The following is a 72,089-nucleotide window of genomic DNA, read 5'->3' on the forward strand; positions in this document are numbered from 1 at the left end:
TTAATGTTCATAAGTTAGTGGCAGAGTACTAAATATTGTGTATGTGGTGGCATAAACGTATATATGTCTCAACGCCAAAAGTAGGGCTTTTAAAGTTATGTTTTGTTCTTCTCCCAATTATTTACAATCTGTATTATTAGTGTCATGGGACACATACATTTCCATTTGTATCTCCCACAGCCTGCAGTGCATCACCTTGCGTCAAGAGCATGTCCCTGGAAGATTACATCACTGATCTACTTCTTAAGTTACTTCAGTTGCCTCTTTAGTCACACGGGAGGGGCAACCGTTTATATGTCAACAATACCAATGTGTTTATCATTACCATCCATTATCATCTATGAGCAATCCACTGCTAGATGATGGCCTCCCCAGACTGCCACCACCTCCAATGATTTTGAGATCCAGAAATCCACCTCGCACCTGCCCGTGAACTGATTGAATCGCTTAATTTGATTTCATTCGTCATTTTAATTTGTTTACACGAGCTGGAACAAAAAAATACAAATGAGGTGGAAAACTGCATTTAGTCAAGTGTGACACTTTCCGTGCAGTCAGTGATGACTGAATTGAGTCCATCAGCTCATTACAATTGTGAATCCGGTTTCATTACAGCTGGCTGTCCAGATTTGAAACACATGCAGGGTGGAGACGGCAGATTGCTGAGCGAGGCATTGGAGTTGGTACACGGACACACCGACTGCAGGGAAGGTGTCAAATGTACAACAGCTGAAGCGATCTGGCGGACGGAAGGAACGAACTGGGTGATGAGGTGTCGTGTCATAGGCATCGCTTGTTTTTACCTCTTGACCCTAACGCAGGCATTGACACACACTCGTCTTTGTACAAATAAAGCGAAACCCATCCGCAATTTGGAAAGGAGGGTGTGAATTGATCCTCAATCCATGGAGGCATTCCGCATTTAGCTGAACGGTTACACGTGCATTCGTGTCTTCGACATCATATACTCTACAAAGCGCGGTTGGCGTACGGTGCGAACGAAGTTCAGCATACATACATTCCTTTGTCATCCACTGTTTGATGAATGTCATGCGAAGATTTTCAGCCATACTTCACGCTGATGAGTGAAGGGTGATGAAGGGGGATGGGGGCGGGGGGGTGTCCAGAAATGCTTCAGAGACACAGGAGGAAGAAGCGATACTCTGCCAATTGGTCATTAATATTGCACTGTGGACTGCTATAATTTATTTCCTCGTAATTAGGGGGGGGGGGCACTCTTTGAGGTTATGTATACGCTTCACTGCCTACATTTGTTACTTATAAAGACTACACACTGTTTGTTTTTCTTGTGCAGATCTTGACTCACTGCATCAGAGACAACTTATTGGATGCCAGTTGTCATTTACGATTTACATTTTCAGAAATGCAGCGCAGGTCCCTGGGACAGTGGTAAATTACATTCCGACCATATTACCTGCTGTGACATATGGATCAGAAACATGGACAATGACAACACATTAAGAAGAAACTGCCAAGTTTGTAAAGTAGCATGGAAAGATGCATGCTGGGAATTAGATATAGAGGAAGGAAGAGGAACACATTGATCAGAGAACACAGATCAAGAGACAACATAATGACTGCTAATAAAAGTAAGTGGTCTTGGTTAGAAGGGACGAGGCATGTACATTGAAATTCTTTCGCACCGTACGTAGTCAACCGTGCTAATCGAAGGTGCGGGGACGATGATGGCGACACTGGCATCAGAATAGCAGCCAGGGGATGGATCATGCGTGAGAGGATGACCGTCATGGTGGTGGAGCAATGAGATTGGTTCACGTATGGAATCAAGATGGATTGGGGGCATTGCGGGCACGTAGGGAGTGGCGACGATGGAGTGGATAGAACATGGCCAATGTTGATGATGAGTTGTATCCTGCAGCACATTGAAAAGTACTCGTACACTCACTCATATAATGTGCAGTACTGTTAGATAGCAGTTCAAGTGTCTCTGTTTAAATAAGTGTTGTGCTTTTTTATCCATTGGCAATCCTAAGTGTGCCGTGTAAATTCCACATTTCTGTATCTAGAGAAACACCACTATTCACATTCAACAAATTTAAGACATTTTTTGTAAACCAAAGAGGGACGATTGGCATTATGATGGTCCATGAAATAGTAATTGTTCCCACTGTTTTAAGAAATAGGTTGTGCTCAAATAATGAGAACATTCGGTACGAGCGCCATTCTTATAGGGAAAGGCTACCAAGAAAAGCGCTATGTGTCACAGACGATTATAGCAGTGTTGCAATGCCCTATTAGGTATTTTGCAAGAATGTTTTTAAAATTAGACATACATGGACCGGAACGATAGCATACATGGCCTACTCTTTAAAACAAAGAAAGAACATGGGACCCTTAACATCCACTATGAAGCAGACGGCCCAGTGTTTTTTGTAAACACACCCACAGTATTAACCTGGCGGGCGCCGGGTTTGAACCGCCGATCCCTGAAACAAGCGGCGAACGCACGAATGCTCTGCCGTTACCACCGCGCTTCCCCTTGGCCCATGCTACGTGGTAGAAATTCATTGTTGTTGTGGTGTGATTTAATCTGTCCGTAGGACAACCACTGCCGACTTCCCTCCAAGTTGTGATCAGTCTGCGGACTGGGACGTGAACTCCCGACAGTCTGATCGCTCACTCTGCCAATTGAGCACTGATTTCCAGATACATAATTTAAATGATTCTCGTGTACATAAACCTAACTTGACTTTCAATGTCGGAATGTACGTGACACAATCTTCACTGCGAAGAAGATAGACTCGTTGTTTCGTGCAAGAGGCACATTTTATACGGCTGTCCAGCCAGCGTCTCTCCTCCACGAAAGCCAAAGCATTGGCCAGCGATCATCTAATGCTGCCATTCCTGAATTAACGTTAAAAAAAATTCCATATTCGTACGACGGGCCGCGGAGAGGACCTTCGTTCATCGATGGATTGACGAAGGCGCTGGGTAACACGATTATGAATTCTCCCCGTGTGCAACTGTTGCTCACATTGTGGAAGCGAATGCAGAGCCCGTGGACTCGTCGTGGTCTCCCTCTGCTGGTTGAGCCGGGGTTTCGGAGCAGGTGCCCATACAAGTTTATTTTTTTAATTTTTTGGGGTCTCCCAAACAAAAAGCAGCTGTACCTGTCACTGGGGCCAGATTTACGACATCCTACTCCAAAAAGGCTGTTATAAAAGCCAAGAGAAATCCCTGTTGAGGGGAAAAGGCATTCATCATATTCGACTCCCACTGGCATTGCAAAAAGGCTCCAACAGCAGAGTGTTTCCACTGCAAGACAACAGGCCCCCCCCCGTTCCAGCCAACTCCCACTCTTCCCGTCCAGATCGTATTTCAGTTGGTGGAGTCATTAAGGAGATCTTTGGAACAGCTGCGCAATATTTAGACTCTTGAAGGAAAAATTCTCCAAAACCATAAATTACTAGTTAATGAGCTGTAAGTTGCGACCTTAATTATTGAAAGGTCAATGAAATATTAAGGGAGGGTTCACGCCAACCGGATTTCATTGGCGATAATTATACAACGTATCTAGGCGCTCACAATTGGCAATAACAACGAAAAGTTTATGAACCGGCATTTTTTTTATTTGTGAAAACGTGTGCTCATTGTTTAACGTTAACATTTGGTAACAGACCTTGATGAACCTGTTTGGTAATACAAAAAGACAAGAGAATCCCCCCCGTGTAGCCTTAACAGACTGTTGGGGCAAGTGCTGTTAGCGAGCACCTATGAAGGCCGGAACGGCACACGAGGGGGTGGGTGGTCAGCACCACGCCCGACCGCCTTTGTCTCCCGAGTGGCGATGTTTACACACCGCACCAGGTACTCATTTGAGGCCGAGTTCACCCATGGGAGGCCCATGACCGGTTAAGATGATCGCCACCGGTGTTGGCCATGAGCGGGAATCGAACTCTGGTGGACCAGGGTCGTAGCGCTAACCGCTACCCCACCGCTACGCCCCTTAGATATGCTCACACAACATATTCACGTTTACTTTTTCAGCTTTACATAAACGCTCATTGCTGCGTGCTTCATGAACTATATATATAAATACTGGAGAGGATATCCATGTCTCATGTATGCATATCGTAAAAACAGACTCCCAACGGACTGACTCACAGCAAGACGATGGTATTTATACGTACAGTATGTATTAAATTGCCTGATGCTTAGACCTTGCAACTTTATATAAAGCCTGCCTAATATGACGATTTCACGTTGCACACGTTTCCAATAGAATAATTTGCTTTGAGTTGTTGTGTGTGTGTGCACGCAATTACAGAACGACGCCGCATTTGAACGAGAGAACGTGGAATTAAAACTCACCCTACCCCCCCTCCCCATCACAAAGTTTGCTTTATTTAACGAAGACCGACAATATCCCCCCTCCCCGCTTTTTGTTTAAGAATAATAAAAAAAATAAAGCTTCCTCGGGCGAATCCCCCTGTGGTTGAATTTTAAAACGTGGAGCAGTCAAACTTGTCTACGAACCGGTAAATGTGAAGACAGCTGTAAAATGAAGGGGAAAAAACCCCCCCACAACATCGAGTGATTACAGCGCAGCTGTCAGGGGTAACGGGGGCCTGGGGTTGGCACCATTGGAAGCGCGGTGGAGGGAACAAAGACAAAGATCCCCCGTGTAGCCTGTAACAGACTGTTGGGGCAAGTGCCGTGAGCGAGTAGCCAACCTATGAAAGCCGGCAATGTGGCACGAGAGAGGAGTTGGTGGCCAGCAACCGCGGCCGATCCGCCTTTGCCTCCCCAAGTCGGCGATGTTTACACACCGCATCAGGTACTCAATTTTGAGGCCGAGTCGACCGAGGGGAGGCTCAGATATTCGTCACTGGTGTTGGCCGGGAGCGGGAATCGAAGCCGGCTCGCCGGAATTTGTGTCGCAGCGCGCTAACCGCTGCACCACCGCTCCTCCACCAGGGAACGCACGCACGTAATGTTCACGGAATGCACCCACCACCCACCCCACCAACCCACCACTACGCCCAACCACCACGAACCACCATCCACCAACCCTTTGAATTTTGTTGCAATTAATGATGCTTTAAAAAAAAAAACAATTCCCCAGCGGTTGCTCCGAATTCCTGAAGGGACGAGGCGTTTTTAGATTCTTTTTTTTTTTGTGGGAACAGTATTACACCGGCCCCCCTGTGCGTCTCCCGACAGAGCGCCTGATTGCAGACTTTTTTTTTTGGAGAGCCGCGAGGGGAAGGGAATGCATTTTCGCGGTGCGGTGTCTCGCTGTATGACAAGGCACAGGCAGAGAGACAGGTGCAGCCGTGGCATGCGGAGAGACGGGGGTGGGTGGGTGCTGGGTGGGTGGGTGGTAGGGAGACGCATTGCACTTGTTTAATTTGAATGCTGAAGAGGCAGCGGTTTCCCCCCCGGGGGTCCCTTGTCAAGACATTTAATGCACGGTCCCAGCACTCCAGCTATCTGGCGAGTGTTTTTCCAACACAGAAGCAAATTCCTCTGCAGCCACTGGGAATGTGAAACGCACGAGAATTGCCGAGGAGGAGGAGGCACTGCTTTAGCGATTTGCACCCGAAGACGCGACCAGATACGCGAGCTCATTCCAGGCCACCCGAAGCCAGCGAGCAAGCAGACGCCTATACCGTGTACGTTACGGTGTTGAAGATGAAGAACGCCCTCTTGCAAAGGGTTTATGTTTGCTCAACGATTGAATCGGTGCATTTAAACGAATTCGCCAGGTTTTGTAGGTAACTTACATAATTGATTGTACTAATGTTCATTGTGTTCTGTTGCATGCATATCGGATGAGGCATCCTTCATAATAAATAACCAGAAGAGTATCCCACCGGATGATGAGGCCATAAATATGTATCAGTAACGTGGTTTAGCCAGATGGAAATAATTTACAGTGTATGTCAAAAACCTTGACATCTTTGGCCACTTCCGATCATATTTCATGAATATTACTTTATGATTAAACTAGTGGTCAGTCTTCTCAAGGATAAGACCATTTCCTATAAACATCATACTTTGCAATGGGAGTCTATATATATGCACACACGTGTACATGTTATATTTTTCCCACAATGAACCAGCATCACACACTTGACGTACGTTTTCTCACGTTAGAAGCCCATGAAAATTTTTGAGCTAAGCAGCTTGCTGTTATTAGATACGTCTGAGCCTCCCGTACTGAAGAATGTGGCAATACTTTATTTATTTACAATGCACCCCCTCCCTCAAATGAAGCTATGTGAAGTCATTATCAGCAGCCTGGATCAATCTACTTCTGAAAGAAGGCCTCCCCACGTCTCTCAATGCAAATCCAGAGTACAGGAATTCCTCTACTTACAAACGAGTTAGGTTCCAGAGGTATGTTCGTAAATCGATTTGTTCGTGAGTCCAACTTTACTACTGTCGATTCCAAACATGTATCCCATGTACACTACACACGGGGAATTGGTCTAAAAGTTGTATATTCTCCATGTAGACGTACATGCAACTGTTTATTCAGGTTATGCAGATGTAGATGCCACCAGGGACTTCCTGTGTGGAGATGCTAGGACACAGAGACTTCCTGTGTGGGGATGCCAGGACACAGGGACTTCCTGTGTGGGGATGCCAGGACACAGGGACTTCCTGTATGGGGATGCCAGGACACAGGGACTTCCTGTGTGGAGATGCTAGTACACAGGGACTTCCTGTGTGGGGATGCTAGGACACAGGGACTTCATGTGTGGGGATGCTAGGACACAGGGACTCCCTGTGTGAGGATGCTAGGACACAGGGACTTCCTGTGTGGGGATGCTAGGACATAGGGACTTCCTGTGTGGGGATGCTAGGACACAGGGACTTCCTGTGTGGGGATGCTAGGACACAGGGACTTCCTGTGTGGGGATGCTAGGACACAGGGACTCCCTGTGTGGGGGTGCTAGGACACAGGGACTTCCTGTGTGGGGGTGCTAGGACACAGGGACTTCCTGTGTGGGGATGCTAGGACACAGGGACTTCCTGTGTGAGGATGCCAGGACACAGGGACTTCCTGTGTGGGGGTGCTAGGACACAGGGACTTCCTGTGTGGAGATGCTAGGACACAGGGACTTCCTGTGTGGGGATGCTAGGACACAGGGACTCCCTGTGTGGGGGTGCTAGGACACAGGGACTTCCTGTGTGGGGGTGCTAGGACACAGGGACTTCCTGTGTGGGGATGCTAGGACACAGGGACTTCCTGTGTGGGGGTGCTAGGACACAGGGACTTTCTGTGTGGGGGTGCTAGGACACAGGGACTTCCTGTGTGGGGGTGCTAGGACACAGGGACTTCCTGTGTGGGGGTGCTAGGACACAGGGACTTCCTGTGTGGGGGTGCTAGGACACAGGGACTTCCTGTGTGGGGATGCTAGGACACAGGGACTTCCTGTGTGGGGGTGCTAGGACACAGGGACTCCCTGTGTGGGGATGCCAGGACACAGGGACTTCCTGTGTGAGGATGCTAGGACACAGGGACTTCCTGTGTGGAGATGCTAGGACACAGGGACTCCCTGTGTGGGGATGCCAGGACACAGGGACTTCCTGTGTGGAGATGCTAGGACACAGGGACTTCCTCTGGGGATGACAGCACACATGGACCTCCTGTGTAGGCTGACGTTATCCACCCCTGGGTATCCGTCAGGTACTCCTCTCACCGTTCCCCCGAGACACTTCTCCACGATTTTTCCTTTTGACCCATACTCCTTGGGACATCTCCAATGAAAGTCAGCACGTGATATAAATGCCAAAAACTGGACTCGCGCAGACGATTCCGTTGTGCTGTATACTGGATGTTGGGGGTGTTTTGTGAGAAATTACTTTGTTTAGTGTTTGGCATGCGAGAGGAAACCGTAGTACCCTGAGAAAACCGACACGTAATCTTGGATACCACTCAAAAAATCATCGCGGTCAGGTTCCTGAACCCATTTGTGTTGCACTGCCATCTCCTCACCATCTCACAGTCCAGAGTTTTGGATTTTCACAAATCTGCTTGTTCCACAAAATCGCGCTTTAAAATGTTTTGATTTCAGGCATTTGGCAACCACACCATTATCCACTGCTGGATCAGTTCAGTGTTATTTGGTGATACGGGTGAATGCTATTCAGCCATAGGCCATAGGCTGAATAACATTCATCTAGCTGTCACCGTCTCTCATGATCCTGCGATGCAATAATCTATATTATAACATGGCACCTCCATATGGCAAATTGCATATTGAGCTGATTTGATTCCTTCATGTCCACTCAACATGATAGCTTAACTTTTGCTGTTTACATTACCCAACACAACGTTGTGCGCAGCAAAGGGCAGTACAGACAAAGCCATCGTTGTCCTGTACGTCTATGCTCCTGCACCTATACTCAATTTCACCATCCTACAGCATGAAGTATGGTCAAATAATCTCGTTGCTTGCATGGCACTGAGATGCCCTCTTCCGTCAGTGGTCCGATCAAGGGCTGTACATGCACATACATATGGTGCAACATGCCTAGAGTGCAATATACATACAGTGCAACATACTTATGGTGCAACATACTTACGGCGCAACATACTTACGGCGCAACATACTTCATCGGCAGTGACCATAAACCAGTTACATTTAGAAAAAGTTGAAAACAGTGCCTGCCTTCATGGAAAACCTGAAAATGGGCACGAGACAGGCACAACCCAAACAAAAGGCCATAGGCTACACCGCCATGCACTAAGTCGAATCAATGTTGTTTGCTTTAACACGTGGCACAAATCTGCCACCCATCGCGTCACTGGAGAAGCTAAGTGTGCTTACACACCCTGACCATTCACCCACTCGCCATCACCATGTCACCACCTCCAAGCAATCCACTCTCTTCAGCCCACTGTAAACACGCACTGACTTCATGACTCATAGCCCTCCAACCAAGTAAAAAAAAACTAACTTGTAGCTAAAAAAAGTTTATATTGTTGCTCGGTGCAACTTGAGCACATCACAAAAATATCTAAGTCGGTGGCTTTCCGTGCAAATCGAGCATCCGGTGGCGTTCATCTTCAGTTTACAGCCATGAGCCTGAGATATAAATTTCACATTCCTGTAGGTGTGAGTCAATCTACAGGGGACTCACTTATTTTTATTTAACTTGGAGAGATTAAGGGATAAGTTGACCGACACGTGGAAGTTAAACTTGCAACTTTCAGATTGTGAGCCGCACACTGACCACATCACTATCATACAATATTTTCACAAAAAATATTGTACATGCTTAATCATGGAAGATTCTTTATTGTTCTGTCACTGTTGATTCAGAGAAATATCATGCAATGGGATGTTTTATTTGCTTAGGATCGAGTCTTAATGGGAAATTTGGGGTCGTCAATTTATTGCATCGCTGTGTCGAGTGACTGCCCTCTAGTGGAATAATTTAGCTTGTCAAATTTATGCCATGTACTAAATACGTCCCGCGAAGCAAATTACATTTTAAATGTTTTAACATCCAAATTGTTTTCAGATTAATGCGCAGCACCACCAGGAGTTACTGCATATGGAGGGGCGGTTGTGTATGTATGTATGCTATATATGTATGGGTAAAAAAATATAAACATGCTCTTTACAAAACAAAAAAATACAAAAAATGCAAAGCTACAAGTGGCCAAAATGTTTATTTACAAAGGAAGCTTTCATTCAAATACCCCATAAAAAATTGCATTATTTACCCAGAGCTAAAACAATGCTTTCAAAGGTTTGCACGAGTACACAAACTGCGATGCGGATGATTGGCTTGTCAAATTTGGCAATGGCAAATCTATCGAAACACGTACACATTTCCATTTGCAGACACGATTTACATTTTGTATTTAGCAATTGGCTTCAAGTCCAACCGATGGCAAGTTGATTGCAACCGGCCAAATAGTACACATAATCGTTGCTTCCTCAGATCCACTATCTTATTTGTCACCCACAATATGCAGGGAGATGGGGCGAGAGGAGTGTCGCAGCAACTGATGAGGCTTCTTATTGAAAGTGCAGTCTACACAGACGGCTTGCTGCTGGGCTTGCTCTTGGCACGTATGCCGCTGTCCGTCGACTGGGCTGATGTTGCAGGACTGGAGGTGGCAGTGCTTGCAGCAGTAGTGCCTGCTCCAGACTGTGACGATGAGGCTGGCATCCCGTGTGTTGCCACATACGTACGGTATGCCTCGCGAATTATCTTAAACGCGCGCGGGTTTGCATAGGGAATGTCTGTGATGGGATCTCGGTAGAGTGCTGGTTTGTGAGTGACAGGACAAATCTCCCGTACAGGCACACGCAGGGGCACCTTGGGCTTCGCGAAAATTTGATTGAATGTCTCTTCATCTGTGAACGTGATAAAGTTTCGGGAGCATTTTCCGGAGCTTGTAACCTGTGCAGATTCCGCTGTTGGCTGCGACTCCTGGTCCAACCTAGTTGAAACAGTGCACCAAAAGGTTTAGTGTTTTAAAAATATACATGCAACTCTTTTTTAATATGGAAACATGCATTTCTTGTGTAAACTGTACATTGAATGTTACGCTCCACGTTGCAGATAGAGCATTCCTATGTCAAAACCATAATATGGCTAATGTGCAACTTAGATGTTACATTCTTGAAAAAAGTACATATTTTAAGGAAAATAAAATACCCCGTAGAAATAATAAATTCCATTTTTAAGGTGCATTTCATCCGTAGATCCCAATGTGCCTTGTATGGAAAGCAGGAAATAAACAGCATCAGGGTAAACGGCCAGAACCAGGGGGTAAAGGCCAGTTTAAAGAGGTTAATTTTTCAAGACAGACTGAAATAGCTATAACGACTCTCGAGTCAATTATTACCAAAGGGAGCTGCACAGTGAAGGCAAAAGCCACCCCCCCCCACCATCACCCCAAGAACAGTGCCTTGACCTCGGAGTACTTAGAAGGCGAATTGTCAGCTTATTCACAGAAATACAATATTGAACTGACATTTATTGTCATATATATATTATTGACGAGTTTAAAATCCTTACTATCTTAATAAGGATGTATAGAAGATGTTCTGATAGATTGCAATAATAGTTTACTTAAAAGACAGAAAAAGAGTTTTGAATAGAAAAAAAAAATACCTATTTATCCAATAACTATATGTATAATTATTTAAACGTCTTAAAAAATGGTATTTTATTTAATATATTTCCAGCACTGTGGACAGCAGCAGAAGGCAGTGCTGAAAAATCCATTGCTGTCAAATAACCACAACTACCCGTAAGAGACGAGGAAGCCCTCATCCAGCAGTGTATTGACAACGGAGCTGCACCACGTTCTCGATCAAACAAAGCATCCGATTTGTGAAATGTGTGCATTATAAATCGTGTTTATTATTACTATGTACGTGCGATAAAAAAAATGTAAGAAGCTGTCCACCAAGATTTTAGGCTTTCCTTAAAAGAACACCGTCGAAACGCAATATTGCCGTGCCTGCTGCTCATGTTATGTTCGTTCGCGTGCAGTGATGCTGGGAGCATACCCTTCCACATCTACATTCTCCTCCTTGATGGGGAGCTCAGTGATGAGTGGCATTGTAAGCGAGTGGTAACGGATCACTGGCCCCGTGTAGTGGTGCTTCTTCAAAACCTGTTTCTTCTTATCTGCTTCCAGTCGCTCATAGTTTTCTGTATGAGAATAAATATTAATGGAAAAATAAAACTCGAAAATATGACAAGCATTAGGATTTACATTTAAATTACAAAACTCACCATGTATGTGTTGTGGCAACATACGCATCAGTTATTCACAGATGCCCTTGGAAAACGAAGCGACTGCAATTTTCTGGTCGTGTTGTTTTGTAAAAAGCAGAAACGGATATTATCTTCCTCTATTAATGATGTTGAAAAAAGCATTGTAAATGGTTAATTTGGCAAGAAATAATGTGATTTGCTCCCAATGCAATTAAATATGTACCATCAGTGAAGTTGATACGTAACATGGTATTTCTATTACCTTATCCAAGCTTAACCACACAACTATATTTTGACAGCAAATTTCAGCAAACAAAATTCTCAGTCAAATTTATACATGCAGAAAGTAAATTTTTGAAATATATCTCTTCTTGGTTTTGAATCCCAATGTGACATATTTACAAGGAAAGTTCACCAACATGTGATTTAGCTCCATCACACTTTTTTTAGCTCATTTTCTTAATAGGATAATTTTTGAATACACGACAGGGATTTCAGTTAGTACTGTAGGGTAAGGCTTGAGAGTGAGTTGAAAGTTGGGTGCCCTTTCACTCCTCTATGTCTGCAGCATTGCCGACAAGTGGCAACCTCCTATATCAAGGCGTCATCCTTTCATTGAGACTGCTGCCAGGCTTACCCTTATACATGGACACTGCAGATATTGGGATTAATTTAACTCGTGTTCATAATTACTTCTGCTCTTTTCCTCTTTGCCGTGAAATCATGGGATCCGTAGAATTGCACAATGGTGCAATCAGCATTAGGAGCTCTGCTCTATTTGTATATCACATGCTTTACAAGGTAGTTCCTTGAGTTCTGGCGCATAATTCAGAGACTTTAAACATGTGGGAAATCTTCTTTGGTTCTTTCGGTAAAGCCACATAGAATGAGAATAAAACAATAAAATAACACAATAAAATTCTCACGACGTTTCGGCCACAACGCAAGCGGCCGTCTTCAGGTGAAAGGCCGCTGGCGTTGTGGCCGAAACGTCGTGAGAATTTTATTGTGTTATTTTATTGTTTTATTCTCATTCTACGTGACTTTACCGAAAGAACCAAAGAAGATGAATCCTTGCAGTCACGAAAGCTTTAAATCGAAATGTGGGAAATCATTAGTATAATCAGAAGTGTCTCTTACTTGGGGATAGTATGTTAACCAATTAGGACTGTAATTGAGATATAATTCTTCTAGCCACCTTCCAAAACAAGGGCGATATGCTGATATAATACAAAGGTGAAGGACGTACTAAAATTAACTGACTTTATTTATGGATGGATGGTAAAGGTACATTCAGTTTCGTGTACATGTCAAAACACATGCATTCCATAAATAATACTTTATAAAAACTATTTAATTACCTTCAAAATGGTATGGTAGCTTAGGTGTGATGAACATTGCATTTTGACTCTAAGTTGCCTAATTTGCGTAACTGCCCAGCAATAGACAATTGCTGGGTGTTTGCAGATTGTATGCACCAATCAGGTGGGGAATCGACTGCAATTACAATTTCAGTTTAACACGTAGGCTTTTGCAGCCAATATCATCCATAAGAGGTTTTTTTGGGTTAGGTCGCGTAAATATATGTGTCGTTCAAACCCGCCACCACCCGACACAGCCAACTAGTAAGGGATGTCATGTAAACAGAACTTGCCAATTCGTAACTAGTACAGCACACCGATGTGTTGGAGAGCCAAGCCACAACATTTACAATCTTAGTATAGGTACAGGTACTCAGATCGTAAATGTTGTGGCTTGGCTCTCCAACACACCTGTTTACGTGACAACCCTTACTAGTTGGCTGTGTCAGGTGGTGGCGGGTTTTAACGACACACTTGTATATTGACGCGATCTAACCCAAAAAACCTCGATTATGGATTAAAATTGCAGTTGTTCAATGAATCCACCTGCATGCGTTAAAATGAGACTAGCACACTTTGTTGTCTCCTCAAACTGGAGCCTCAAGCAACTACTGCTGGACACACAGCTTCACTCAAACATCTGGAAGTGGAACCAGGTGGAAGCAGGCAGAGCACAAAGAGCCACCGCGTCGTACCCAGGGAGCGCAGGTTGAGCTCCTCGGTGATCTTGGCCTCGGCCAGCAGCTGTTGCTGGCTCACTCGGCCACTCTCTTCATATTGCCTCTTCCGTTGGCGCTTGGGCAGCTCCTCTCGTTCCTTCACTCGCAAGTACGTCTGTCTTGTGCACTCAGCTGTCGAGTGCCTCATCGCCTTCCGCGCTGTGTGCGTGCAAAGACACGAACAGCTGAGGTGTGCTCATTGTGATTGGCTCCTATGACACAGACCCATACTTCAGTAAGCAGTTATATAATTGTGTCTGGAGGTAAAGGATGCTCGCATGCAGATCTGATTGCAGTGTCCTGATTGGAACCTACCACTCTTATGAACTTTGTGGAACTTTTATAGCCTTCTTGAGGTCCATGGACCCCTGGTTGACAAGTCTTGCATTTTTCTATTCTTAGCTCTTTCGGTAAAGTCACGTTGAAGGGAAACAATAAAATATATATAAAACAATAAAAATTCTCACGACGTTTCGACCATAACACAAACGGTCGTCATCAGGTGTGTCGGTTTGCATAAGTTTATTTATTTTTAAACGGCGTATTTATTTATTTATAAAAAAACGTCAGCGCCACGCGCAGCGATTTGGCAGTTTATTTAGAAGGACTAGTCCATCTATGTTCTGAAAAGAGGAGGGGGGAGACGAAAAATTAATGTATGCTGTCTGAAAGCCACTGTAAGTGTGAACAATCAATTAAGACCTGAAATGGTTTATCAAATCTTTCCAATGATTGCTAAGCCAGAATCCATCTTCTCGGTTGAAATTGTCTCTGTGCTTGTATATGTGGATAGCCTCATGAACAAATCTCTCATGGTAGCCAGATGGCTTACAAAGAACCTCTGTCTTGGAAAAGTCAATGTCATGTGAGCCTACTGAATTATAACAATGATCTGCCACGGCCGAGGTGTTGGTCCTACCGTGTTTAAGGTCTGCTTTGTGTTCACGAATGCGGTCCGAGACATGGCGTTTGGTTTCTCCAATGTAACTACTACCACAGAGGCAACTTAGTTTGTAGACACCAGAGTACTGTATGTCCGGAATCACATCTTTTACAGACGGAACCAGATCACGGATTTTATGTAATGTGTTGAAACGGACCACCTGATGACGACCGTTTGTGTTATGGTCGAAACGTCGTGAGAATTTTTATTGTTTTAGATATATTTTATTATTTTGTTTCCCTTCAACGTGACTTTACCGAAAGAGCTAAGAATATGAATTACTGCAGTCACGAAAGCTTTAAATCAAAATTTAAGTCTTGCATTGGCAGTTTATAACGTAACAATAGAATAGCATACATATCCTACGGAGAGCAAAGACAACTGCAACTTTGAATCAAAATAGCAAATTGCAGTTGCTATATATGACGAACCTGCGGTCACTATGAAGGTGATTAAAGAGAAATAAGGTTTGTGTAAAGATGACACACTTATTCAGGACACTAAACACTGAAATCAAATAGCAGCTCTTATAACCCAAAACGTAATATATGGTGATCAAAAATAGACTGCTTATTTGGATAACTGACCAATGTCAGCATGGTATACCAATAAACACCTCAAATACTTTTTCAGATTTTGATCAAATGCACTGAAATATTCAAGTCTCCCGGAAATAAAATCAAGTAGTCAAGTAGTCAAATTAACCTCTCAACGAGCTCTACACGATGTGCTAATCAAAGTTTCAAAGTTTTGTTTCTTCTGCGCATTCGTCCTCGCTATGCTTCGACGACATGACAACATAATGAGCCGCGCCAGGTGGATTGCGGCGTTTATGTGCGCGGTGGGACGGAGTCGCGAATTTTTGTTAAAATAAATTATGATTTTGACTTCCGTTTATTCGGGACCCCGGGGTCCCGCCATAAGATTCAAATCCTAACAGCGAGCAACGACTAATGATAAGTGCACACATATCCCATCCGATGAAACCAACCTGTGCTTCCACTGAAATCGCTATGCAATTCTGATAAGTCTCTTTTGTCTTCAGGAGAAGCTGGCATCCATTCCACATCATCGCTTGACTTCCTTGTTTTTGATTTACTGGTTGGCTTGTTTACTTTTACGGGCTCCTGCACAGAATAAATTCAGAAAATATTGCACATTAGATTTGTGAAAAATAGTACTTGAATCATATTTTGTGCAGTATTAAAATATAAATTTTTGTCCATAAAGGATTGAGTAGCGCCAATATATTATTAAACTATACAATTCAGTATACAGCAGAATAGTATGATTGAAAATGAGGACTATTTTACCCCACCTTGTATGCCTTTGTAACAACACGTCTCTTCTTCTTTGGGGCATCATCCTCTTCATGGTCACTAGCCGGTTCATCACCCTCATCAATATCAAAATCTGAATCCACCTCATCCTCACTGGCCGACACGTCCGACTTGAACTCATCATCACCGGATTCCTGCAAGGCAAAGCATACGCGTTCTCGATTGTATTGTACTGTTAGGAGAATTCCATATGCCCTCAGTCACCTGCTCTTGTCCAGGCTTAAGACATAGCTCCACGACTATGTATTTGTACATTTACATCGTGGTCATGTAGCTTTCTAAGAGTCACAAATTCCTGCTAAATTACATAATCCTAAAAGTAATATTGAGTCTGTCCACCCATAAATAAATACTGTATACAACAGAGGGTGACGTTTTACTGGTTTGCGATCGTAAGCCCGATTATTTTTTTCAGACATTTATGAAGCATCATTGCAGTAGTTTGAGACGATGTAATCAAAGCTCTCCCGAAATCGGGCCTTAATAAGTGGTTCGCTAATGGATTAACCACATTTTTATACAATCATCGATTATCGGCTGAGGCTATCAACTTGTTAAACTTTTATGAACATTGTTCAACCACGGGCGACGGAAACCCGGATTCAAACCCAGCTTAGCGGTGCCGGCTCAGTGCCATTTTGAGCCACTGACCTTGCTCCAGTGCAAAGTTTATGATGCGCCCTGAACATCGCAATGTTTTTTGTTGTTGTTGTTGTAGCGATCACTCAACGCGAGCTGAACTCAAATAACGAGAGCTCTTAACTTAATGTTACATTTCTGGCTCTTAGCACACGTGCGCGTACGAGAGGATATACAAAGGGATAAAGGAACGACTGTACGTGGAACACAACTTTATAACAATGCCCTCTTACTCTTTGGTTTCTTTCGGTGAAGTGACGTAGGTAGAAAAAATAATAGATCACGACGTTTCGATCGAAACACAAGCAACCGTCATCAGGTGTAAAACAAACACAGCAGGAAGACTGCTAACGTGATTTTACCGAAAGAACCAAAAAGTATGGATTCCTACAGTCACGAAAGCTTCAAATCAAGAATGCCCTCTTATGCAACTGCTCAGTGCGCCTCTACTGCAACGCGCAACAATAATTTGATGTAAATGCACAATAAAACTCTGCTACAAAAATGTGTTCACAAGAGGCCGCAAAGCCCGCGACGTCGCTCGGCCGGTACGCAGGCTCCGCGAAGCGCCGAGCGGCAGCGATATCTAGGCCAGACCGAGGCCGCAGTCAGCACAGCGGACGCGTCCGTACGTCATTGAATCCGCCGTAGGTTGTTTTGTAGAAATCGTCGTCCTCCTCCGCGTCCAGCAGTTTGGACATCTTGTTGCCGGCATTTTTCCGCGGCTCTCTAGTCAACGACAAAGCCATCTCGTGCGGGAAAAGGTTGTTACAGAAGCAATCCCTTCGAGTTGCACTGCGAACTCAAAACAATCCGCGCGCCGAAGATGCGCGCTGCTACGGCAAGCCCGCGGTGGCGGAGGCGCACTGGAGATTTTTGAAACGCGAAATCCGGGCGATTTTTTTTTTAATCGCGATATCACGTTCCACGACAAGATACGATATTGACGCGCACGATATAACGCACACCTGTCAACCCCTTATCAGTGGCGAGCTTATTACAGACCAATTCAGACCGTATTGGTCACCACGTGTCCCTTATAAATCTCAACGTTCATCCTACAAAGTCCCACCACGAGGGAGTAACACAAACAAATACACAAAAAGTATCTTTTTCTTTGGGTCTTTCGGTAAAGTCAGGTAGATGGTTCAAAGATAATAACAAAAAACTACGACGTTTCGATAATCATCCTCCTGATGACGATCGCTTGTGTTGGTGATCGAAACGTCGTAGTTTTTAGTTATTTTCTTCGAACCATCGACGTGACTTTACCGAAAGACCCAAAGAATATTAATTCCTGCAGTTACGAAATCTTTAAGTCAAAAAATATATCACTAAACAAAAGCTATTTTTATGTATACATGTTGATAATTGGTGTCAATGATGCTGCTTATCAAGCTATACCTGCATGTGTCCTTGCATGCTGATACTGCTTGATATATGGATTACACACACTCATGTTGTAAATGTACAATAATAAACACAGGAAATTATGAAGGATTAAACAATACACTTTTTGTTTATTTGTCCATATGATTGTTTTTTCCCCCGTATTGAAACGGCTGTACGCCGTATCGACCCGACAACTCAATTTCTCTCTGCAACAATACTGAGAAAACCGTATGGGTTGACAGGTATGATGACGGCGACTTTGTAATTGTTGTTTCACGACTTTGTAAATGTACTTCGCGGTTTGTAGTCTTTTCTTTGTGCTTCGATGTACTTCCCAACGCAAAATTAAAGATTGCTTAATGTTATGCAATTTGCAGTTCATCGCGTACATGTATGTCGTTAAACCCGCCACCACCCGACACAGCCAATTAATAAGGCTTTGTCACGTAAACAGAACTTGCCAATTCGTTACTACTTCAGCATACCGGTGTGTTTGGAGAGTTAAACCCACAATGTTTACAATTGTTGGGAGAGTAAATCCTCTCGTCGATGTCAGCAGACCTCTCAACATTGGGCACCTATACTCTTTGGTTGTATTCGGTAAAGTCACGTAGGCAAAAAATAAAATAACAAAAATCACGACGTTTCGGCCACAACACAAGTGACCTTCATCAGGTGACTTTACCGAATAGAACCAAAGAGTATGGATCCTTGCAGTCACGAAAGCTTCAAATCTAGAATTGGGCACCTAACCCCTGGAGCCACACAGTATTGCAATATGCTTGTGGTTTGGAACCATGTGAGCTGGCAAGGGGGCAGAGTACGTGGAGGAGGATCTTGAGGTGTAGACGCCACGGCGGCGAGATCTTAACTTCTGTACAGGGTGATTCAAAAACAAATGTTTAACACTTCTGAGAATTTGCAACAATAGCACGAGAAATGTCCCTCCGTTGACAATGATGGCGAACAAGTGGAGGCTCTTTGATCCTTTGAAGCTATTAACATACATTTGTTATCACGTTAAAGTGTATATTATCCGTTTTTTTGCCATTAAAAACGATAAACATTTTGAATAAGCCCCCTTTTACAGGAGGTCGTGGGTTCAATCCCACACGTGCCACGTCTGTTATGTGTGGAGTTTTGTTTTCCCTCAACATTTATTAAACACGTATTTAGAGTTAAATTTCGATTTAAAGGTTTCGTTACTGGAGGGATTCATATTCTTGGTTCTTTCGGTAAAGTCACGTAGAAGTGAAATAATAAAAAAATAAAACAATACAATTCTCACGACGTATTGATTGCAACACAAGCAATCATCATCACGTGTGAAAAATCATCATCAGGTGTTCGCACCTGATGATGATTGCTTGTGTTGCAATCGAAACGTCGTGAGAATTTTATTCTTTTATTATTTCCCTTCTACGTGACTTTACCTAAAGAACCAAGAATACGTATTTAGAGTATTTGTCCGTCGTAAATTTCCACGCGATAAGTCATTTCGTTCAGCTATCATTTGTGATAGCCTGGTCGCTTGTGAAAAAAAAGCTACACAACAGCTCAGTGTGCCTTATCTGATAAAAAATATATAAACAAAAATTTGTTTAAATAGTTTTCGTTTTGAATATTGAAATCGATCCAGGATCCGGACATCGCTTCGATCATTCAAACCCCCACACGTGAAACAAACAACACAAAACAGATTTTTTTTTACTTAAAACTTTCGTGACTGCAGGAATTCGTGTTCTTCGTTCTTTCGGTAAAGTCACGTAGATAGAAAATAAATGTTTTATTAAATTAAAAATAAAGGCACCCCCCCCGCCCCACCACGACGTTTCGATCGCAACACAAGCGGTCTTCATCAGGCGGAGATAAGATGAAGACCGCTTATGTTGCGATCGAAACGTCGTGGGGGGGTTTTTCCCCCTTCATTTTATTTTAAAATTGTATTTAATTTTTACTTTCTATCTCCGTGACTTTACCGAAAGAACCAAGAATAACAAAAAGAAACACAGCCGCACCCCCCTCACCCCCACGTAGCCTTTGCATTTCACACAGCGGATAGGCGCAGACGCGGCAGCGCGCATGCGCACAGCGCGCGGCAGGCGAGAAAGGCCCGGCCGCCTATCCGCGCTGGGAAATAAAAAAAACCGCCGCCGCCGCCATTTTCCTTGCGTTTGGCTCGTGAATCGAGAGACGCAGGCGAGCGGCCGCCCGTGTTCACTCTCGCCAGCAGCAGCAGCAGAGCCAACGAAGCTGGTGAGTGCCTCCGATTAGTCTCTCCTCGCCACCCCGTTTAGTTTTTTTTACAGCATCGACACGAAGAGGTGGCGGTGTTGCACCGTGAGCTCGCAAGGTCCTTGACTTTTTTTGTTTGTTCATCCGCCGCTTGTCACCGGCCGCTCTTGAGGCCCGGCAGCGGCTGAATTCGCAGCCCTAGTCGAATAGGATTTTGTTTCAACATGTTAATCTACTTTATTTCGTTAGCGGCGCTAACCAAAGTTGGTAAATTAGAAGTTAATTATTTGTTGTTGTTGTGTGAGCTTTTATCGTACGAGAAGACGGTGACAATGCGGGGCTTTTTTTCGCCACAGCGGAGCGCTAAAGCGGGGAAGTGAACGAGTCCCTGGACCCACGTGGGCCCGGTTAAAATAACACAAACCAAACTAAGAAGCATAATCTTTACGTAAACGCGTCGTTATGGGTGACAAGTAATTCGGTGGTGGGTGTCTTGCCCGTAGGAATAGCCCGGCAAGGGTTGTATTTGAGAGCCTTTGCGATGGGATTATTGAGGCGCTTTTGGTAATTACTGTACCTGTACAGTAGCATATGTCCGGCTCTCCATTTGTTGTATTAAAAAGGAATCCATTGTCACGAGCATGTTGGTTTGAACGCGTTGTTTAGTAAAGTTGAATGAATGCATTCATATTGCGATGACCGATACAGAATGCGGAGGCCTTCATTCAGCAGGGGGTTGGCAACTGAATGGTGCAGCCCAATTCTAGAGGGACCTTAGAGGGTAGTGTTTCGTAGGGTGATAAAGGGCTGTAAATTAATAAACGCGTGTAACATCTGCAAGCAAACGTAAGGCATTGACATTGTGCCAAGACATGTACGTATTCTTATTACCAGAATATTATATATCTCACCCAATGGCGGTTAATGTCATTCATAAAACACTGTTCCCTAGGTGTCTGAAAACCACGTTCATCATCTGTGATATGATTTTTTGTGATTGTTGGATTGAAACCTGATTGGTGGTAAAATATGTTTCTCGGGGACTTGTGCTTTCTGTTGTTTTTCTTTGGCTTAATGTAACTTTGCTTTAAAAATGTTTTTCCTTTAGAACAATTTTTGAAGATGGCAACTCAACAGGGGGCAAAGGTTGTTCTGAAGAGCACCACCAAGGTTTCCTTACACGAGCGGTGAGATTAAAAAGTCCCAAAAAACTAAAGATGTCCAGAGCAACCCACACAATTATCCAGAAGGATTGTGTTACCGTCCAGTCCACATATCTGTGCATGAAGGGTTGCAAACGCCAACCGATGTGTGCAGTGGTCCTTGCCAAGGTAATGGAAAAATGACGGAGGAAATCTCTGCAGATTGTCCCAATGTGTGCACAGTCCCCAGCACATGGCAGATGCAAAAAAACTGCGGAGGTCAGTATGATTGCTCTCGCACTGTCCATGGTCATGCTGCCCACAGGTTGGGTGTAGGCATGTCAGTAAGAGGCATGTGGAGAGCACAACATTCTGTCCAAAGGATCTCTGGGCTCAGAGACCTTGTAAGTGGCTTGCATTTCTTTTACATCTCTCACCTCTCGGTGGTATTCTCCCCACATACATTTCTATTGGTACACGTTTTCATAATTCCGCAAGCTGAACAAAACTTGAATCAAGATGAAGAGGTTATGACACTCCATGTCATTGATGCCACCACACTTCATCAATTCCTTATGTCAACGCCTGCAAGTTTCAGTCGAAATCCTGACCTTCAAAGTCCACTTTTATAGCATTCTGCCATATAGCTTTAGCTCTTACCCTTGGTCGTCACCCTCTGGATTTCAATACAATGGCCTGTTTTGGTACATTGCCCTCCTCCACTATGTCCTGCCAATCAAAACATCCTCTTCCCTCTTTACACCTATGATACTTACTTGGCATGTTCTATTCCAATTTCTGAGTTGTGCACCATATCTTGCTATGAAATTCTTAACATTTTCAGTTGCTTGGTTGAGCTGCCAATTCCCTTGCTTAGATATTACTTCTGCCTTGAATTCGTTTCTTAAGTAAATATATTTACTTGTACGAAGTGCTTTATTCCATCAAGAATTTGTCCTTCTAAAGCAAGATTTATATTATCACTATCCAATGTTATGGACATTACTACTTTGAGTCAATGTTTTTCTCTGCTCTCAGAATTTTACATTGTTCTTCCACCTCTGCTGATAATGTCCTAGCGTGAAATCGTATTACCTAATACGATTTGCACTGCCCCAGCCAAACTTTTATAGAACCTAACAAAGCTACATAATATGCTTACTCCAAGTCCCTCAGCTGTAAATAAATAGTGCATCGTGATTCCTGGGTTTCCAACTGTCACGAATAAAATCACGGTTTAGTGAGCAGTCAAGCAAACCATTTAACCCTGGTGAAATATCTTCCTGTTCAACTACTTAAACCATTTTGACACATCACCTAGTCGTACAGTCCTAAATCCCACCATACACATTCTTAAGCACACTAAATCACACTTCAAACTCCACTGAAGCTGTATCTCAGATTTACCACATTTCCAGTTTTGGTAGGATTTGGATTTTCTCCAGTTCTATGCGAACCTTTTCCAGCTCTTTGCAACTCTTTTTTTGGATAGGAAATTTAGAAATAAATGCTAGTTTTGTATATAATTTTAAATATTGTATTTTTCTAAATTTGTTGTAACGAGTTATGGTTTTAGCAGTAACCTTAAATATTTAAGTGCATTGCACAAACCTTTTTCCAAATAAATATACTATGTTCAAGTACCCTTGTCTCTGTCTAAAGCATCCACATAACACCTCCAGGAGTGGAATGATTAGCATTATACCTGCCATCTTTTTTTAATACCTTTGCGATACTGTATTTTACTTTTCCACCATAATTTGATCACTTTGACTTGTCACAAAAAAGTCCCTTCATATAACAATATAAAACAAGGATTCAGAAACATCTTTATCCATATGACTTTCAGTTTTGCATATGAAAACCTCATTACATTTCTTTACTGCTGTTACTTTTGATGACATTTCTGTCAATGCTGGGGACGGTAAAATGCATCTGCCTCCTGCCTCTAGCAGTGTTTGTGCTGGGGCTATGGTCTTGTGCAGAGACGGTAACCATAGTGTGGAATCATAGCATTTCGCACCATCGTGGGACACCGATGTTGAAGTTGCAGGGGATTGTGGGATTGTCTGCTGTTCATGTGCAACACTCGTGACAGACCTTCCCCTCGCTTCTGTCCAACCTTCCAACCTTGAAGCTTTACTAACATGATGAGGAATAAGCAACCTGCACAAGTGAACGTTCAGGCTACCCTGCAACAACAGCATGCTGCTAGTGCCAAGAACAGACGACTGGCACAGCAAATGGAGAATCGTCCTTCAGTTCAGGCAGCTCTTAAAATAAAGCAGGTGAGTTTTAATTGGTAAACATCCATAATTGTTACATGTCAAAGTTAACAAATTAATGTCCTGTAATATTTAAAAAATATTAAACAAGAGTGCATATTTGAGAAGAATGTTATAGTGTTAATAGCCACCTACCCAGTTATTACACTTTTGGTTGACATTGTAATGCCGACTTTAATTGATTTAAACAAACCAATGTGTCGTGGAATGTTTCCATTTCATATTTTGGCATGGTTTTAATTGTGTTCAATCTTTTATTTAGCAGAGGAGTCTGAATCTGAAGCAGCGGCTGGGCCCCAGTAACATCCAGGCTCGGCTGGGCGGCCCTGTGAACCATGGAGGCATGGGCATGGGAGTCGGTATGCCTTCGGGTGGCATGGGCGGCATGGGCAGCATGGGTGGGATGGGCGGCATGGGTGGGATGGGTGGGATGGGTGGCATGGGCATGGGTGGCATGGGCATGGGTGGCATGGGCATGGGTGGACGGGTGGCCATGGGTGTGCGAGGCCGTGGTGGTCTGGGCATCCGAGGTGGCATCCGGGGAAATCTCCGTCTAAACCGTGGAGGACCCCGTGGTGGGATCCTGATGCGCGGAGCTGGGCGTGGATTGCTCCGTGGAGGAATGCGCGGTGCAATTACAACAAGAGGTTTGCTTTTTATTTTTGCAATGCCCATGATTACATGTTTAGCTTTGTAAGTCTTGCCAATCTTACATTCTAAACACTTGTATGGACACATTTTTCTGTCGGTTGAGTGTCATCACCTACATATTGAAGTTGTCCGAGTTGTAAATTTATTATAAGACAGGATCAATGTATGGCTGGATAAAGGACTCTCTTAGCCATTATCATCGCTTATGGTCCTCAAATGCAAACATCCATTTAACACCTGCACACAACTTTATTTCATTTATCCATCTCCTCTGGTGGATAAACTCAAGCATGTTCCCTCCTTTGGCTGGATTCCCTCCATTGGCCTCCACTCCATTTTTTTGACCACCATCATTTGTGACATTCCCCATTATCACCTTTAAAGAGTGCAATATGCGTAAGCTGCCTTTCTTATAATCATCTGTTCTTTTTTCCGTCTGTCTTCCAAGCATGCATCGCTTTGTGATTTATAACTTTTGAGCTCATTCCATTCTATTTGTTGGTGTCCATGTCAATGTTTGCAAATGTTTGTGCAAGTTCTGGCTGTTAATCTTCCTTGTTGCCTCCAGGCTTACTATAAACACAATGCTGCTTTACGGTGGTTTTTAGAATTTTAAACTTGGAACTGGAAAAGTTACTCATTTTAAATCCAGTTATCAGTTGGGGGTTGATGAAATAGCTGCTGCTTTGTAATAAATCAACATTTGTCATACTGGGGTCAGTGTCTCCACTTTGGAGTATACAGGTGTATTGTGTTGTGCTTATACCTCCAGAAAGAGTTTTTGTTTGGTTTGAATCTGTAGAAGAAAATTGTTCAAGCAAAGATTGGGCTATGTGTGATTGTTTTGTGGTTAAGGTGCTGGGCGTGGTGTGGCGCTGAAGTTGGGGCTGAGGAGAGGAGGGATGAGGGGCCGGGGTGTCGGTGGCCGGGGAGGAGATGTTGGTGGCTTGGGGGGAATGGGTGGCAGAGGCAAGCATTTGTAAAACAATCGCTACCAATATTTCACATTCCTATTTCAATATCCGTTATTTAAAAGCAGGAGATCTAGATATGAAGGTGGAGCTCAATTTTGAATCCCAAATGTCGATATATTAAAAATATGGGCCGTGGAACAAAAAAATTCACATTCTCTTTCACGGTGCTATGAAAGCATTGACAGTAATGTTTCAATGATGTAGACATTGGCTCTGCAACAGGTATGCTCGTGGTTTTAGTCTTCCAAGAGTAAACGTTAAATAATGTAACTATAGTTGATTCCTATTTTTTTAATCGATGCTTCACTTTAAAATGTATATACATTTTACTGGCTACATGAAAAAATTGGATGTTTCTTGTCTTCAGGAAATCACAGGAGTCAATTTTTTTAAAACATCCATCAATAGCTTTAAACACAAAGATGTCCAATCAATACAGCTTTTTAGTCGACTTAAAACCCAATGATTTTTTCAGACAAAATATCAAAGCAGTCTTACATCTATTCATTGTGATTGACATTTAGAGTTGAGTTGATTCAGAAATCAATTATTTTAATATATTGAGGTGAACGTAGCAGCCTCTAACGGTTTCAAGTGTCAAAGTACAAGCAACATGCCTATCAAAAATAATCTGGACATGCAATTTGTGTATTAGGGACTTGGAGAATCAATATTTTCTGATTAATAAATGCATTTTATATCATTGGAATGTAATTATTTATTCCCCGATAGTATGGAAAAAGTGCCATGTGTATATACATATATATGGCATTTTAATAAAACACTGAGGCTCCGTTGGCTGGGTAGCTCGCCAGTAGGCATTTTTGCCTCTGGGTTGTTTTGCCAATTACTTTGTTCTTATGACAGCTTGAGGGAACCTTAAATTGACAAGTTACTAAACAAGATCAATTAAACATTGTCCAACCCTCCCTATCATTCTTTCCCTCTGCCCTATTTTCCAGTTTCCCCTCTGCTGTTTCTCCTCTACCGTTCCCCTCACAATGGATATCTGAACCAGTCTTAGGCCCTCCTTTTACCAGCCTACACTGATTTGCGTGGTAGGGTATGGCCAAATAATCTGCATGACTGATGTGGCATGGGAAAGCCATCCAGCAATGGATTGACAAAGGCTGTCCATTTTATTATGCATATATTAAGTGAACCTTTATTAATTGTACGAGAGCTCTAGCTCAAATGTAAATTTCAATAATAACACTCAAACATGCGAGGAAATATGTATAGTAATTTTACACTTTATAGAAATTAATATGCATATACAAATAGGACCGTTGTAAGAGTTTGCTTGTTTATTTCCATTCTAATTTTTGCAGGTCGTGGTGGCATAATAGGGCGAGGTCGTGGAAGGGGGTTTCTCGCGAGAGGGAGAGGGATCCGCGGGCGTGGAAGAGGTGCCCCACAGGTCAACGTGACGAGGGAGCAGCTTGACAATCAACTGGATGCCTACATGTCAAAAACAAAGGGTTACATGGATGCAGAGTTGGATGCCTACATGGCTGAGGCTGATGCTGATGAATAAGCAGGTGTAACCTTTTAGACGTGCATACTTTTCTCTAAGTTGTATTCTACAATGGCACTCTAGTGTTGAAGATGTGATGTTAGTACATAAAATCAGTTGTATTGTGCTTTCCAATTTTTTTGCAGTTTTTATTCATGTGGCTGAAAACACAACGCATAACTTACTTTTTATGGGCGAGACATTGACATTTTGGCAATGTACATTGACTTAACATTTTTGCATGACTTTCATCTAGGGGTGCACCAAATGGCTATTTAGGCATGTGTCTGGATCCAAATTTTAAGTGGAATAAGTGTTAATAAAGAATTAAAGCGTTTTTTTACATTGATTGAACATTGATTGAACCATCCAGCTGCATCCTCCAGCCCACACCTAGAAAACATTCCACACCCATGTGCCTCACCACTTTTCACGACATCATATGGTTGACTACATACAGTGCGAAAGTTCAATATACATACCCTGTTAATGTTGTTTTTCTCCCCCTTTGTATGTATCGCTCCCTCACCGTCTAACTTCCTGACCATGCTTGTGGTGAGAACTCTGCTGGCCTATTGCTAACTCCTGGCCCAGCCTCCAGCAGTGTGGGCCTTGCTGGTCATGTGAATACAACTATCCATAGACATTCATATTTACAATTTTTATATTAAGTTTTACTGGATCTCATTAGATCTGCATTCTCATGAGATATCTGGGGCACTCCTACTCTGATCTTTTTTTTATCCCATAAACATGCATAAATGTGACAGTATACTGAAAGAGTTGTATTGTCTTCAAATGTAAAAATTTATCATTTTAATTAGTCGATATTTGTTATCTAAATCTATCTCGATATACACAGTTAAAAGTTTGTTAAAGTTTTGCACTGAACTGCAAACCATATTCTGAAAAAGTTTCTTGTCACAAGTGTTTAAAAGCTTGTAAATAGCATTTCATTCATATAGGTAAACACTGATACAAGTTTGTGTTTTACATTTGGGGGTGCCACATGTAAGAAACTTCACATACAGGATGATTTGCATCAATACTGTAACCTTTTTTTCCAGTGAAACTGCTTCCGTAAATAATCAGTATATTGACATTTAAAGGTGGATTTTTATAGAGGCCACTTTTTTTACATTTCCAAGGTTTATCAACTGCAGATATGTGGTATGCAAGGTTAAAATGTGTGGTATAAAAAGGTCAATACTTGGATTCAAGATTAAGCTAGTAACTCCACAAAGCTGTAAAGCTACATTTTACAATGTCTTCAAATCGAAGAAGTTGTTCTGAATATGCTTTTACATGATATAAAAGTGTCATTCACCAAGCTGTGGTTTTGTGCTTTCTTAAAAATATCTGCCGATAAAGAAACAACGTATGTATATACACTGTGCAAAGATTCTCTTAAGACTCGTTTTTCACTTTCGATTATATAATTATGTTTCTGTCTTGTGTTTTTTCTAAGCTTGAAGGTTCTGCACGTAATTTGTGGAAATGTCATGCAAATGCCTTATGCGTGTCAGGACATGTTGGGCTGTGCTAAATTCTCAGTAGGTGGCAGCATAACCTCGTACTGTCATGTTACAAATGACTGCAGGGATCCATACTCTTTGGTTCTTTCGGTAAAGTCACGTAGGTATACAAAAATAAATAACGTTTCTGGCGCAACACAAGCGTCCGTCATCAGGTGTGACAACCACAGCAAGAAACAATTGCTGAAGTGGGCAAAAGGGGTGCTTGTATCAAGAGGCTATATATTTTCTTGCTGTGGTCACACCTGATGACGGACGCTTATGTTGCGCCCGAAACGTGATTTTTTTTTATACCTACGTGACTTTACCGAAAGAACCAAAGCGTATGATACATTATTGCAATCAATTGTGTTTATAGCTTGGTCAAACACCTAGATACTGCAAACTACACGTGGTTAGTTTTACACAAAATGTGCTATTGAACAGTAAAGGAATTAGCTAAAAAGCAGTACTGTATAATATACCACCTGCACGAGACGAGGTTAATTGAGCTCATTGGGTGACTCGTTCACGAATGCAGCCTATGAATACTCAATGTAAGAGCATTGTCATTGTTAACGCGACCACGCTTTATCGCTTGTAAGATAAACAATTTTTAAGACACGGGACTTGGAATCGGTGAAAAAGCACCACCTTTATTTTTAAATTTGCCCTGTAATAAAGATGGGACGTTTTGGAAATTAGCCTGAGGAAAAACGCAGATCAGTCGAGTGATTGCCCGTGGACATTGGAGCCCTGAAAAAGTGGAAAGTTTAGGGGAAAAACGTTAACATGTCCAGCTTTGAATTTACATCGAGGTTCTATTGAGTTGAAGCCCTGTAAGTGTAAGAACATGGACACTTGTTTAAAATTGGAGACGGTCAAAGTATCAGTGATTAACATTAATCTGGAATCGTAAAGGGAATACCCATTACACCCATATTAACGTAAAAAAATTAAATAAATCACAATTTAAATAAATAGAATTTGAAATGAGCCACTGGATTAAAAAATGTTTTACATTTTACCTACATTGGTAACATTTCACTTTAAAACGCTTCACAAGCTCGGGGTAAAAAAACGCTTTCAAATGTTTAAAATGTACATCCATTGAGAGTGGCCGAATATACATGTGCCTTTTCTGAAGGCCCGGTACCTGAAACGTTGGGCTAGTACATGCTTCATATGTGGTTTTAATGAGTTCACTTCATGCAACATGTGTGCAGACAATGCGAACAGCAGTTACAGATCTAACGTTTGCAGTTTAAACGTTCTGGAGGCAACAATCTGGAGGTTAAATGTCTGGTTAAGAGCTAAAAACCCACTTGGTTTGAGCAGGCACGTATGCAGGTAAACCTCGTGTGATATGAAGGTAAAAATGCATCTGATTATCTATGATGTAGGCATATTTGCTGTACTGTAACAAGGCTAACTGCCGTTGAGATACTGGAGATGAAAACCAATCCAGAGTTTGCTTGTTTAATCCACGGTTGCTGGGAAGCCGAGTGGCTCAGGGATGTGTAGTGAGCGACTTCCGAGACACGTCGAGTACAGGCTTCTTATTGATTAAGAGCACACTGTGCGATACATTGTGTAACGAAGCTAAAAGGACCATACGAAACACGTAGCCCCATCTCCGGCTTCGCTACGCAAGCTGTTCGACCAGCGCAGCGATGGCGACGGAGAGAGTCTTCCGAAGCTATGACGAGCAGCCACGAACCTCTGGTTCGGTCCCCCTTCTATCTGCCCCGGCGCGGCCAAGCTCCACCTCTGGCCATGCCCCCATTCCAGAACCTTCGAGCTGGTTCCCGGAGCTTCTCGACTGACTGCACCTTTACCCCAGATACGGCCCGCTAATAATAAGGCATTATGTAATGCAGCCATGACTGTAATTACCACTCCCGGCCGACAGGCGTCACCCTGTCATTACAGAGGTACGGAATGGAACGCGTCTAATAGGATATCTTCCAAGGAGATTGCGCGATGAAATCAGCTCGTGCGCTGGTGTTGGGTGGATTTTTACATAATGAAATGTATAGCGTGCACAATATTTCACGGGCATGAATCAGAATATGTTTATACTGTAGGAATGCGATGAGCTATAAAGCTCTTTTTCGTAGATGTTTAGTCGGGGCGGGTAAGAACGTTACAACAATACAAAAATATAGGAGTGGGGAATACAAAAAAGGTAAACACATCACCTAAACCCAAATAAAAATAAACCATCCCCATCCTACCAGACAAAGCCCACTGAGGTATTAACTTACTTTTTCAAAAGCGACCAGACTACACTGGCAGAGCTAGTGGGGGGGGGGGGGGGTGGCATTTTGTGACCCCCACTGCCACTGTGTATCATTATTATGTGTTAGGGACTCTATGAGATGATAGGACACTGAGGTATTAACTTACTTTTTCAAAAGCGACCAGACTACACTGGCAGAGCTAGTGGGGGGGGGGGGGGGGGCATTTTGTGACCCCCACTGCCACTGTGTATCATTATTATGTGTTAGGGACTCTATGAGATGATAGGACAATAGTCTGAGTCCATAATTGTCAATAAGTAACGGCAAAGCAGTTATAAGTGACTCAGAATTGTGCGCAGTTGCGTATACAGTCCACGACTTCCCTGAAGGCATCAACACCTTCAGCGAGCGCGATGCCGATCACACAACGCGGTTCGAATTCGACCCCTCGATCGATGGCTGCGCCATCGCCGCACACGCGTCGAATAAAAAGCAAGGGACAAGTCCTTACTAACAACTCCTCTTATCATTTGTCATTGCTGGAGGGGTTGCCCCCCCCCTACCTGAAAATCCTGGCTCTGCCATTGCCTGACTACAAGTGATAGCTCAATTATGTGTCTTATCATTTGGACACTTATAGCAGCAGAACAATCTAGTCTAAATGCGTGTTTCTAAATGTGGAGGGAAAAACCCAAGTTACCCGGAGAAAACATTCCACGCGACCACGGGGAGAGAGAAACACCGAAAACTCCAAATATACAGAAGGCGTCAGGCGTCGGGATCGAACCCCCGACCTCCTGCATACCAGGCGAGGTAGTTAACATCTCCTAGCCACCGTGGCGCCCCTTAAATAACTAAATATAAGTTAAAATCGCATCATTAAGTCAGGTAGAAGAGGCGCGTTGGCAGAGGCAGGCGATGCTATCGCTGGTGATGGTGATAACACTATGTAACACAATTATTGTTCCTGCGTAGTAAGTGTTATTTCGTAATTGCTTATGCCTAAAAAGTATATCAAATGTCTATTATTCCCCACAAACTTTGCTTTTGTGACCAGGATAGTGATATTTTGAAATTTACCTATTTTCAATGAGAAAACGGGCGAATTTGTCTTTTCGTTCACATAAAGTCAGAAAACAACAACATATGAATCAAAATGAACATGTATTTATACCAAAGTAATACAAAAATTACTACAAAAGATTTAGAAGTGAGTAGTTTTTCGAGATTTACGATTATACTGTAAATCACTTTCACGAATCAGCCCCCAAATGTAGTCTCCCATCATATGAATAAAACCAAAGAGTATGAATTCTTGCAGTCACGAAAGCTTCAAATCTAGAAGTCTCCCATCATGTTCTCGTCTTTGGTAGCGGCGTTCAAAGTCCAGTATATCCTGGTGGAAGCGCTCGCCTTGCTCCTCCGAGTACGCTCCCATGTTCTCCTTGAATTTATCAAGATGAGTATCAAGGATATGGATTTTGAAGCCACGAACCACTGCGACAAAGCTGTTCCAAGCCGCTTTCTCCTTCCTCGCCAGCTTCTTGGGGAATTCATTGCACTCCAGGATCTTCTTCATCTGTGGTCCGACGAAGACACCGGCTTTCACCTTTGCCTCAGACAGCTTAGGGAATAAGTCTTGAAGGTACTTTGAAGGCTGCCGACTCCTAATCTACAGCTCTGACAAATTGTCCACCAGTGGCTCCCCACTTGACGTTGTTCCTCCCCACAGAGAACTCGGTCCGCTATGGCCAGTCCCGCCTGTGGTAATGCGCCTTGGTGTCTAAATATTTCGTAGTCATTTTTGTATTACTTTAGTATAAATACATGTTAATTCTGATTCATTTGATTTTTGTTATAACTTTACGTGAACGAAAAGACACAAAGGCGCCCGTTTTCTCATTGAAAAGACGTACATTTCTAAATATCAATGTCCTGGTCACAAAAGCAAAGTTTTTGGGGAATAATAGCCATTTTCTGTACCTTTCAGGCATAAGCAATTAGGACATAACACTTACTACCCAGGAACGAAAAAAAAGGTGTGTTACACAGTGTAATCCATCCAGTGGTGGGGAGGTTAGCGGAAGGTGTTCAGGGAATGACTCCTGCAGTGCAGTACATCGCAGAGTCGTGAGACGTCGTTGTACTAGGGGCCATCCTTTTAGTACGCATGGAGGGGGGAGGTTAACCCAAATGCGTACGCGTGCGTATGGGGGGGGGGTCTACTGACAACATTGTGCGTACACATAGGAAACTGGCGGCGGGGGCAGCCTTGTTAATATTACTCTTTGGTTCTTTCGGTAAAGTCACGTAGAAAGAAATTAAATATGAATGGAATACGACGTTTCGATTGCAACACAAGCAACCATCATCAGGTGCAAATGAATGAGAACACAAACACAGTAAACTTGGAAATACAATGCAATGCAACACATAGAGTCGCCCAACACAAGAGTCAAAACCCCACCTGGTTGATTGCGTTCTTCCAAAGATTGCTACATTTGAGAGACACAAAACATCGACACGGAGACACATAGACAGACACACAAGCAGAGAGAGACTCACACAGAGACATACATTATTAATATTATTAATCCTTAATCGTTTCTGCGTGGATTAAATATCGGCCGTTCTATAGGATTCGGGGTGTAAAAAGTTCGCGTGCCTACAGGTAGGGGTCAAATTTTGACAGATTTTTTTTGCGTACCGACTAAATGCATGACCCCTTAAGGAGAGCTTCGTCCAGCAGTCACTTGACTGTGCTTGCTTTCCTGCGAATGCTAATCATGACATGTCTGTCAAACCCACACGGGTTTACCCGTATGTTTGTACGGAGAAATTGGGGTTTTCAGGTCCATACGGCCTAAGAAGCCGTTCCAATGCGGGCAATTTTAATTTTATTTCCCTTGTGATGGAACTTTGTTGGATGGAACGTTGAGATTTATAAGGTGCACAATGTCTGAATTGGTGTGTAATAAGGTAGCTGCACTGATTAGGGGTTGACATGAATGGAATGACCACTGCAATTACATCGCAGCATCGTGAGACGTCCTTATTTTGAGGAGACATTCGCCAAGCAGTGAACCGACTACGCGCTTATTCTTGGTCCTTTCGGTAAAGTCACGTAGAAGGGAAACAATAAAATAATACAAAAAATATAAAACAATAAAATTCTCACGACGTTTCCACTGCAACACAAGCAAAGAAAGAACCGAGAATATGAATCCCTGTAGTCACGAAAGCTTTAAATCAAAATTTGACTATGCGCTTGTTTCCTGCGAATCATTGTCATGAGCCTCGATTTAAAAAAAAAAACCGAAATGTTGCTGGCGATGATGCAGAGTTACCCCTTTCTGGCAATAAAACAGGTCTTAAGATATTCAAACACCAAATAAACGAGTGTTGCTGGCGATGATGCAGAGGTAAATCCTATACACAAAAAAAAGAATACGTTTTACCCCTCTCTGGCAATAAAACAGGTCTTAAGATGTTCAAACACCAAATATAGAACCTTTCGCAACCTTGTTTTATTGCCATAAAGGGTACAACTCCTTATTCTTTCGTCTCAAATGGTCTAGGGGAGAGTGGTGGTGGGTGGGGGGATGGATGGAGGAGGGAAAAAAAAACCTCTCTCTGGTCTTGCGTTGAAGCGTAAAAAAACCCTCTGAGCTGGCATCAGCCCCGTCCGCTGGGAAGTATTCGCGGTGTTGTTGAGGTTTCCATGCTGGGTGTCGTTTCGTCTCCCTCCTCCTCCTCCTCGTCGTCGTCGCCTTCGTCGCCACGGCAGTAACCTGTCTCTCTGCCCGTCTCTGTCTCCGTTCGGTGGACCGCTCCGACGTCTGGTCTCTCGCCGACAAAAGCTCTTTACCCCCCCCACTCCCCCCATCAAAGAGCGTCGTTGATAAATGGCCAACGAGGAGGAGCGCAGGTACGTGGAGAGCGTTTCGTTTCGTGTTGTTGTTGTTGTTGAGACGGATGAGAAGGGAGGAGGTGCGCGGCGGTGGGGGCGGGGGCCTTTTGTTTACATTCGGCGTGCGCGCCAGACGCCCGCACACGGCGGGACCACGGTGGAGCGCACCGCGGTCACTGACACCCGGGCACCCGACGGGCACCGTTACGTGTGACGATACGTTAACAACTGGCGTGTTGAGTAAGTGTAATGCCCGCTGTTGATGTGACCAAGAGAGAAAGAGAGAGAAAGAGAGAGAGAGCGGGTAGGTAGGTGGGTGGGGGAGAAGGCCTAGGTGGCATGGCGAGAAGGGCGCCTGGGCTCTTGGCCAGGGGAGCGGCCCCTTGGAAAATGCCATGCGAGCACTTGCGCGTCGATCATTTTGTTGTTGTTGTTGTTTTAGGTTTCTTCTGTGATAACAAACAAAAAATCCCCCCTCCCCCCTTACTTTATTATTGTTGCGCATGCTTTTGTCCTCGCGAACGTTTCCGTGAAATGTGGCCGCCGTGTCGCGTAGCTGCTGGGGCTCACTATGGCGCCTCCCCATGATGCAGTGTTGCAAGTAACGTTGTTTTTGGTTATTTACTTTTAGAGTGAGTGGGTTTGTGCGAGTGATTTTCGACTTTTGCAAGGGGGTGTTTGATTAATAGCCGTCTAATAACTCGTGTGAGATTGTCGATGTGACATTGCTGAGGTCTTATTTTGGAAACTTGGTTCAAATTTCCCAGTTTTTTCAGGGCCCTATCCATCCAGTGTTAAAAGTGCAATCCACAATTTGAATGGTTATGTTTGGTATTCAGTCAAGAAATTAAGGAGATTTGGAGCGAATTCAGAGTGAAATGGCCCATAGCCCGATATGCCAGCCTGGGTGTTTTTTTAAATTTCTGCCAAGGCAATAAATGCTGACCAATGTTGATGAAGTGTTCACTTACCAATAACATCTGACTATCCAGCAGAATTTGTTGAACCAGCCGCTGTGCTGATGAGACCCAGCATATCGAAACATGTCCAATGTTTGCTTGTTGAAATCAATGCTGCTGGATAATATTGGTCTTGAAAACCAATACGCTGATGTACTAAAGCATACTCTGTATATACAGGGTGTCGCAAAATGTTTTCTCAGAGTTTAAACACATAATTAGATTGATTATTGTAATCGATGGACGATATGTTGAAGTTTATTACTACCGTAACATTTTAAGTTAACTAAAACTTATTATAAGTCTAATGCATATATTAATATCTAATTTTTCGTCGGTATCTCGAATAACAAAAAAAATAGAGATTAAACTTGATTTTTTGTTTTGGCTCTATTCATTTTTGGACGCCCTATATCTTAAATATATGGGGAGCGGTTAGCTCGCTGCCCTTTAAACCCGGCCACCCGAGTTCGATTCCCGCTCACGGCCCCAACAGCAGTGACGGTCGGGCGTGGTGCTGGCCACCAAACCAGCTCATGTGCCCACAGTGCCGGCCTTTATCGGTGCTCGCTAACAGCACTTAATGTATAGGTGCCCTTTGTGTGGATAGAATTTGAGCTCTGGTTTTATTTTGGTTTCGTTAACGAGTGTGGCAAAGTTTGCCTCTGCCCCTTTTGGTGAACATTCTCGGTGGAAATTGTCGTGGTTTATTTATGGAGTTTGAATGGAAACTATGGGGAATGTCACTTTTGTTTAAGTGGTCTAGGACGTGTTTACTTATGTGTACTTACAGTTTAGAATTATATAAAGCCATAGCTTAATCATGCAACTGTGAAAAAGGTGATAGCTTGCGAAGTATGCACTTAAAAACCTAACTATATATTGGACGAGTAACTTCTAATCGGCTTATTTCCGCTTTTTATCGGCATTAGAGTCTGACTTTTTTCGTTAAATAATTGTGGCGATTTGATACATTTATGTTTTACGCACGAGACTTAAAGCAGTTTAGGAATTTAGATTTCACTTGTTTAACGATTTTGTAGTTTTCATGAAATTACTTTTAAGTAGCCTTGGATGAATGGAAGGACGTAATACTCCCTGGGCATAATAAAGTATTGCTTTCCTTAAATGTCAGTCATGTAATCTTCAGTATCAAGCTAATGTATTCTATGAACTCGTTGTTGAATGTGTGAAAGCAGCCTGGCATATATCAAGTGAAATCGCATCTTGTGCTGAAATGGTCTCTGTGTCAGGCTGTTGGTGCATGCTGTCAGGGCAATATCGTAACTTTTAAACGTACTCATCGTTATGAGAACAATAATTTAGACAGCGCTTATTCGTCAGTAACGTGGACTTTTAAAGAGGTGATTTTTAGTTTTTGCTTTAAAAATTATCTATAATTACATGCAAACATTTTCAGCATGCGTATTCTAATATAAGGTAGGTAATTATGTAATTTATAAATATGTTGTACTGTTTACCTGGCACACAGTGATTTGGTGTTTATACAGCATGTAAAATATACATTGTCCCAGCGCATCAGAACACGCCGGTATAATCACTAGCCCAAAAAAATGAATAAATGAATGACACATCACGATATGTTCATGGGAAGCCAATCTCGTGTTGCTCGTCCTTGGTGTGACGCACGTGTACGCACGCACGCGTATTGAAGAAGCACGCTCGCTCCGTTTCTCCATTGCAGCCAGATATTCTTCCCACCGCTGGCTGTGCCACATTGAGTGACGACAATTCGGTTGCCACCACCCTCTGGTATTTGCGGGCGTTGACAAAAGAAGGTAAGCTTGGAGAGAGGGCACGCTTGACCACCCCCCTCCCAGCCACCCACGACTACCTGCCCCGCAAGCACTGCGACGGGGTGAGGAGAGCAAACGGCACGGGTAGTAGTAGTTTCTTCCCGCGTGGCAACGCAGCGGCGAGGAAGACAATGTCCCTGGTAACGCCGTCGAGCAACGATGCTTGTCTGAGCATCGTGCACAGCCTCCTGTGCCACCGCCAGGGTGGGGAGAGCGAGACCTTCGCCAAGCGCGCCATCGAGAGCCTCGTGCGCAAGCTCAAGGAGAAGAAGGACGAGTTGGACTCCCTCATCACCGCCGTCACCACGAACGGAGCGCACCCCAGCAAGTGCGTCACCATCCAGAGGACCCTGGATGGGAGGCTACAGGTATTCTCCTACGCGCGTGTGCACGCGTATGCCCCAAACTGTGCCCGCTGCGTTTGAGTTATTTAAACCGCGTGCCCTTTTATGCCAGATGAGTACGTAATAAGGTACGTGTTTTGCAATTGTTTTACATTTTTTTGGAGAATAAGATTATTCGAGTGCTTCCTTTTTTGGGTCATCAATGGTATCTAACAAAATGCATTCACCTTCATATTTGTTTGGTGTTGTCAAGAGGACTTTACATGTTTACCCGTTTTCCACAATGAAACATTTGCTTGGATATAATTCCACTTTCAGTTGTAACCTTATGACAACACTTTTGAAAAAATATTTTTTTTCAGTTTCATTTTACTGAAGTGCATTTTTCTCTGTTTACTTAAACTATTGAAAGTGCTGAATTTAAACATGTTAAATGTTGCTACTTACATGATTTTGCAAAGTATCGTTGTACCTTGTAGAATGCCGTTGCTGCCAATATCAGTAAAGGAGTAGTATGTTTTTTGGATTTTAAATACATGTACTGTACTTGTGTGCATGCAGCGAAAAGGCAGAGAGCATTTAAAACCTGATTTCTTAGAATATATTTTAGAACAGAAATCATTTATCAAGCTTACTGCTGAGCTCGGACTTTTATGTTCATTTATAATTTATAATGAAGTGGCTGTACAACATAGGAAATCAATAGGCTCTCTTCCAAGCCTAAAAATCATACTGCATTTTACAAACAGCAAGCAATGACACGTGAAAGCGCTTTTTACATATCAACAATGTTAATTTTAATCGCGCATATTTTTTTTTTAAAGATGTTATAAGTTAAAGGAAACCAATACTTAAAAAAGTACATTGCATTCTATTACAGAAACTTTTACTCTGACATTTTTCGTTGGCTACTCGCAGATACTAGCAAAACATTTTTCAGTTAGGTGCTTTAATTGTAAAGTGTCAGAATAGGTTTTAATATCAGGGATATACATAATGTTGTTATTCGGATTCTTTTTTAAGGTTATGAAAAATAAGACCAAGCAAAACATAGCTTTTACAGAGTACACCACGTCAGGTGTGACCGATGGATTTTATGTAAACCATATGGGAAAACTATCAATCTCTCAAGTAATTGCTTTGGGCACCCAATGTAAGGTGGAATGAAAAATATGGACTGGCTCATTTTTCTTTGCGTGTGGGCTGAAATTGAATCGTGAATGTGAAATATAAAACATGTTGATGGGGGAGTTGAGCAAAAAGAATTTGGCACTAGTTCTTTTTCACATTACCAGAGAAATGTATTTTTTGTAATCTAATAATTTTCAGGTAAAGTTACTGGAAAAAAGCTTGTGAAGCAAATTAAAAAGATAAATTTCTTCAGATGTAAATAAAATAAATCTGGAATGCCACTTTGAATGTCATGATATTCACATTTCCTTAGATGTATGCTTTGCAAATATTTGAGAAAGCACATTTAAAATATAGATGATTATATTTCTTTCTTTGTTTATCGAGACCTTTTTGCAGTACATAACACTTTTTTGTGATGTTATGGATAGGTTCAGTGCTGAGATAGTAACTTTAGGATATGATTGGATTTTATTGTTGTGGCGTGTGAGCACTTACTAACAATTTGGTAAAATGAAATGCTAAATACACTCATGTAGAAAGGTTTACTGTCGTGCAAGTAGTTTTGCTATCACGGTTTATTGCTGGCACATGCTTTTGAATGCAATTGTTTTTGTCAATGACCTTTTGACTGACGTTATGGGTAACCATCATCTTATGGGGACGTATTGAGAAATGTAACAATATTCACTCAAGGGACATGTAGAGTAAATGTCAATATAAGACTGCAATACTACACAATTACATTACCTAACAGTGTCACATTTTATTTGCATAGAATGTATTTTATATACATTAATTGAATTGACTATTTCATTTTCTGAAATTTTAGCTATACTCTTAACCAAGACTCATATTTGAATAAAAGATGCATACTATTTTATCGTTTTGTCATCTAAGAACGTTAACTATATTTGTGGCTTTTTCTGGATTGCCCACTGTTGACAACAGCCCCACAGCAGCTTCAAAGTACTATCCAGGTTCAAGATTGCTTAGCTTCTGAGATCTGATGAGATTTTACACATTCTGGATAATGTCATAACCGGCTTCTTTTGAGTATTGAACATTGAATAAAGGAACCCGATGGTGATGCAACTCTTCTCAATTAGTCGTGCACTTGCATTGAACAAGGAACACTAATGCATTGGTAGGCACGTATAAGCGTTGCGATGTAAGCCAGGCGCACCGAGGTCTCATCTCATGAAATGGTTTCAGTGTGACTGACGTTATAATGAGGGCGCTCTACTGACAGTGTGCTTAAAAGTCACCAAAGCTGTGAAATCGTGTTGGAACAGCTTGTGACAACACAGACTAGGTATGTGTTGTCCACAGTTTTGTAACACCTGTATTTTTTGGGAGTTTTGTTTTCCCTTAATTTCTAAAATATAAGATGGAAGGGAGGTGTATCTTGAAATAATCCTTATGTAACTCCACACGTTTTGTTGCAGGTTGCAGGCCGAAAAGGCTTCCCCCATGTGGTCTATGCACGCATCTGGCGGTGGCCCGATCTACACAAGAATGAGCTGAAACATGTCAAGTTCTGTCAGTACGCCTTTGACCTAAAGGCTGACAGTGTATGTGTTAACCCTTACCACTATGAGAGGGTCGTTTCTCCTTGCATTGGTATGGAAATATCTCCTTGTTTCAAGCACTTCTTCACTGATACACTATTGAATTTTTCAAAATCCCATTCATGTTGACTGTAATGTTAACTTGTAAAATTGTTCACAGTTGCACCATGTGATTGTAAATAAAACATTTCTATTGATTAAGAAATAAGCAATGGTCTCCATATAGTGACTTGTTTACAGCAAGTTATAGTGATTGCAAGTGAAACTGACAAATGTTTTCTAGCCTAATTTATCTTAATTTCTGTTTGTCCCATATACAATTTATTCGAATGGTAACATGCATAACTGTGGTGAACAATTTATGGGAAGGGAAAAGCAAGCCCATCATGGTCAAAGTCAAAAGTAATAAGATCATATTTTGAAGCCAGAAACCATTTGTGCTTGCTGACATGGGTCTTTCGGTACTGACTTTACCGTGACTTTACCGAAATACCAAAAGAGTATGAATTCTTGCAGGCACGAAAGCTTTCAGTCAAGATTCAGAAGATAAATGTTATACTATAGCTTTATCAAAGTGTCTCATCTCCATTTGTTCTAACTGCTGTTCATGAAGTGTTATTTGGTGTTGCTTGCATGAATGATCTAGAGGAAACGAATTGTGTAAGCTTTCTAGTCTTACTTGCACAAGATTTCCCACTCGCCTGTGATGAAGCACCAGGCTGTACATGATAATACTTAGAAAAATGTCACAGAAGTTACGTGGCTGGATTATTTGTTGAGGAAGTCTATTCAAATGTAAAATTATGATGCATGATGGGACTGCTACACAGTTGATTTATACTTTGAGCATCCATTGACTCCTACCATTGTTATTTTAGCTGACTTGATCAAAACATCCAAGCAGGGACTCTTTCGTGCCATATTTATACAGGCTGTAAATGTAACAGTACAATTATTAATTTTTCAAATTTTTACTGAAGCATTTGTTGATTGTGCAAATTGGGTCATTATTTTTATGCTAATTTTGTTTAAATTTTGTTTCTGCAATGTTGGTACAAAAATACATGTATTGCATTGGTTAAATTAGGTATTGTTGAGTTTTTTATGTATAATGTAGTTAAAATATGAAGTAATCCTCACAGATTTGTTTAAAAATATTTTTTAAGAAGGTCCTGCTAGCAATTGAGCACGCATTCCACAAAAAAATCACATTTCACTGCGGTGTGAGGTGTTTCAGATGATTGCACTATATTTTGTCATTATTTATGAAGGCAAAATCTAATTTATGGCAACTTCATATTCAACGTTATTTGATTTCCATTAAAAGCCACATTTTAAATCTTGAATTGGGCCTTCGTAGGATGAAACAAGACATCGACTAAAGCATAAGCCACTGCACTGCGAAATATCACACTTCAATGGTGTGGCACAGTTTGGCAGCATGCCCAGATGGACAGATTGGAAGGAAGAGTTTTAGATCTTTGTTTTTAACTTGTTGCCACCTTTCCCAGTAACCTGGGACACTTGGAAACATACTTGGTTTTATATTAGCATTGTTAAGCAGTGTTGTAAATTCTGTTTCAGCAAAGCCAGCTGTATTTAGATATGGGATGGGCTTGCTCAGTGCACTGTGTTATGCGGATGAGCTAACATTTTTAACGTGACAAGATATGTGCAATTTAATTTTACTCCCTCAAGCCACATCACAGCTCCATAATGAATATCTTCGCCTTCCTTAACCTTAGCCCAGACAAGTGGATCTTGGTGCCAACTATACTCCTGAAAAGTTTGTACTTTCTAAGAGATTGGGTGCAAAGCAGGCCAGTTTTTGTTCATATTTAACAATCAAGTTATCATGTTAATAGAAGGAAGTAAATGTTATAAAAAATGTTAAAATGTGACTATGTATTACAAATATATATTCCAATTGTGTTTTTGGTGTTGGAGTATAATAATATTAGGACGAACTTGTAAAATTAAACTGTCTGCTTACATGAATGAGCTGATCTCAAGTGCAGCCTCAGAGCCAGAGAAAGTTGTTCAGGCCTAAATTTTGATTTAAAGCTTTCGTGACTGCAGTAATTCATATTCTTAGTTTTTTCGGTAAAGTCACGTTGAAGGGAAACAACAAAATAATAAAATATATTTTATTATTTTGTTGTTCAGGCCTGTAAGGAACATGCCGACAGCTGCTAACAAAAGCTAAGTTTCGAAAAAAACAAACCACGTTTACTGATGTCACTCTTGGTTTTTGTTTAGTTGAATATGTAATTGTCATTGGCATTCATTGTGAATATTTCTGACGTCCATCACAAGCAATCAATTATTTTGTACGACTTTTTTTTTACAGATTTAGCTGGATTGACTTTACAAAGTACAGGTATGTACATCTGTTAATTTAGCAGCATGATATATTAATGTGGTTGATGGCAAAATAAAAAAAAATGAGCATTTGTGTTCCTGATAAATGCTTCATTCATTTAAGACTATAGTTACAATACAATTTGGAATTAAACGTGGTTAATTGCATTTTTTATATTCAATATTTAAATCTTACGTTAAAACATTGTTCTGCTGTGATCAGATCTTTTTACAGCATGTAACTTGCTCGTAGAACTTGAGTGATATTTGGCTTTGCTCTGTGTGTTGTATGATCCTCTGGAGGTCCTTCGAGTCTGCTGGTGAAAGATGAGCCCATCCTCGACTGCTTGGCGGCAGACAGCCCCTCGGGCCGGCTCGCCTCTGAGGGGGCCCACGGCAGCTTGCAGCTCATTTCACACCAGGCTCAAGCTCCTCCATCTGTTGCCCGAACACAGCTGGATGTCTTCGCCGGGTCTACCATTCTGCCCCCTGCCACAACGCAGTCAATCTCAAGCCAGGGCGACACCTCCATCCCAACTACCTCCGCTGGTTTCATCCCCGCTGGTTCGTAGTCGACACACACACACACGTGGAGGCGCGGTTCAGTTCAGTGAATGTAGCCTTTATATTACCATGTGAGAATATTTTAAAACCACATGTACAACCCGTTTGTCAGCCCACTGCTGGATAAGGACCCCTCTCATGTTGTGAAGATAATTATTAGATCATTCCAGTCTTTAAACTTTTCCACTGCCCTCTTAGCGACTTCTGAAAGAAGCATCCGCGTACAACTCCATTCAAGACAGAGTGATGATTTCTATAAACAGATGACATGGATAACGTATATACAGAGTCCATATAAATAAAACGTGCATATTAAATATTGATTTGCTATTGGATCAAAACAGGCTTTCCTGGGATTTTTTAAAATATTAAAACACATTTGAACCTACCTTTAGTGAGTTATATTTCGTTTCTGGTGCCGTCTAATGTATTCGTTTTTTTCTTTCATTTCTCCTTCGTGATGTGAATGTGTGTGTGTGGAAAGTCGCTTGAGTTTAAGCAGTGAGTTGGAGCTTTATACATATAGTTGTTTTTTCATGCACATTGATTAATTTCAACTGTTAAAATTTCTTGAAATTGGAAATTGCTTTGAATAAGTGATTGTAAAGCTTGTCATTTTGACAGAGGCTTGGACACACCTGAAGGCATGTCTAATCTTTTCTGAAAACAATTTCTTCATTTGCAAATTATCATTCATTTGTCGACATAAGTAATAATATAATACATTTTATTTTTGTGGTAAATGTCAAAGTGTTGTTAAACACACCACCACCCGACACAGCCAATTAGTAAGGCTTGTCACGTAAGCCAAACGTGTCAATTAGTTACTATTGGTCACGAAAACCTCCGTGTTAAGCGAAGTTAAATAACCTGCCACCTTATTTCAGCGGCTGCATTTACAACGTCTAAAAAAAAATCACATGTAGACTGTACTTTTTACTGGTGCAATGTGTCATGCCTAAATTGGTACATGTGTATAATTTGTTTTTTTCTAAAACATACAACACAATAGGAGTGCACACTTTTGCCCAGTAAATACTCTGTGACTGAATCAGCGGTCATTCACATCTGGCAAAACTGCAAAGGGATTTGCTGATAATTTAAATGGATTAATGCTGATGAATAAAAAAATAGTCAGGGATGTCTCTGGGGTCTAATGCATCATGTCGGAGTACTGAGCTCGCAACTTTGTCATCCTGGACCTTGGCACAGGCAAGTGTGAGATTTAAGTTGTCCTTTTGCTCTGGATGGGTTTAAGGGTTTGCATGTTCAGCAAATTTCATGTCCTCAGCCTGTGCTTTTTTGCTGTTTGCCATTTTTGACCCTCTGCCAAAAATTACACTGTTGCTTGTTTTCCTTAACTTGTTCACACTCATTATTTTAATTTTAATACTAAATGCTGTGGGAGGATGACCCCATTCTGAATTATCCTTTGAAATTGCTGCAAGTTCTACAGCAGTACTGCATAGATTGATAGCCTAACTGTTTTGTGCTTTGTTCATGCAAAAGTCGCGATCCTTTTTATAAAGAAGTGCCACACCATTTCACATAGTAGGAAGGGAGCCTTATAGCACTCTCCACCCCCCACACTGTACCATGTCATGCTGATTTATTGCATTAAGGCATTGAGTGCCATACAGTGTGCTTACATAGCCATATATGGGTGTCTGTCTAAGGGTTGGAGCTGTGTGCTCATGAAAAAAAAATTGAAGAGTATAAGAGGAAGACGTGGGCTGTACTTTGTCGCTGAAGATTTGGGAACCGTACAAGAGTACAATAGAGCATTCGCTGCGATGGGCCGGACAAGAAAATAATTCTAAGGCAGTCTGCTAATATACTCACGTTTTTTTTTTAATTCTCGTTTATTTGGAAATGTGAAAAAAATTCACATTCAACTTCTGCTTTTCTTGGCATGGCCAAAAAGAAAATAAATAGCCATGATGAACAATACATACTCATTAAATTGAAAGCTTTGACAGTAATTACACACTTAAGAACTAAAATATAAATTGATACCACAAGAAATGACACGTACTCTTTAAGGTGATTCATATCGTGAGCTAAGCCTGCTTATTATCACGTGCATTTGTACTCCATTAGCACATCATTAATCTGGTGGTGTTATTGTAGGCTTCCCCCCTGTTCCCACGAGTTATAATTATCCCCGTAATAATGTGCGGCGGCTGCGGCGGCGTGTGACATTCTCTTGCAGGGCAGAGCTCTCTGCTGGCAGTGGGCCACGGCGATCGAATGGTCGCCGTGTCTGGTGGACAGCAACCGGTCACGCCACAGAATGGCTTCTCGAGCCAGCCTCAGCCTTTTCACAGTAAGCCCTTTGGGGTGGTGGGGGGAGTAACATGCTTTGAGTAGTGAGCGTGCACTGGTTCTCAGAAAGAAGAGGTATGCCGCTTGCGGATGAAGAGGGGGGGATGCACCTGCGGTGTTATGTTTAAGCACACACTGCATTTGCAATCGTCATTTCAATCTCCAGGCATGGTAGTTGTGGAATAGAAAGCAAGTTTCTTAATTCTCCTTTGGTCTGGTCGCCCAGCAGTGTAAGGAGTACACCACAAGTTTAGTCGATCTGCAGGTCGTTTGTGGTTGGTATGAATTGTGGGTACCCCCACCTGTTCAGATCTTTCTGGCTAGTGTGGAATAGACCAAAATACCGTTGCGGTTGGCTACGTACGGTGCGAAAGAAGTTCAACATGCATACATGGAAGGGCTCTACAGAGCTCCCTCTCGTGGAGGGCCTTCCACCAACAGAGGCTTGAGCAAGTAATTGCCTTTACCTTTTACATATTAAAGATGGGATGGGAGAATCCTGTCAATGAATTTCGTACAGCAGGCTGTTTTTTTATTCATATTTTACATAATAGCTTCATGGTTTATATTTTAACATGCCTTGAAAGGTAATGTCAATATTACTCGTAAAATTTGTTTTGATAAATGAACCTTATGGCGGTACCCCGGGGTACCATAGTACCCTGGCTCTCACATAATGTCCGTGATGCAGTAATTTTTAGTCTGTTGATGGTCGACGGTGTGGCAATCGACTCATCTCGACGAGCTGTACACGATGCACTGTGGTGCATATGAGCGTTCAGGGTTTCAGCGCAATCGTCCTCGCTGTGGAGTAGCATTGATTTCAAATTGATTGGTACCCCAGTCGCGGAGTTAAGTACACCCCTGGAAAAAATTGTGTCCCAGAAATAAAATATTTAATTGCCTCGGCCATTTTGTATTATTTGGTACCCCGGGGTACCACCATAAGGATCAAATAGGAAACTTAAGTGACAATTATTTCTTCAGGTTTTACAATTTCTCAACATGTTAAAGAACATCTGTTTTTGTGTATGGTTTATTTAAAATGCATTGTAAAGCACAGGAAATGTAATTATTTTCTAAAGTATCATTCATGAAAACATTCACCTAGATTTGACTTGGTTATACCCAGGGGCGGAGCCAGGGGGGGTGACAGGGGTGACATTCTGCGTGTAAGTGTACGACACTCGGTCTGACGGACTCCGTGCAACTGCATTGTCAGAGTGTGTCGCCAACCGATGGCGTCTAGTTCAACAGCCTGACTCTCTAATCATTCTTGAAATTAAAATTTGTTGAATGTCACCCCGGCCTGAAATCCTGGCTCCGCCCCTGGTTAGACCAGCATGATGCAGCATTTAATTCCACTTGTATGCTTGACACCATCATTGAAGTGATAAACCAGGCTCGCATTATTCAATTTTTCCTGTTAATTTTGGCCTATTGTTTTTCTGCTTTTTTTTTAATCCAGCGTTTCCTTGTGAATAATCCATTTCATTATGTTTCCAGGATGACCACATGCAATTATACACATTGGTAACTGTGGAAAGATTTATCAAAGCCTGAGCTATGAACCAGTAGGGTGACAGAAATTGTTATTTGAATTAAAGAGCACGCACGTTAATTTCACTAATGCTACAAATAAGTGCCATTGCGCAAACAGTCGCCTATTATTTTTTATCGCGTTTGTGATGAGTGTGTTGGGATTTTTGCTGTTTGTGACCGTGCACCACTGCCAACGCTAAGATCTTCCACGAAGCTCATGGTCCACCCTAAACTGTGTCCACACAAACCATGGCAGATGTGGATACCTGATGCACAAATGGAAAATTAAAACATACTCCAGTGTGTGACTGTGGTCATCCAGAACAGACCGTACAACGTGTAACGATGCAATGCCCAATCCACAAATACGAAAGAGTCATCACAGTGATGCACTCCACTGCTCCTGATGTGGTTGTCTGGCTTGGGCAACCTGAATGTGAAATTGAAGTTGTTGCTCTGCATCTACATCAGCCATATTGCTGTCCATTTAGATGGTGCTGCACCCACATGGACGGGCAGCAGTACGGCCACCTACACAGCGAACATGGTCCACCACCAGAATGGTCCTCCCGTTCCTCACCACCCGCCCTTGCATCATCCCAATCATTACTGTGAGTACAAACAACGTCGTCTGATTTTATTGTTTAGAAGTAAATACACTTCTTATTATTTCAAGAATTGCCATTGGTCGTTCAATCCCCCTTAAGTTTGCACATTATTATATGGTTAAAATTACACGTGTCTTTTGTTGCAGGAATTATTTCTCAGTGCTTTTTACAATTAAAAAAAAACTTCCAAAAATATAGTATTGTCTAGCAGTAGTACACGTTTTTAAACCTTTCTGAAATTTTTTTTTTCTTAATATTGACAATTTTGCTGCCAGGGATGTTTTTTATTCAAATGGAATGTTTTTTTTTACAGTATCTGTACAAAAAGGTTTACGTTTTGGTGAAAGTTTTATGTTGCTTACATTTTTCCCCAACAGTTTCTGCGTTGATGAGGTGACCTCATCTTGTAACGGCAAAATATTGTCACAAAGAATAAATGCATTGGGGCATCTTTGTGCTCAGTGAATACAGAATTATATGTTTGTGCCGTGCAAGCCATATTATTTACTCTGCTCGAGCAAGCTCGTTTTGTGTTTGCAGGAAAATAATAAGCTGCTCTCCAAATGCGAGTGATTGCTTCCCGTGTATCATGTTGCATGAGCTTGGATTAGAGGAGCTCTAGATTTTGTCGATATTGCCCAGCTGTGTTTTTTGCTTAAACAGCCTTATTTTTTTTTCCATTTAGCCATATTTGTGTTTGTTTTGTCCCCAACTTGAAATATTTAGTGAGATATTTTAAAACAAGTGTTGAAACAGTGGTGCAAGTTTCTTAAATGACCCTGCCTCTGTCTACCCAGCGGTACAGATGGGTGCACCCACAGATAGCCGATGGTTAGGCTAAGTGTGGTGGTGTAAAGTAGGGATTACTACCCCTTCAAAATTGTTTGACCGTGTGGAAGAATGGGCCAAATTACGACAAGGGACTCACTGCACTCTCTCTTATGGAGGACTGTGGTGTGAGCAAGCAATGGCAGGGCTGCACATTGTTTTATATGTATATATTATATTTAAATGTTCCATGTACTTTGTATGGTGTGTTCATAATTACATGGATGATATAAAATCTGGAATTATAGGTCATAATACAAATCAAATAGCACAAACTCCATAAAATTGTTGTGCTTCTCAATACTTTAAATATATTTATGATTTCATGTATATATATTAAATGTAGCTGATCTTTTATTATACATTTAACCAAATTTGTCTTCCTAAATTTCTTACTTGAGAACTTAGTTTTGCATGGATTTTTCTTTACATGATATTTAACAATTACCAATTTATATCCACATATAAAATATTGGGATCGCCTGGCTATAAATGACAACATTTTACTTACCACAGTGTTTGGCAAAGCACAATGTTCATATTAAAACGTGAACTGGATCAATAATACAGCACGGTTAATTTATAACTACATTTTTAAAAATACTAAATTCACTCTTTCCCCAGACGTGTGCCCAGTATAAATAGAGTAATTAAAATCTGGTCACAAACAACCACTGAATTTTTATATTCACCACCATATATTCCTTTAAAATACAGGAAAAAATGCATTTCATCATATGGAGACTACTGTAACATGCTGTAACATGTAATCCAGCACTTTGGAGGCAGAGTTGAGGACTTGCACATATTTCTAAGTTGCAGTGCTGCAAGTTTGCCAGTACAGAAAGTAAGCTTGCGGGTTTCCTCACACCGATAATAATTTGATTAGTCCAGACATCCCAAGCTGAGTGAGGCTTTCCAGGATATACAAAGTGTATAACTAGTATAGATATAAATCGACAAAACTTGCACACTGATTAAGGTGCATGTGTACATGTGGCAGCATAGTTTGTAGTTAAAGCTGGTGTAGTGGTTGCATGGCTGAGGTCATGCTCTTTGGACTGTGTTCTAATCTTGCCACGGATGTGTTACCAGATGAGTTAGTCCATAGTGTGACGAATTTTATTTGTACATTTTCTTTGAATGAAGAATCTAGTATATGCAATACTTTCTAACAACTATGTGCAACATCTAATAAACAAAAATAAATGATTCTTCAGCCGTTGCAGGTTACTCTGTACCCTTCCATAACATTATCATAAAATTATTATTTAATGAATTGAGGTTAATATCATCAATCGGTATAATGAAAAACCAAAGTAGTAAAACTTCCCCCCTTGATCTCTATTTTGTTTGTTTCTTCAACATGCCATTCATTATAATTTCATTGTAAATCATTAAGATGTATTGCATTTGCAATAACTGGTGTTGTTCTTGAGAATTATGTATTCATAACAATAATTATCTCCAAATGTGGCTGTTTAAAACGTGATTATTTTTTTATTCTTGACCTCCTTAAAGAATTAATCAAATGAAATGGCAAATATTTGGCAATGCTCCATCCTTCCACAAGGCATGGGTTGGCAGATTGTAATAATGTTCTCGGGGCCACATTTTGAATGCTAAATAAACAAACCACATGAATCCATAAGTTGTCTCAAGGCACAGCATGTACATTTCTTGGAACTGATACAATAGTAGTCGTTGCTTGGCTCATGCAAAGGAGTTTTCCTTTTTTCTGCAGGGCCTCCACACCACAATGAGCTCTCTTTCCAGCCTCCTCTTTCCACCCATCCAGGTATGTACAAACGGTATCAATAATTTACTGTTTCTTAACCTCACTTAGTATCTAAAAATCCGTGGAAAGTGGATATCTGTTGATCACTAAGATTGACTTGTGTATAATTAAAAAAATACCTAAAATTACTGAGATAACCAAGTTTACCTAGTTTTTGGGTAAAATTTATGATTGATAATGGTAATGATACTTGAATAAACAGCTCTATACCTTTCAGTTAATAATGTCATACAGAATGCATGCCGTCACTTAAAAATGTGATAGCTCACTTTGTTTCATGTTGTGACCTCATCATTGAATGATTCCTAAGAGAAATATGAGCGGAGTCCGAATTATTTTGAAGGTTCCATTTGTCAACAACATCCTCCAATATGATCAGTGAGCTTTTCTAATGTATTCTGACATTCTGAAATGCATTTTTAACAGATGCACATGGGTCAAACTTGCGTTCCCAGCGTAATATCGGTGAGGAATAGCCTTTCATTGAGATTTTGCGGTGATAAAACAATAATGTAAAAATAATAACAAAAAAATAACCACTTGCACAAATCAAATTCGCTTTTTTTTTATTTAACCAAAGCATTGTCACAGAGATAACATCACGGGTAGCACGGGTTTGCTTGTAAGGAGGTGAATGTCAAAGGTGAAAGGGGGCGTACATGCTGTTTACCTCACGGACACTTTTTACGAACGTCACTGAGTCTGTATTCAAAGAACTTACCCCATACAGCCTTACAACACTCGTAGAGAAAGGTATTTGACTCTACATATGTAATGAACAAATGTGATGTATAAGTGAAACTCCCCTTTGTAGGTCCAGAGTTCTGGTGCTCCATTGCATACTTTGAGATGGACGTCCAGGTGGGCGAGACGTTCAAAGTGCCCTCCAGCTGCCCCATTGTAACGGTGGATGGCTACGTGGACCCTTCGGGTGGCGACCGCTTTTGTCTCGGCCAGCTCTCCAATGTTCATCGGACTGATGCCAGCGAAAAGGCGAGGCAAGTACCTTTCGAAACATTAAGGTGTTCCCTGCATCTGTAGAGAAGAAATGTATTCCAGTAGTGCCTGATCTATGTACATTTGTAAGTCTCTTTCTTTGCCCATTGACGTGACAGACAAGCTTTACTCATCGCCGTGTGTGTGTGTGTGTGCAGGCTTCACATCGGTAAGGGCGTCCAGCTGGAGTGCCGGGGAGAGGGGGACGTGTGGGTCCGCTGTCTCAGCGACCACGCCGTTTTCGTGCAGAGCTACTACTTGGATCGGGAAGCAGGCCGGGCACCCGGAGATGCTGTACACAAGATCTATCCCGGCGCATATATAAAGGTCACTTCACGTAAAATCTTAAAGCATTTTGAAGTAGAATCATCAAGAGCCCCACTGGGCGATGACCCCGGGGCCGGCCCAGGACACACGCTGGCGGAACTATGTTGCTCGGCTGGCCTGGGAACGCTAGGGAAAGGGGAGGTCTGGAGCGCCCTACTCAACATGCTGCCACTGCAACCCTCGCCAGGACAAGCGGCCTGAGAAAAGAACGAACCAATCGTCATAGCTGCATCGAATGATTGCCATTCTTCGACTTGTATCCTGTAAAGGTTTATATTTTTGCTGTTGTAATTATGCAAAAAAATAGATTTTTTAAAAATTTGGTGAATTTTTTTTGTGTGATTTTTTTGTTGTTGTTGTTGCCCTTGGTGATGGCAGGTGTTTGACCTCAGACAGTGCCACCGGCAGATGCAGCAGCAAGCTGCTACCGCACAGGCAGCTGCTGCCGCACAGGCAGCTGCCGTGGCTGGAAACATCCCCGGTCCTGGCTCTGTCGGAGGCATTGCTCCAGCTATCAGTAAGTCTCCCCCACGTGGCGCAAGTTGATATTGACGTGTATTGTTACACACCCTTCAGTGTACTCCACGTCAAACAAAGGACCCAGAGATTGTGGATTTTCAAAGACGTTCATACTCCTTATCAGCAAGCGACCATGTAAGATGGCATATCTGTTAAACAGATGGGTTCATAATCGTGGTTTTATCTTGCAGCAAGGTAACTGAGAAATGTGTACTTTTCGGTGTGTAAATGGATTTGGAATACAATCTTCCTTTTGGAGGCCTTATGCATTTTTCATTACTACTGATAAAAAATATATATATAGCCACAAATAACAAACCAATGTACATTAAAAAGAAGTGTTTTTAATCGGTGCATCCTTCCCGTATGACATGGTCATTCTCAATAACATGCAAGGCAACTAAATATTGTGCAAATAAGCAATGAGAGATTCACGCTTGGAATGACATTGAGAGACAGCAAGACATGGATCGCCTCTGAACATTTAAAATGTTCACAGCACTAAATTCAAATAGCTTGCCTAATGTTGAAATGGTTTAACTGAGAATGCAATCGCGAATACGATCAAGCCCATTTCACTCGTGCAATCTCCATAATAATAATAAAAAAGCAAAATCCTAGAAATACTTACGACTGCCCGCATCGCACGGCCGTCAGGTTTGTCGGCGGCAGCAGGCATCGGCGTGGACGACCTGCGGCGGCTCTGCATTCTGCGCATGAGCTTCGTGAAGGGTTGGGGCCCCGACTACCCACGGCACAGCATCAAGGAGACGCCCTGTTGGATCGAGATTCACTTGCACCGGGCCCTACAGCTGCTGGACGAGGTGCTGCACACCATGCCCATGGCCGATCCTCGGCCGCTCGACTGAGGACCGTTTCTCCCCAGCGACGCGCCCAAGGGTTTTGCACTGCGTTGATTCGTGTGTGTGTGTTTGTGTTGAAGCAGCATTATTTGTCTTCGTTGGAGGAGGGAAACTTTGATCGTTACCAACGTTGATGGCCTATGCCTTGCAGATGCCCTCGGCTCATTTTCTCTTTTGTGTGTTCACTTGAAGATGATTTCAAGTTGGTATTCTAGTCACGAGTGAAATGCAATGTATAGATCTCTGGGGACTTTATCATGTCCTAACTTGCAGTCCTAATCGAAGAAAACTCAAATTGGCAAATTCAAGTCAACATGTTGCTTGACTGGAGTATTCCAAGCCTAGTTATCTGGCTTTCAGATTTTCAAGTGCGATAACACGATGAAGTTGCAACAAATGAGAATGGATCTTTGTGTAATTGCATTGTTCGTGCGCCATGCATCATGCACGTTTCATAACTTAAAATGCGTCTTAAATCCACTTAAAAGTCATAAAAATGTATAACTACATACAACTTAAATGGATTTATGAAATGTTACATACGATTAGAATAATGCAATGAGATGCAAACCATTGTAATGATTAATGCAAACATTTGCACCAAGAAAATCAATATATATGTATTTTTTTAATTTTTATATGTTTAAGCTAGTATAGTCTTGGGCATTTAATCATAGCTTAGTCTTGACCTATGAATTTTTCATTATGTTGGCAGTATCTGTATACAGCGTAATGTATTGTGGCATCTGTAGTGACGTGTACATAAAGGTAAGGTATGTTTACAAATAAAGCCATCTTTAGAGCCTTTAAATTGTTTATTGTGACCATGTGGTTGCAGGTAATGTTCTGCCTACTGTTAAATGCTCTATATTCTTGTCTTGTAGAATTATTACAAAGTACTGTTTGGATATTGCATATACATTTTTATTGTTTTATTTTGAAATCTTAATTATGTAGATTTGCTCTAATTGTTTTGCTGTTTTAATATTTCTCGTGAACTCGTTGGTTCTTTCGGTAATTTCACATAGGTATAAAATAAAATGAATCACGACGTTTCAATCGCAACACAAACGGCCGTCATCAGGTGGAACAGATACAGCAGGAGAACTGCTGACATAGGAGAAAGAGCTGCTGCAACAAGAGTTTATATAGGACATTGACATGCTAATCTATCATTTACATTTACGTACAAATTCCTTCTCTAGCTCCGCCCACTTACCCTTGGGTTGAGCCCACCAAAATCCGATATAAAGTCTTGTTGCAGCAGCTCTTTCTCCTATGTCAGCAGTTCTCCTGCTGTGTCTGTTAAACCTGATGGTCGCTTGTGTTGCGATCGAAACGTGATTTACTTTATTTTATACCTACGTGACTTTATGGATTCCTGCAGTCACGAAAGCTTCAAATCAAGATATTTCCCGTGTATTTATAAAAACTGCATACACTTGTAAACATCAAGAATTGTTGAAGGCAACCATTATCCATAGAGTGCATTATTTCGTGCATGGGTGGCAGACGTGTGTCGTAAACACTTTAATGTAAGAAGTTCACATACAGGAGGTGTGATAGCTGCTCAATGAGAACGACGGAAAATTTTCCGTTATAAAAATTATTAGTTGTAGTACACAGACCATCCTTGTTGATATTTCATACATTATTTATTACACAGCAGTGTCATTTTATGTCACTTTTACTTTTGAGAAACACTTTAAGAACTTGTTAATTTAAGAAACAACTCCATATTTCTGCACATGCTATAACTTTTACAATATTCGTTGTGGTTGTGGGGCATTCCAGGAGATTAGTATTGGCATACAAAAATAATATCACAGACCTGGCCTTGGGCTTATTTTGAAGCCTCGTTATATGCTACTCATAACGCTGGACACAATAAAGTTAGGACGTATCATTTTGGAAAGTAAACTAGATGGTTTGTATTTCCATACTTTCATGGTCCAGTTTGATGCGTGTCCTCTTGTATGTACAGCACTTGCATGCATTTACACGCATACAGACTTGGGAAGACTTTAACTTAAAAGTTTGAGATGGGTATGGATAGTCGTCTTTGACTTCACCTGGTTCACATCTCCAACTTTACCAGACTCATGGCCACAGTAGTACATTTAATCAGAACATTTGCTATGACAAAGGCTGCGTTAAAATGGTCTTCATTCACCTGTTAGAAATTACACCACTGTTTTAATATGAATAAGAACAGATGTTAACCTTCCCAATTGTTTATGTGAAAGTTTATTAGGTGGTAATTGGTTTCTGGGGGCGGAGGCGTATCACGAAAGTGCCTTTTTACATAATTTTTTTTTCAGAAGGGATTAAATTTGGGATGTGCAGGGGAATCTGCTTATAAGATGCTGCTATCCAATCCTACACACTCTCAAGTCGAAGCCGAACCATATTTATTACTGACACTTCTTGCATCACAGCACTCATTGTAAATTCACACCTGGGGGGCGGGGGGGTGGGCTTCGATGTAGAGAGACCTTTGCTATTTTGTGGTGTTCTCTTTGTGCTGGAAATTCCACTTAGATGTACAACTGCTACAAGCCAGTCTTACAGATTGATTGCTAATTGAGTTAGCAGTATCCTGCAATTTTTTAATGTTGCTTTTTTCATTCTTTAGCTATCAATGTGAATAAGTATACTCTGCCATGAAGCGGTTGTCCTCAAGCCATTTAAAGTTGTTTTTAATAGAAATGAAACGTGATGCATATGTAGCCAAGGGTAAAGGTTTAGTTGGAAATCACTGAAAATGTTTATGCTACTTTGAATTCAATTATAATAGCTGTAATTGCAATTGTCCTTGTGTTAAAATAAATGTAATTTTGGTAGTTTTTATATATAAAAATGTTATTTGATTATAGGTGTAGGATGCCATTAATTCTGAATAAAAATGCATCATTTGAGTTTCTCAATTTTTTACATATCTGCAAGTCATAATTGAAATGTCCATTCAACCTTTCTAAGTAGAGACTTCAACACGTGGTTAAGTAAACAGTAATTATTTTTCGCCATTTGAAAGAGTATTTGTTAAGATATGGAATGTTAAACATTTTTCACATTGCCAGAGTGGGACATTGATGTACTCCTGGACTTGTATTGTTGATATTTAAACAGAGTTTAGGGTTTAATTTTATTATTAATACTTTATCAATGTTTATGACTAAATGATCAGTGTTGTATTTTAGCACACTTAAGTATTACTTCATAATGTATCTTTCAAAGCATTTGAGATGCTATGCAATTTGAATGAAAACAAATTGACAGGTTCTTATTATCGTATGATAAGCCAAACAACTTAGTTATTAACCTGTTTATGTCTGTGCTTAATCCTATGCCATATGATATTTCACAATGGTTAGTGAAGTTGTGCAGTGTTTCAATGGTTTGCTATTCCCTGTACATTGTGATAAATGTGCTTACAATGAAGGTATTTTTTTTTTATCTACATTTTACATTTGCAAGTACATTTGACCCATTTCCAGTACCACGGTATGCTTTTTTAGTTTCAGTCCCTCTTTCTTAACTATACTTAATTCATTGCCAAACTGCCCCAATCTTCGTCATGCAAGCTTTGAGCAGTGATAATTGCTTTTTCAGGTCCTGGGTAGTAGAAGTCCCACTGTAGTTTCTCTTTAGCACAACCGCTGTTGATTTGCAACCAGTTTGTACTGACCAGAGGGACACTGGGCTTAAGTTATGTCAAGCTGGCATTTCAACTTGTGGGTTTGTGACCATCTACTCTACCAATTGACATCTATTGCGGCAAGTGAAACAATTATGGTCGTACATGTACAGCCCTTTCGTCAACCCCACTGCTGGACGAGGTTCTTCAGACGCTGTGCAAATCATCGTGATTATTTGACCATACTTCACCTTGGTCTGTGTGGGCTGGTGAAAGGGGCAGCATAGATAGTAAAGCATATTAAAGTACAGCAATGGTTTTACTGCTCTGCCCTCTGCTGACAATTTTGTTCTAAGTGTTGTGCATGATCCACCCATCCACGCACTGTCCAGGCTCCATTCAGCTTTTCTTCTGAGATCGTATAAGATCCGGCCTAAATCTAGGTGATTCGGCCATAGGCTGTGAATCATTTGGGTTAATTTATGATAACGATTATGATTAATGGATTCGTTCATGTATACCATTATGGCTTAGTTTAAGCTTTTAACCATATTAAACAGATTTATAATCTCTTGAATGTAGATTTGCATGAGACGAGCGTGGATATTTCTTTCATTGATTAACTATTCTAATGCTGCAAAGCTGCAACATTGCAACAGGTAGGTTCGCTGTCTCCGAACTGCTAAACGTTTTTCAAACCCACGTTGAAAAAAATAGTTGGGCAAGTCATGTAGATATTCCGTTCTCCATTTTGGAACTCAACTTCGCAAATTAATTATGAGTAAATATGATGCTTGGAGTATGCAATGGCATGTAACATTTTTTAATGTAGGAGTGAGGTTGAATTTGTAAGTTAAATAAAAATGTCTGAGGTTGCCTTTTCATTTTGTACATTTTTGAATGTCGGCAATGTCTGAAATATGCATTTACCGCCTATCAATGTGTTGCAACAATATTGCATTGCACCTACAGGTTTTTTTTGGGACTATTTAAAGTGACCTTGTAAGTCGAACTTTTGTTTTTCACTCTAGAAAATATTAATGTCAAGTTTTATTTTTTCAAATGTATTATAGTTATTCTGCTAACACTCCATTTGTCAATTAAAAACAATTAGTGTATCAGGATTCACATCACCTGAGTCCTCGCCACAGGCGAATCAATCTGTGCAATCATTACCGGGCTAATTAGGCATTTAGAATTGAAACTATTTCCCTATTTTATCTATTTTTTAGGTACCAATGTGTAGTGGCTGCAACTACAATTTATCACCAACCATAAGACCATTTTCAATGATGTTTCATGTATCGGTTGTAAAATAACTGAAATTGTTCTCTGGGATTTTTGGTTTGACACGCATATATACCGTTGAAGCAATGCACACACGGTGGTAAACGATTACTCGTCTTATAAAGGTTGACATCTCTCGACTTAGAATTGTAGTCTTGCGACTTTTTCTCTAACTTTGAATCCCAATTAAATTTTTGGGAAGACTGGAAGTCCTCCAAAAAATGTGGCCATAATTTGTCAGCACAATGCTATTAAATGTATTATCTGTATACTAAGTACGTTTTAGAATATTTTCATGAGCAAATACACCTCCCAAGGTGTTTGAATACAGTATCTCCTATGCCCATTTAAACTTTCAAATAGCATGTAAAGTTGATTGAATACATGAACACATCTTTTAATCATATATATGCACAAACATTACTAATGGATGGGTATATAATGTTGATTGCAATTCTGAAATATCAACAGCCTCTTTTTTTGGGATAATGGATTTTGGCATTTGTGCACTTTGGCTAACTAATGCATCGTCCATTCCATCCTATTTCACTAAAAAAAATCTTATTCAACAATTACCAAACCTCAGAGTTGCCTTCGCTTTCATTCACGAGTTACCTTCGGTTTTTAAAACGAATTCAAGTGTGCAATTTAAACTTCAAAGCACTGAGATAGATTACAAACTTGGCAATGGATGATTGCATTTTGGCATTCGTAATCACAATATTAACCTTTTAACTTTTGACAGATTGTGTACTGCATGGAGAAGTATTATGTGTAACATGATTTTTGTTCCGTACAGTTGTGTAAATGTTTGCTGAATTTTTAGTGCTCTGGATTTTAAACTAGGTAAATTTAGCAAATTATTTAACAGATACCTCTGCACTGTTTTGCTTTTGTATATATGTTTTTAGTTTTATCTGAAAAAAGTTTTGCAAATAAAACGTAATTGTAAGCTTCAAATTCTAGATTTACAGTCGTTAAGTACAGTAAAACCTTGGATTGCGAGTAACTTGGTCTGCGAATGTTTTGCAAGACGAGCAAAATTTTTAAATAAATATAAATTTGATAAACGAGCGAGGTCTTGCAATACGAGTAGTACGTATACGCTTTGTCTATCGAGCGTCACGTGATCACAACTGATATACGAGTGCTTTGGATTACAAACACATTTCCGGAACGAATTATGCTCGCAATCCAAGGTTTTACTGTATTGGACATTTTGTTAAAAGTGCTATCGTGACTTGTTTATTGACCTGGAATGCGTATTCAGTGAGCAGTTTTGTTGTTGCCTATCAAGTTATGGAATTTGAAGTGTATTCTCTTTAACCTAGTCTTTATATTGTATCTGCTTTTAAATTCTCAATAAAAGTAAAGAAAAATGTGCATGTTCGAGTGATATTTAATGTTAAATATCAACATGCCGTATAAATAACATTTGTGATGTGCATTGTCAAGCATATACCGTATGAACGCTAACAAAGTCTGTTTTTTTAATATATTAAGAGCCAAATACTGTGCCACATTTAATTGAAAGTAAATATGTACCTTAAACCGATTTTGAGAAGTGGATTTGAAAAACCAAGATAAGCAAAAAAACCTCCGAGTCCAGCAGGTAACGATGCCTATTCTAATTCACCAACAGATTCAAAGGCATAGAGGAGAAATTGATGTCACCACTTTAAATAATGCTGGCATAGTAATAGTGGTTTGAATGTTTAGGAAAATGAAAGCAAACACAAAGTTGTCTGAAACCACAATATACGTTGGCAAGGAGGAAAAGCGAAGACTATAAAGACATCCGTAAAGCAACAAAGTATGAGACACTAAATTATAATAAAACAAATATTGAAAATGTCATCGCAAGCAATGGGAGCAACACAGCAAAATATACCTCGATGATTGGCAATAAAAAGAATGGAAGCCCTTTGGCATGAAGATGGAAGTATAGTATAACTAATGATTTTTCTTTCGCATGGATTCATAGCAGCAGATTAATGATGCAATTTTAGATTTGTTATCCACTCAATTATCTGTTCAGACGCAGTAGTGGATCTCGTCCGTCCCTCCTTTAAAGAAGGAGTGAAGTGACGGGCAGCTGTTTACAATGCGCTCGATCGTTGGAGAGATTTATGGCCGCACTCGTTGGCTGCCGAATCTTCGATGCCGCCGTTTGTGGCATCCGGTGGCCGTATCGGCCACACGGCCCGCTCCTGATTCGGTTGATGGTCGATCATTGGCGGCGTGGAAGTTTAAAACCGGGAGGTTCGACGGTAGGATCGCTGTACGAGACGCTGATTATTTTCGAAGTCGGTCGCAGTCCAGGCTCGCTGCCATCTCTCGCCTTCATTTGTGTTTGTGGCTCGGGAGTGAGGCTGCTGTGATCCAGAAAGGGTGTCGTGATTTTAGGCGAACAGGTGGCACTTGGTAATATGTCCCGATGTATTGATCTGAAGGTGCGCGGGGAGGGTTTAACGAGAATGTTTTGGTATTTCTGGACGGCCGCTTTTTCACGACGGCATTTGCGATGTTCATTGATACAGAATCTTTAAATGAGTGGAGGAACGCTGTGCAAGATCTCCAGCAAAACAGTTCGTCACGACCAGGAATCATATGCCATCTCTGAGATGCGGAGGAAGTTCGACTTTGTCACACTTGGAGAGTCAACTCTGCCCCCTTTGCAGTATGAAACAGGGGAAAGTTGGACCAGCTGCGAAAACGTTGGATATCATCAAAAGTGTGACCAATTGTTATTAAGTGATCAATAAAGTTGTGAGCTTTGAGCCATTGGCCCCGAAATCACTTATCGGTACCCACTCGGTGTGACAAATGCTGAAAAAATATTTCCTGGAATGTTTTTCTCTCGATCACAAATATGTATGATAGCAAGGTCAAAGTGGTAGCTTTTGATGAGAAATAGGAACTAAATGATACGTTCGACAGAAAACATAGCTTTTGAAAAGTATCGTTTTGCAACAAATTATAATGAGACTATGAAACACATGCCATATGAGAATACATGGGAGGTGTCTATGTGGTGGATACTGGCATGGTGCATGGATGACTGGTAGCGTGCGTCATCATCCCATGTGGTGCCGGGTCAATCCCTCGGCCCACGTGCTTCTTAGTGCTGCAGTTTAACCACCAGATGGTGCTCAAGGCATTCCCATCGTTCTGCTTTCCACATATCTCCAGCAGCTATTGTGCGCCTCAAAAAAACACAAGGTGAAATATGCTGTTTTCGTGACAACTGGCATATTTTTTGTCTTCATAGTATCCGCCTTTAAAGAAGTGAAAGACGGAAGCTGTTTACAATGTAGTCGATCTTTGGGGAATACGTATATGTGTCTCAGTGCAAATATTGTATTGTGGACCGACTAATAATGAAGTGGGTGAGCAGTATTTACGTAACGATGTCCATCAGGTGCAAGCTTTTGAAGTTGGTGGTTGAAGGATGCAGGCTTTCATCCCAGCACAACCGGAGTACTTGTGTAGGGGTGCTATGGGGAGTAAACACATGGCACGGGAAGGTGTGGTTCACCCACACCTTGGTGGCTACAACAACATCCGCTAAGGCTCCACACCCCCTGTGGGTATAAAGTGCGGGGAGCCGGGGAGCTCGGGGCAGAGTGTTGGGCCCGAGGCTGAAGCAACCAGTGAAGAAAGAAGGCCAGCTAGGTGAGACCCTGGAACTCCTGTGACCACTGCCCTTTTCAGGGCCGGCACAGCAAGCCAGTGGTGCAGCCCCAGAGCCCCAGAGCCAGAGTCCTTCTAAGGGCCGGTCTGGTTGGCGGGGTGCCGAGATCTGTGCCTAACCAGGGCCGGATCTGATAGCCTCCCTTAGAGCCCTACCAGGAGGAACTGGGAGCCTAGAGCTTAGGCTAGAGAGCCTGGGGTGTGTTCCTGAGTTATACGGGTGGAGGGGCCGCTACCCCTTCCAGTGTAACCCTTGTTAAGGTTTAAATAAATAGTGCTTCTTCTCCGCCGTCTCCGTGTCCTGGAACCCACTACACTTGTACCGTCTGTACTGAAAATATCGGACTACAATCCTGACCATCCACGTTAAGTTACCGGACTCGTGGGCTTGGGTGTCACTCGTCATCACTGGTTGGTATCTGAAACTTGCCTGAGCCTCACTTAAGCCCCCCCCCACCCCAGCCTAAATGGATGTTCACGGTGTGGTCCGTCAATAACAGCACCAGGGAGAGAAAATCAGTCAGGCATTTGGTACTGGCCACTTTCCTGGATAAACAAGCATTATAAATCATCATCATCACCACCACCTTATGTGCCTTCCCAGGTGCTTGTTAAAAGCACTTAGGAAGAGTGTTTATGAGGCTATTCATGGGGTTTCTGTACGTACATTTGCACACGATATATATGGTGTCATTAAACCTCTAGTAAAGATACCTATAATTTAAACACAACACATTTGTCAATAACAATTCTTTTCAAGGGAAAAAGGTGACATTTCTGGGAATGGCCCTTCTTTCAAAGTTAAATTGTGCTTGTGCACCACATGGCAAATTTTGGCAATGCAACTACAGTATCACAAAAACATTTACGTCTTGAATTACCGTTTGGAATTGTGGCAAAAAAAAACAATTCCAGGATTTTATGAGACATGGCCACACAAATAAAGCCCGCATACATATCAACTGGTGCAATATCATTTGCAGCATCGTTTCGTATGAATGGTTACATTTAAAATATAAGAAGATTGTGCGTTCATACCTGTGGCTAAATAAAACGGCTAAAAGAGACAGAGAGACGAAAGGAAAACAATATTTAAAGGTCAGACTTCTTCGACAGGCTGACATTTACTGCAGCGATCTGGGTCGTCGCGGGCCGTGCATTTGATGCCTGTCCGATGCGACGTGAAAGGACATGTCGCAAGCCGGGGATCGATGATGCGGGATGGCCTGTGGCTGCAACAGTGACTCTGCTAGCAAGCAAATATTGCACACTCGGGCTCCACGCAGTGTGGGACTTGCTGCTCAATGGGTTAGCATTCAAGAAAAAAAGGATGTAATTGAGCTCTATACGAGACTAATGTTGCACACAACGATGAGTAAATGCTGCTCGAATGTGTTGGGCACCAGAATCGGAATGCTAAACTTTGTCATAAAGTGATGAAATGTGTTGCACGTACCACTTAGGCAGGCTAAATGTTGAGCATGCTAGATTTGTTGTCATCAGTGTGTCAAAGTGAATATGAAGTTTAAAAATAGCTCCATTTATCATTCTTAAATCGCTACTCCACGTGTTTTAGTTCAGTATCGGATGCTCCGACACGGACTATATCAAATTACTGATGGGTAATTGCTGTAGCAGCATATACTAGATAATCATGATGCTTCATCGGGAAACTGTCACGTTGTGATGGTAAGGCTGATTCCATGGGTTAAGGTTATAACAACCCTGCTGTGGTTCGGAAATTAAAATGGTTGCTCCATTTCTCGAGCCCTTGGACTTTTAACTTCTCGGTGTCACCAATGGAAATGTTTTAAGTAGCTTGGCTGTTTCACCTCAAGAGTCAGATGTATTTTCCTATGAAAAATAAAGAACGATAAGGAAGTGTTGAGAATTGGTACCCAATATCTTTGTGTGTGCACTGGACGGGAGACCCCGGGGCCGGCCCAGGACAACTCTAGCGGGACTGTGTCGCTGGGCTGGCCTGGGAACGCCCGGGAATTCCCCAGAAAGAGCTAGAGTCGGTATATAGTAGTGTAGTGTATAGTAGTGTATAGTGTAGTGTATATTAATGTATAGCGTAGTAGTGTAAAGTGTATAGTAGTGTGGCAGCCCTTTAATTGGTGGAAGCCCACCACCAGGACCATCGCTGCCCACTACTACCATCACCTCTAGCAGCAACCTCCTCCGTCAACAGTGCGAGTGTATAAAGCCAGATGCAATGATTACCTGGCAACCCTTTAATTGGTGGAAACCCACCACCAGCACCGTCGTTGCCCACTACTACTACCATCACTCACATTAACATAAGCTGCCCTGCCCATGCTGCTGACACTTGGGCTACGCCCATTTTAAACCTTTATAAACAGTTTGCCTTTAGAGGCTAACCCCCCTTTTCCTGATGACGACTGCTTGTGTTGCGATCGAAACATCGTGGTTTTAAATATGTATTATTTGTATTCACTTTATTATTTTTCTATCTACGTGACTTTATCGAAATAACCAAAGAATATAGTGTGTAGTAGTGTATAATAGTATATATTGTAGTAGTGCTGGAGTCTGTTGCCAGGGAAGGGGAGGTGTGGATCGCCACTACTCCACACGTTGTCGCCCGCGACCTTCAACCAGGGCAAGCGGACTGAGAAACGGACGCACGGACATATGTATACATTACTTATTTACCCAGGAAAGCCACGCTGAGTTCAACGACTCTTATTCAGTAGGGTCCTGCATTGGTACGGTTGGTCAACATCAATTTCACTGTAAGTTTTAGCTATGGGAGGACAAAGGAAATGCTGAGGAAATGAATGAAGAACAGGGGGAGAGCATATAAACTCCACGAAGGCACCCGAATTGGGAGTTGAACCCAGGACTTTGTTGCTGTGAGACAAGAGTTTCAACTGCTCCACTGCGGTTCAACAATGAATAACGTTAAATGGTTGTGTAAAATACCAACAATGAAACGAGTAAAAAATGATGGCGCTTTAAACATGAAATAAAATACTAATGTGAAGAATGTAAGCTTTAAAATAACTATAACATAGGTTACATTTTGATTTAAAGCTTTCGTGACTGCAGGGATTCATATTCTTGGTTCTTTTAGTAAAGTTATGTAGGAGGGCCACCAAGATTATACGGCTTACCAAAAATACATAAAGTAGATACAGTGAGGGAAAAAAGCATTTGATCCCCTGCTTATTTTGTACATTTGCCCACTGACGAAGAAATTATCAGTCTATAATTTTAATGGTAGGTTTATTTGAACAGTGAGAGACAGAATAACAACAAAAAAATCCAGAAAAACGCATGTCAAAAATATTATAAATTGATTTGCATTTTAATCAGGGAAATAAGTATTTGATCCCCTCTCAATCAGAAATATTTCTAGCTCCCAGGTGTCTTTTATACAGATAACGAGCTGAGATTAGGAGCACACTCTTAAAGGGAGTGCTCATAATCTCAGCTTGTTACCTGTATAAAAGACACCTGTCCACAGAAGCAATCAATCAATCAGATTCCAAACTCTCCACCATGGCCAAGACCAAAGAGCTCTCCAAGGATGTCAGGGACAAGATTGTAGACCGACACAAGGCTGGAATAGGCTAGAAGACCATTGCCAATCAGCTTGGTGAGAAGGTGACAACAGTTGGTGCGATTATTCGCAAATGGAAGAAACACAAAAGAACTGTCAATCTCCCTCGGCCTGGGGCTCCATGCAAGATCTCACCTCGTGGAGTTGCAATGATCATGAGAACGGTGAGGAATCAGCCCAGAACTACACGGGAGGATCTTGTCAATGATCTCAAGGCAGCTGGGACCATAGTCACCAAGAAAACAATTGGTAACACACTACGCCGTGAAGGACTGAAATCCTGCAGCGCCCGCAAGGTCCCCCTGCTCAAGAAAGCACATATACATGCCCTTATGAAGTTTGCCAATGAACATCTGAATGATTCAGAGGACAACTGGTTGAAAGTGTTGTGGTCAGATGAGACCAAAATGGAGCTCTTTGGCATCAACTCAACTTGCCGTGTTTGGAGGAGGAGGAATGCTGCCTATGACCCCAAGAACACCATCCCCACCGTCAAACATGGAGGTGGAAACATTATGCTTTGGGGGTGTTTTTCTGCTAAGGGGACAGGACAACTTCACCGCATCAAAGGGACGATGGACGGAGCCATGTACCGTCAAATCTTGGGTGAGAACCTCCTTCCCTCAGCCAGGGCATTGAAAATGGGTCGTGGATGGGTATTCCAGAATGGCAGTGACCCAAAACACACGGCCAAGGCAACAAAAGGAGTGGCTCAAGAAGAAGCACATTAAGGTCCTGCAGTGGCCTAGCCAGTCTCCAGACCTTAATCCCATAGAAAATCTGTGGAGGGAGCTGAAGGTTCGAGTTGCCAAACGTCAGCCTCAAAACCTTAATGACTTGGAGAAGATCTGCAAAAAGGAGTGGGACAAAATCCCTCCTGAGGTGTGCAAACCTGGTGGCCAACTACAAGAAACGTCTGACCTCTGTGATTGCCAACAAGGGTTTTGCCACCAAGTAGTAAGTCATGTTTTGCAGAGGGGTCAAATACTTATTTCCCTCATTAAAATGCAAATCAATTTATAACATTTTTGACATGCGTTTTTCTGGATTGTGTTGTTGTTATTCTGTCTCTCACTGTTCAAATAAACCTACCATTAAAATTATAGACTGATCATTTCTTTGTCAGTGGGCAAACGTATAAAATCAGCAGGGGATCAAATACTTTTTCCCTCACTGTACACCCCTTCGTCCCATCGTCTCTACTATCAACTCCCCCACCTACAAACAGGCTCGTTTTCTGTCTGAAATCCTGCGGCCTTTCACTGGAAAAACCACCTCTGCGGTACAAAATTCTACTCACCTGGTATCGACAATCAAGGGTATTTCCCTGTCCCCAGACGACCTGCTTGTCAGTTTTGATGTAGTTTCCTTATTCACCAAAGTTCCTGTACCTGAAACCATCGCAATAATTGAAGACTTGGTTCATCAAGGACTAAACACTGAGGTACCCCCCCTGGTGAGACACTGCTTAACCAATACATACTTCACTTGGAATGAAACTTTCTACAAACAAACTGAGGGCACCCCAATGGGCTCCCCCTATCTCCGGTTGTAGCCGACATTTTCATGGAGAAATTTGAGACTGACGCCATCCAGACTGCCACTCTACGCCCAACCTTATGAAAGAGGTACGTGGATGACACTTTTGTCATCTGGCCACATGGCCGGCCTGCTCTAGACCAATTATTCGATCACATCAATTCCATACACCCAGCCATCAGATTTACCATGGAAGTCGAAAAAGATGGCAAGCTACCTTTTTTGGATGTCTGAATAAAAAAGAGACCTGATGGTTCAATGAGCCACTCTGTCTACAGGAAAGCTACCCATACGGATGCTTACCTGAAACCGAATTCCCACCACCATCCATCCCAGAAGAATTCCCTCATCAAGACTGCACCAGAGCCCAATGCATATCTGACCAGGAACACATGGCCAGTGAACTCAGCACGTACACCAAGCTCTTAAGGCTATTGGTTACTCCGACTACACAATCCGCAAAGCTATCACTCCAACCATGAAGAAGGACCATCTTGAGGAGCCCTTCAAAACCATCACTTTACCCTACATTGCGGGGATCACAAAAAAAATCTCCAAAATTTTGAATAATCACAAGATCCAGGTCCGTGATCTGGTTCTGTCTGCAAAATATGTGATTCCGCACATACAGTACCCTGGCGTCTACAAACTAAGTTGCCTCTGTGGTAGTAGTTACATTGGAGAAACCAAACGACATGTCTCGGACCGCATTCGTGAACACAAAGCAGACCTAAAACACGGTAGGACCAACACCTCGGCCGTGGCAGATCACTGTTATAATTCAGTAGGCTCACATGACATTGACTTCTCCAAGACAGAGGTTCAATGCAAGCCATCTGGCTACCATGAGAGATTCGTTCATGAGGCTATCCACATATACAAACACAGGGACAATTTCAACCGAGAAGATGGATTCTGGCTTAGCAATCATTGGAAGGATTTGATAAACCGTTTCGGGTCTTAATTGATTGTTCACGATTATGGTAGCTTTCAGATCGCATCCATTATTTTCGTTTCCCCCCTCCTCTTTTCCGAACATAGATGGACTCGTCCATCTGAACAAACTGTCAAATCGCTCTCCGTGGTGCTAACGTTAAAAAAACCGCCACTTTTTTCAAAATTTCTTGCTGTGCTTTTCACACCTGATGATGATTGCTTGTGTTGCAGTCGAAACGTCGTGATAATTTTATTGTTTAATATTTTTATTATTTTATTGTTTCCCTTCTACGTGACTTTACCAAAAGAACCAAGAATATATAACATAGGTTGTTTCACCACGTGTTGTAGTCGTAAAAGTGATAATTACATCTCTCACTATGACCGGAAATAAAATCAGACCATAGCTCTTAATTTTCATGAATTAAAATGATCCGCCCGCACGTCCTTTAATGGTGTCCCTCCCCTCCAGCCAGCCAGACAGCGAGCAAAACTTATTTTGAATATAGCATGGTAGTGGCATGGTAGTTCCCAAGTATTTGCACAGGATACACGGTGGGGGTGGTGGGTGGAGGGTGGTGGGTGGAGGGTGGGGGTGGGGGGTGGGGAGGAGCGTGGAGGAGGCTCAATCTTATTGGATGCTTTGAGCCCTGTTCGTGCCCAACTTGGATTCCAGGAATTTGATTGAAATTGATATGAGATTAAAAAAAACAATGATTAATGGACTAACAGGTGAATGGAGAGAAGCATAGTGTTGACGCAGGCCCTTTGCTTGGTATCTAACCGACGAGTTAACATTGTGATTATAAATAACTCAACATATCTGTCTCACTTCTGACTCATTTCCCGACTTCATGTCTCATCTTCCAGGTTCCCATGTGTACATCCTAAGCAATGCATTTTTACGTTTGATTATTAATTTCATTTGGATTTTGTTACAGCATTTAGGTGGTAGAATCAAATTCAACCCAATAATTTGTTCACCCCGAAGTGAACTTGAAAGAGAAGTATGCTTTACTCATTATTAAACCCATTATTATATATTTCTGTTGTTGCTTTGATCGTTCCAAAAAAGATGTTCTTATTAATGCCATATGTGCATGAAAAAAATCGAGGTCTTCCTTGCAAAAGAGGCAATGTTTCAAATGTCTCGATGGGTCTATTTGATCTCGTAGTTAAACAAAGCACACTGACTGACTCGGAAGGACTAGCGCTACCAAATAGTTGACAATTGATGGCTCGTATTTGTGTGCACCAAATATCAGCGTTTTTTGTTGTGCTGAAGCAAAATATGCTTATCGCTATGGGACCTTTTTTTGCCAGTATCAAAGTATGAAAAAACAAGAATAGGTTTTACCCTGTCTGGCAATATAACAGGTGTTAAGACGTTCAAACACCAAATATAATTTTTTTTCAAGGAGTAAAATTTGCAATAACAAAGGAATCAAGTCTGTTAATGCAGGTTTGATTCCTTACACAAATTTGTCTATTTGTTGCTTGAACATCTTAACACAAGTGTTTTATTGCCAGAAAGGGTAAAGCCTATTCCTATTTTTTTACATAACTCTATTGTCAGCCCTGAGTCAGTCGCAGAAATTACACGTTCGTATGTTAGATGCTAATGTCTTTCCATTTTTCGCAAATCATTGTTGGCTTCCCCTAACGTTTGCTGTCCTTCCCCCGCACCTCCGATTGAGCACGGTTGGCTAAGTGCGGTGCGAATGAAGTTCACCACACATACCTACATCATTCAATTGAAGCCCGGCGACATTGAGAGCCTTTATGTGCCTCCACAATCTTTTGCGAATTGAGGACTTGACGTTAAATATATGGACACCACGCAGTCAACTGGCAGGACGAATTCTGTACGATGTCTGGAACATGTAAGGGCGTGGAAGAGTAGGCCAACGCACCCTCAGGGGGTAGTGGTGGCGTGAGCAAGTTGCCCTTTTACGTTTCCGTACGAGAGCAAGTATTGATATAAAATAAAATGTCAATATTTTCTGGCTTGTGCATAGCAGGTATAGTGGCTTGTTAAATCCCATTTCCAACTCTTTCTTTCCCTGAACATGGCCAAATAGACCTCTGAGATGAAATGTCTCTTTCTCAATGATACCAACATGTGCATACACGTCTCTCCTTTATGCCCCCCTATCTGTAGTGTTTGACAAATCGGCCAAACATTTAATGCAACACACACTATAATAGGCGGCAGCTGCATGGCTATTTTTTTGCTTTCCATGTGTGGGTCACGGCCAGTGCAGAACTATCTAAATGCGCAAAGCTCCTCTTGAAAAAACAGGTGCTCATGCATCAACAACCATCATTCCAGAATTCGTGGAATTTGTAAGAAAAACAACCCCGGAGCTCAGCTGGCTGGAATGGGCTTGGGATAAAATGTTCAATGTGTTTGGGTCAGATGTATGTGAAGCCGGGAGATAAGACAATGCAGTATTTTACGAATATGTTTTGAGTGTGTGTACTACGTAGCACGTTGTAATGTATCTAGGGGGAGGGGATTAAATATCCAGGGACTCCTCTACTTACGAACATTCGACTTGCGAACTTTCAGAGATACGAACAAACTTGTTCGTATGTCCAGTTGCCTGTTCGGACCGAGTTGTACGCTCAACCGCCGCACAACAGATGGCGGTGGTGGCATCTACACCTGCAGAACGTGACGAACCAGTGGCATCTACATCTGCAGAACGTGAAGAACCAGTGGCATCTACATCTGCAGAACGTGAAGAACCAGTGGCAACTACATCTACAAGAGATTATACAACTTTTAAAGCCATTCCCCATGTTTAGTGTACATGCCGTTCAACATGTTTGCAATTGACAGGAGTAAAGCTGGACTTACGAACAAATCGACTTACGAACAGACATCTGAAACATAACCCGCTCGTAAGTCGATGAGTCCCTGTATTGATATCTGGACCATGCAGTGACCAGCGTGGTAAGGTATGATCAAACAACCAATGTGACTGACACAGCAGCACGTGGAGGTCCTCATCCAGTAGTGGATTAAAACAACACTCCTCTTACACTCTGGTGAAAGTGGTGGCTCCGTAATTTACAGAAGAGAGTGTGAAAAGGTTCACGAAGTGTCCTTGAGATTGGTCAGAGACATGTAGAGGGGCGTTTGAAATAAAATGTAGTGTTTTTTCGTGATATTGTACGTTTTCGGAATGAAAGCTGATGTTTCGTTCCAAACTCAACAAAAAACGAATATATATTTTTTTTATTTTACCAGCTAAGGCCCACTGAACTATATAGTTATTTTTTTAGAAGCGATCTGGCCACAAATGATAGCCCAATAAAGTGGCTTATCATGTGGAAATTTATATCAGCCAAACACTCTAAACGCATGTTTCGAAATGTGCAGGGAAAAACCGGAGGTCCCGGAGAATAATCCACATGACCACGGGGAGAAAGACATGCAAAGTCGAAATATACAGCAGGCATCAAGGTCAGGATTGAAATCATGACCTCCTGCATACCAGGCGAGGTAGTTAAGATCTCTCCACCGTATACTCTAAGACGGCCCCGTCACATTTTAATGAAGAACAATGATTGTTTTTAACCGATCTATTGAAATATGAAATACAGCTGAGTACAGTGGCTAAATTCGCCCATCTGGCTCAGCCGTAGAGCGATCGGCTCCCAATCGGAAGGTTGCAGGTTAAAATCTCGAGCATTTACTCGGCCCATCATCCCTCCGGAGTCGATAAAATGCGTACCACTTTGTGGGGAATGTCAACAGCGGTTGTTCCATGGAGAAACTCGTCCCCACAATAGGAATGTGGAATTTACAGCAGCGGCTCAGGGCTATAACAAGAGATGAGAACAGCTTCAATGCTCATTTGAGCAGGAAATCTGATTACACTTTTTTTTTATATTGGCTTGAAGAAAGAGAGCCTTGGAGAAAATGTGTTCGGACCCTCACGACTGGGCTCACGGCAGCCGTGGCACAAGGCATAAGCAAACAAAGCAAACGCTTAGTCAGGTCAATTTATTTTTGGTTAACGTGTTGGCGCCTTCCTGCGCCCAATGCGCCACAAACGCATGCTTTTATGAACAATAATGTGGGCGCATCAGATATCTCGAATTCAAAACCAAATTAGTCACCCCATCTCTAAGTTTATGTTTGTTTCTCTCATCTCAGTACGACCACGGTCCCGCGTGGATAGCTCTTGTGTCATCTCACTCGAATTTTATGAATTGAAACAAGAGGGGGGGGGGGGGG

The 72,089-nt window shown here is 41.8% G+C and overlaps 3 protein-coding genes across 8 annotated transcripts; 2 read left to right on the forward strand and 1 right to left on the reverse strand.

Annotated features, from left to right (window-relative positions):
- Nucleotides 1-9,654: 9,654 nt before the first annotated feature.
- VPS72 (vacuolar protein sorting 72 homolog) lies at nt 9,655-17,612 on the reverse strand. The gene is made up of 6 exons (XM_032953940.2): nt 17,377-17,612; nt 16,084-16,239; nt 15,757-15,892; nt 13,799-13,981; nt 11,532-11,676; nt 9,655-10,453 (listed from the first exon to the last, which is right to left on the reverse strand). The coding sequence occupies exons 1-6, from the start codon at nt 17,491-17,493 to the stop codon at nt 10,042-10,044; spliced, it is 1,149 nt and encodes a 382-aa protein (XP_032809831.1). The 5' UTR covers nt 17,494-17,612; the 3' UTR covers nt 9,655-10,041.
- A 2,630-nt stretch (nt 17,613-20,242) lies between these two features.
- Nucleotides 20,243-28,269, forward strand: CHTOP (chromatin target of PRMT1). 4 transcript variants are annotated; one of them, XM_076066804.1, is made up of 6 exons: nt 20,243-20,392; nt 21,480-21,558; nt 23,651-23,801; nt 24,061-24,445; nt 25,305-25,418; nt 26,755-28,269. In XM_076066804.1, exons 2-6 carry the CDS (start codon nt 21,494-21,496, stop codon nt 26,958-26,960), a joined length of 921 nt encoding a protein of 306 aa, XP_075922919.1. In that variant the 5' UTR covers nt 20,243-20,392; nt 21,480-21,493; the 3' UTR covers nt 26,961-28,269. The 4 variants fall into 4 exon arrangements, with proteins under 4 accessions (XP_075922919.1, XP_032809832.1, XP_075922920.1 ...); XM_032953941.2 differs by having other exon boundaries at nt 24,064-24,445; XM_076066805.1 differs by lacking the exon at nt 25,305-25,418.
- A 6,090-nt stretch (nt 28,270-34,359) lies between these two features.
- On the forward strand, nt 34,360-59,466 carry LOC116942223 (mothers against decapentaplegic homolog 4-like). Of its 3 annotated transcripts, none has more exons than XM_032953943.2 (13): nt 34,360-34,624; nt 37,271-37,750; nt 40,306-40,480; nt 42,779-42,808; nt 43,093-43,353; nt 45,566-45,679; nt 47,712-47,831; nt 50,401-50,454; nt 50,881-50,919; nt 51,269-51,452; nt 51,609-51,777; nt 52,156-52,294; nt 52,954-59,466. In XM_032953943.2, the coding sequence occupies exons 2-13, from the start codon at nt 37,514-37,516 to the stop codon at nt 53,163-53,165; spliced, it is 1,734 nt and encodes a 577-aa protein (XP_032809834.1). In that variant the 5' UTR covers nt 34,360-34,624; nt 37,271-37,513; the 3' UTR covers nt 53,166-59,466. The 3 variants fall into 3 exon arrangements, with proteins under 3 accessions (XP_032809834.1, XP_032809836.1, XP_032809835.1); XM_032953944.2 differs by lacking the exon at nt 34,360-34,624 and adding an exon at nt 34,674-34,846; XM_032953945.2 differs by lacking the exon at nt 50,881-50,919 and having other exon boundaries at nt 34,361-34,624.
- The last annotated feature ends 12,623 nt before the right edge of the window (nt 59,467-72,089 follow it).

Source organism: Petromyzon marinus, chromosome 13 (assembly GCF_048934315.1).
Source record: "Petromyzon marinus isolate PM22_M1 ecotype Great Lakes invasive population chromosome 13, UKy_Petmar_22M1.pri1.0, whole genome shotgun sequence".
NCBI lineage: Eukaryota > Metazoa > Chordata > Hyperoartia > Petromyzontiformes > Petromyzontidae > Petromyzon > Petromyzon marinus.

Bases quoted from the DNA above. Each gene is read 5' to 3' on its own strand.
- VPS72 (XM_032953940.2), bottom strand. From the start codon at position 17,493: ATGGCTTTGTCGTTGACTAGAGAGCCGCGGAAAAATGCCGGCAACAAG. The intron at 16,240-17,376 runs GTACGGACGCGT...TTTGCCTTGCAG, and splicing joins CCTACGGCGGATTCAATGAC to GAATCCGGTGATGATGAGTT. The intron at 13,982-15,756 runs GTTGGTTTCATC...GCACGCACACAG, and splicing joins CGATTTCAGTGGAAGCACAG to CGCGGAAGGCGATGAGGCAC.
- CHTOP (XM_076066804.1), top strand. From the start codon at position 21,494: ATGGCAACTCAACAGGGGGCAAAGGTTGTTCTGAAGAGCACCACCAAG. The intron at 21,559-23,650 runs GTGAGATTAAAA...CCAACCTTGAAG, and splicing joins AAGGTTTCCTTACACGAGCG to CTTTACTAACATGATGAGGA. The intron at 24,446-25,304 runs GTTTGCTTTTTA...TTTGTGGTTAAG, and splicing joins CGGTGCAATTACAACAAGAG to GTGCTGGGCGTGGTGTGGCG.
- LOC116942223 (XM_032953943.2), top strand. From the start codon at position 37,514: ATGTCCCTGGTAACGCCGTCGAGCAACGATGCTTGTCTGAGCATCGTG. The intron at 43,354-45,565 runs GTTCGTAGTCGA...ATTCTCTTGCAG, and splicing joins CGCTGGTTTCATCCCCGCTG to GGCAGAGCTCTCTGCTGGCA. The intron at 50,920-51,268 runs GTGAGGAATAGC...TCCCCTTTGTAG, and splicing joins GCGTTCCCAGCGTAATATCG to GTCCAGAGTTCTGGTGCTCC.